General features: G+C 45.6%; 2 protein-coding genes across 3 annotated transcripts; one reads left to right on the top strand and one right to left on the bottom strand.

Moving 5' to 3' along the window:
- Positions 1-26,205: 26,205 nt before the first annotated feature.
- Positions 26,206-27,075, top strand: FAM181A (family with sequence similarity 181 member A). Its single transcript, XM_075031074.1, has one exon. It carries the CDS (start codon positions 26,206-26,208, stop codon positions 27,073-27,075), a length of 870 nt encoding a protein of 289 aa, XP_074887175.1.
- Positions 27,076-29,936: 2,861 nt separating this feature from the next.
- Positions 29,937-62,549, bottom strand: ASB2 (ankyrin repeat and SOCS box containing 2). 2 transcript variants are annotated; one of them, XM_075029917.1, is made up of 10 exons: positions 62,318-62,549; positions 56,108-56,365; positions 54,411-54,515; positions 49,080-49,246; positions 48,267-48,422; positions 46,092-46,337; positions 43,644-43,815; positions 38,213-38,774; positions 34,304-34,457; positions 29,937-33,553 (listed from the first exon to the last, which is right to left on the bottom strand). In XM_075029917.1, exons 2-10 carry the CDS (start codon positions 56,350-56,352, stop codon positions 33,417-33,419), a joined length of 1,944 nt encoding a protein of 647 aa, XP_074886018.1. In that variant the 5' UTR covers positions 56,353-56,365; positions 62,318-62,549; the 3' UTR covers positions 29,937-33,416. The 2 variants fall into 2 exon arrangements, with proteins under 2 accessions (XP_074886018.1, XP_074886019.1); XM_075029918.1 differs by lacking the exon at positions 54,411-54,515 and having other exon boundaries at positions 62,318-62,547.
- Positions 62,550-71,455: the final 8,906 nt, after the last annotated feature.

Genomic DNA, 71,455 nt, shown 5'->3' with positions numbered 1-71,455 from the left:
TGCCCTCTGTAGTGCTTAACAGGCCTTGTGGTCCCCGGGGAGAAAATAACTTTCTATTTAATCTTGGAAATACTCCTACTGAAGAAGTGGAAATACATTTGAATAGTTGGAAGATGTCCGATTAGTCCTCCTGCTCTGCTATCTGCCTCCGACTGCAAATGCACAGCAAGGCTGAATGCTGCCTTCTGCCTCGTTGCTCGGCTTGTGCGCCAGCGGCCAGGCAACCGATGCTGTGGAAAGAGGGTCAGTGGGGATGCCCAGTGCCTCGTGCAGGCAGGAGTGTCTCTTGTCTGTCCCTTTTCTACTGTAAAGGCACACACTCAAGGCCCTAACAAAGCCACAGCCGCCTGCTGAAGGTCTTAATTTACTCACTGACTTTACAAAATGGGGGTGGAAAACACATCTGCATAGAGGAGAGCTGAGCAAAGCTCTGACGTGGTGTTTGAGGTGTCACCACAACTAGACTGGAAGCATGCTCGCGTGCACGCCTATCTGCAGGTGCATGGGAGAGCTCCCTAGTGCCCTGGGTGTGAGCTGAGCATCCTGACCCTGGCCTCTGTCCCTCAGTCTGGTCATCCTCCCTCCCTGCACGGGTCCAGGCGAGCCAGCCTGCCGCACTGTGCTCCTGCACCCAATCTCTGCAAGGTGGAAATTGCTGGCCACTGCTTTGACTCCAGCTGGGCAGCTCACGACTGGCAGGAGGATGGGTCTCAAAGTCCCCTTAGTCCTGTGCATGTAGACAAGGAAGTCATATATCACGTCATTGGTGTTGGGAAGCCATTTGCAGTAAAGCTGGAGGTGATGGGGATTGGACTCCCAGGCTGCAAATTGACATAGCATGCAGGGGCATCACTCTGAGTCCAGGGAGGAATGGGTGGCACTTCTCACTGAAAGGCTTCAAAAATGGCATAAGCCAGCCTTTAGTACACTGCAGTCTTGTTTAATTGGCAATATTTCTTTGCAAATAGATAAACCAGGCAGTTCTAGAGGCAATGGTGATCCTTTAAATTGGCTGTTTGTTTTTGTAGAATGGCTCGCCACTGTTTTATGGAACAAAAATGTACTTTCTGCAGCTGCTCTCAGTCAATGCTTCTGAAAGTTTTAATGGGGTAGTGTCTAGTGTCTGACTATTCCCACGGATCAATCAGGCCCCCAATCCCCCCTAGTTTCTGTTCTGAAGTCCCTAAAAATGTTTTGGTTTTACTTTGGGGAAATCTCTTTCTGGGGTTTGTTTCTTTTCTTGTCATTTCATTTTGCAGCATTGAGCAGTGTTGAAATAATTCTTTCCTATGTTGTTCCTGTGCACTGTGCTTTTTAAATTAGTCCATGCAGCTTCATATTTGTTCAAGCAGAAATGCTTAAAATCCCTGGCAAGGGGTGTTGTTATCAGGGGTAATCACCCCCCTGCAGAGATGTGAAGTACAAGGTGTAAATGAGTACCTCGGCTCCCAGAGTCAGTGTTAGCCAGCAACAGCCACACTCCAGGAGCCGTCTTAGAGGTATTGTGGAATGTCTTGTTTTTCCACATAAATCATTTAAATAAATTACCATGATGGCTGGAAACTGCTGGCTGATACTAAAATGTCTTAAATGAAGACAGAAAGATAAATCTTTTAAGCACTTACCATCATGCCATATTCCATTAGTCCATTATTATTTAATTATAGGCAAGGGGCAGTGGCAGGGAGGGGAGCGGGGGGTTGTGAAAGGACTTTCTCCTTTAGATAGGACACAACCAGAGCATGGACTGGGGGCAAGCTGAGGCCACTACACTTTCGAAAGAGGCTGAAGGATCCTGGCATGCCTGCCCTGTAGTGTAGGGGTGCCCAAGGTGGCTTTAACCAGATTGCTGGGGCAAGCTTGCCACCACGCAGACCTCTGTGTGAGCCAGTTTTGCTGCTGCTTTGCCAGGTCCTAGTGCCGCTGCCACAGGAGATCTCCTGGCTTTGTTCCCTCTTCACATCACAGGGCAGGTGTCAGCCTCAACTGCACGGGCAAGGCTTCACCTCGATCCGTCCACCTGTGAGATGGACAGTGGTGCCTGAAGTGCACAGTGACTTTAGTCTGCCTGAGTTTGAGATATGCACGTTTTGCTTAACGTCACTCCCTTAACAGCACTCCCTTCTTCCCATGCTTCATCCTGGTGATGGGAAAAAGGGTGTTGAAAGACATTGGGAAGGCTCGGATGCTGCTAGCTCAAAAGAAGAGCAATAGGGCACATGTAGGGAGAGAGTTCCGCTGTGCTTGAGACGACCTCTTCAAGCAGGTTGCTGAGGGTAAAAGACCAAGCTACGAACAATGTGGCTTAGAGACTGTGTTCAAAATGCTCCAAAGCCTGGGTCTTCCAGGTGTGGATGCTGTCTGTGGGCTTGCAAAGACCCTGATACTTGGCACACCTGGTTGTGACTCATCATTTACAGCTGATAAAATTACATGGGAAGGCATATTCTGTGATTCATGCGCCAGGCTGCATCCATTGCGCTTACTCTTGCAAAACAGCCGCAGGCCGTACGTGATCGGAAGCGGTCTCGCTGACAGCAGTATGTATGGGCCCTGCTGATGCTGCTCTAGAGCCACGTCTTCCAGCCAGTTCACCATCCATGATCCCCCTGGCACAAAAGAGGGCAGTACTGTCAGCTCTCCATCACCCACAACTACTTTATCCGCATTGTGGACTAGCTGCTGCACAGAGAGAGCCACAAAAAGCCAGTGAGGTGCTTGCTGGACCTCCTCAGGTACCTCTGGCCCAGCCTGCAGCAGGCTTTCCCCCTTTTCCCTTTTCTGAAGCACCCCAGAACAGAGCTTGTGACCCCAGACTGGCAACTGGCAAGCCTGGCTGAGGCAGGAGCAGGGCTAGCACGGTGGAGAGAGGGTCCTGGAAAGGAGGGGGCCGTGGGCTGGGGTGTGCTGGCATACTGGAGCAGCCACAGCAGATGTGAAGAGGCGTTAGTGGGTCTGAAGTGTCTGCAGTTGTCACAGCACTAAGGTCTGGTGAGGGGCACTTTGAGCATCAAAAGCGTTTTGGAGGCAGGGAGCTTGGCACCTGGTACTGAGGATGGACCAGGCACCATCAACCCCCACCACTCCCTGCCAGTGATGGGAGAAGCGTTAGGCCAGTCCAGGGCTCATTGTACATCTGCAGACAGCTCTCTGCTATACACCATGGCCACCTGCAACTCCTCTGGACCAGGTATCTCTTCTCCCTGGGTTTCTTTCATTTTTTTTAGGACTTTCCCTACTGGGGAGAGGTCTGGATTGGGCCAGGTTCAGATGTAAAGGGAGGAGAGAAGATCTCTGGGGTCATACAACTAGTGGTCAGAGCTTCTTGCGCCAAACCGAGCCCCTGCCATTGGCATTACAGGAAACTCTGTGCACCTTTATAGGCTGCCATGGGGAGACAGGTTCTATATTGCAGAGAGCCCTGTGTCGCAAGCCGGGAGCATGCACCACCCCATGCTTGTGGAGGTGTCCTTGTATTAACTGAAGGGAGATAAAAAGCTTAGGTCTAGGTCTAAGTAAGCACAGAATGTGTATAAAGTGTGTAACTTTCTGCCTTCGCGTAAGGCTCATCTGCACAGGCAGGGACACTTTTCTTGCCGTGTAAGCCACAGAGCACCATGTGCCCAAAAGCAGTATGGGGGCATGTTAAGGTCCACCACTGGGACAAGGAGGTGATGGAGCTGAAAGTCTTATTTACAATGAAAAGTAGCCAGATGGGAAGCCTGTTGGAAGTAAGAACCTTTATTTGCTGTGAATCTCAGCAACTGATGTGTCTATCAGTACATACACCCTCCTCCATGCTTGCAAAAGTCCTCCCCTCATCCCCCATCTTGTGAGAAGCCCTTATATTATCTATATTATCTGTACTAAGCAGTCTGTCATTCCTTTCTCTGTGTTGTGGTTTAACTCCAGCCAGCAACTAAGTACCACACAGCCGCTTGCTCACTCACCCCACCCAGTGGGATGGGGGAGAGAATCAGGAAAAAAAACCCCAAAACTCGTGGGTTGAGATAAGAAGAGTTTAATAGGACAGAAAGGAACAAAATAATAAGGATGATAATAACAATACTAAAATGACAATAATAATAATAAAAGAATTGGAACATACAAAACAAGTGATGCACAATGCAATTGCTCACCACTCGCCGACCAATGCTCAGTTAGTTCCCAAGCAGCAACCCCGCCAGGCCAACTCCCCCCAGTTTATATACTAGCTGTGACATCTATTGGTATGGAATACCCCTTTGGCCATTTTGGGTCAGCTGTCCTGGCTGTGTCCCCTCCCAACTCCTTGTGCCCCTCCAGCTTTCTTCCTGGCTGGGCATCAGAAGCTGAAAAATCCTTCACTTAGTCTAAACACTACTTAGCAACAACTGAAAACATCAGTGTGTTATCAATGTTCTTCTTATACGGAATCCAAAACATAGCACTATACCAGCTACTAGGAAGAAAATTAACTCTATCCCAGCCAAACCCAGGACACTCTGTTTGCATAAGGTTGGTGGATGGATGAATGGAGTGAGAGACGCAGCTCAGCAAGCCCGCTGCCCTGCCACAGGGCTGGGAGCCTTGGGGAGCAGCGGCACAGACTGGGGTGGGGGGCTCACAGGCACAGCCATGCGCTGCCCCTTTGCTGTGCTCCCCCCCAGCCTGGCTGGGCACCAGAGTCTCTGGATTAATCCCTCGGATTCTGCTCACTGCACCAAACAGTCCATCCTGAGGTGTCACCCCTGCGTGAGTTCATTAAAGTAGGGGTTTTTATTCTCTCATAATGGCAGTGTGAATGGGGTCGGACTGATCCTGAATACCTTCCTGTTTGATGTGCAAAACAAAATGGGATAGCTCAGGATTATGCCCTGAAAAATGGCGTCTCTGTGTATTTAAATGAAATAGGGTGCATGAATTCATTATGATCTGAAAGCTCTTCAAACACTGCCTAAGTAGGTACAACAGCCTCAGATGAGCCTCAGGACTAGTTGCTAATGCGTGTATTTGAGAAAGTTTCCTTGGATTTTTCCTAGTGCCTACTTACAGCTGCAGAGCTCCAGCTTGAAAAGAGCATCCGCGCAAAAGGAGGTACGCTAAAAGAAGCCAAAAGCTGTAAAAATATCTTCAGCCTGATTTAACTCTCAGCTGCAGGTCTGCAATTCTCAGGACTTCCCCTCCACTATGTAGACAGGAAACAAACTTTGCCTTGGTTTAGGCATTACTAGTGATAATGATTATAATAATGCTGTGGCAATGAGCAGACATTTTGATGTTGCACAGAAAATAATAACCTTTCTATAGCATCATAATTTTGAAGCTTAAGAGGTTCACTACAATGATAAGATTACTATGATCATCTTCTCTGACTCCTTGTTGGTTTTTTTTTGTTTATTTGGGTTTTTCTTAATCATTTGATAAAAATTCTATCTTGCTGTAATTTTGATAAGGCTGCAGGCAACAATCCTGGCATTGCTATTTCCTACAAGGAACCAGAATCAGACCCCACTCTGTCTGACATTTGTTTATGTACCGTTATATAAGAAACTAAGAGTGAGCCCTGTAGCTGTGATTAAAACATCTCCATCCCCTTGCTCGTTGTGCATGTTGTCTTTATAATTTTGTTCACAGAGATCTTACATCTTCATCTAATTTTTCATCTGTGCTAAGGAAGCACCGAGCACACGGGTTCCTCCTCACGCAGGGCACAGGTTGCAGACTGCAACAGTTTGGTGGGAATGCAAAACTTGACTTCAACTTTCCAAACCCTTGTGGCGGTTATGGGAGTTTCAGTCCATTCATGGGATAAGCTGGCAGCAGTTCTCAAACCCTCCCAGTGGGTGAAATATTTCCCACCACAAAATGGCAGCAGAAGGCATGCTGGGGGGACAAGATACACGCTGTTGTCACCTGGCTGGCACTGGGGAAGGAGCTGCACTTGGGCTCTGGTGGGTCTCCTCCAGCTAGCCATCCCTCCTGCCATCACCAGCCTGTGGTGCGGGGTGCCCTGGTGTTGGGCACAGCTGAGCAAGATAGAAAGTGCAACTGCCTACCCATGATCCCTCACGTGTTATTTCTGACCCTGACTGAGCAAATCCCCAACTCCCCTCCCTTTGCAGGGTAAGTTCTTGGTCCCAGACCAAGACCCCGGGAAGTGAAGTCCTTTCAAGTCCTGTTTTCAAGAGCAGCTCAGCTCGCTGCACATCCCCAGACGCAGGCAGAGCGTGTTTTAAAGACAGTTCTTCACTTCTAAGAAGAAAAGGTCATGAATATCAGTCACTCTCAAATTCAAAAGGCTGTTTCTTCCTAATCAGGGAGGTGAAATGTCTCTGGCTGTTCTTTGCAGCCAGCGCTTTGCGCTGAGTGTGTCAGAGATGCTCAGTGTTGTCACAGACACCCCCACACCCCCAAACGAAAGGGGATCACTGGCTGACCAACAGCCCCCACCTCCAGGGACCAGGTCTCTTACCACAAGTCCCACTGAGCTGAACACCAGGCAAAGGCATGCTCACGTCCACAGTGCAGTGCAAGTCAGCGGAGATGAAAGACCAAGAGATGGGGGAATAAGGGACATACCTCATGCCCTGTCCCTACCCACAATGCAAGCAGTAAATCACTACTGCCATGCTGGCAGGAGCTGAGCTGTCTCGCTGGAGCAATAAAAAGCGAGCAAGAAAGAGTCAGAGAGAAACCGAACCGCCTTTGATCAGCAGCCAAGGGCTGATGAAGACCCACCACTTGGGTCTCCCAAATAGCGTAGAGCAGATATTTAATTTTTCTACTTGCAGTGGATGTTTGCAAAGAATAAGTACTTGATGGACATGCTGTGCAACTGGATCAACTTCAAGTTTAAACTTGCAGCTTGTCCAACAGTTTCTCAAAGTTCAGTCTCTTCCTCCTGCATTGCTGGGGAGTAAGATGGGACATTGATTTTGCTGCATGAAGGATTGGTGAATTGGTATCACAAGGATCAGGAGAGGCAGAAGACTTTCCTGGGTGTTGCCCTAGATGCTAGGACCCCAAAGGCACCTAAAGGGTTTGCAGCAGCTTAGTGTGGCCTGGGTTTCAGCTGAGAGAAAAGAGGAAAGGTACGTGGGAAGCTGCTGCTACTGAAATTAAACGAGGGTGAGGCAGTAACTGTGAAGAGCTGGGCCAGGCTCCTCTGCCAGCAATAGTGAGAGGAGGGTATCCCTTAATACCCCAGTAATACGCATATCCAAGAGGTCTGAGGTGGCCCAGTGGGGCTTTGTGTGTGGTCTGGTGCCCCCAAGCAATGGCAAAGGCAGGGTGCTGGCAAGGGAAATGCTCTCCTCCTGCCAACTACCATTACATCTGTCTTTGCCGCTTAAGTCGGAGCCAACTGTTCCCTCCACTGTCATGCTTCACCCTCCTGGGCAACCATTAACCATCTCCTTCACACAAGATTTCCAACTGAGAGAATACAGCATCCCCTGGGACTCCCAGCTCCTAGACGTCAAAACACCACTAAATTGAACAGACAAAAACAAGGACGGCAAGAGGGAAGAAGACTCTGCTTCCCTCCTGAACGGTCCTCATGAGACAGGCTGTACCTGGAAGCGAGCCCCCCGCAGCTGTGTGCACAGCAGGGGACGGCAACAGCGCTGCTGAGACCTGGGCAAGGCTGGGTGCTCAGCTATCTACAGTGTGTACGTACAGCGATCCAGATGCAAACAGCATGGGCTGCATTTTGCTTTCATCACTGTCCAAGAGCATCCTTGAGGTAACACTATTATTACCCAGAACACCCAGAAACTCGAGGGACATGAGGGTGCTGCTGTCCTGCTCTCTCTCGGTGGCCAGCAGCCCCAGGATGGACTCCAGTGGGTCTATGGCCCAGCAATAGATAGGGACTGAAAATGGACCCAGTGCTTGCACCAGGGGCACAGAGGCATATGAGGAAGAGATAAAGATGCTCTAACACCTTTCACTTCACTCCGAAGCTGCAGCTGCACACCAGTCTGTGACTGCTGACCACACCCAGGTAACGCAGTGTTTGGAGGGCTCTGGCAGAGGGTTTTGAGCAGACAACTTTAGTCATGTCCTCAGGATGATCTTCTCTTACTTTCAGTTTTATCTGTCAGGAACTTTGGTTCCCAATCTGCATGGGTGTAATCACTTTCTTCATCTGGGAACAGGGAAGAAGGGTATCACAAGCCAGTGAATGTGGTCTTTCTGTACGGAGTTTTGTGCTTGAGTGAAGCTTTGCAGCATCCTCAGTGAGATGTTCTTGAACTCCTTGCATTTTCCAGGCACTTAAAGACACCGTGAATTACAATGTAATTGAAAAATGAGCCTGTTTCTTAGAAATGAAGTGTAACCAATAGCCCCGGTCTGCTGACTTAATAGAGAAGCTTAACATCATTATATCTATATTAATAACAAGGCCAGTCAGCCATTAGCAAGAGGAGTTCATTCATTGCATCTCTCTGATGCTTTCCAGCTTGCTTTTTTTCATGGTAAATGAGTGTTGCTTGTGCTCATTTTCTATTCAGATAATTCCCATTAGCAAGATAAACATACGGGTGAGAGATCATACTTTCCTCTACCTCTAAGTAAGAGCTGTTAGCAGGATGATGATAGAAATAATATCAATCTATGACAGAAGAAAATACAAAGAGAAGAAGGACCCATAGAGAAAGCAGTGCTGGTGCAGGAGAGCGGAGGAGTATCAGGAGGAGGGACTTGGAGCTCTGACCCAGAGCAGTTCAAGCCTTTCTAGCAACTCACCCCAAGCTAAAAGAGACTTGCTAATGGACAAAAGCACTGAAGGGCCTGGGACACAGAGACAGACAGCTGAACTCACTGGAAGCTTATTGTGTTTAGCTTTATAGCAAGCTCCTAACCGAATCAATATCAGCCACATATATTCCCACTGGTCTTTCATTCTGCCCCACAATCTTGTTTTAAATAAACATCTCAGCATTTGAGAGACATGTCAGACAGCTTGGATGTATTTCATTGACCAGACATGCTTAATATAATCTGCTTGATATAACACTGTGAAGGATCTGTTCCATTTTCCTTGTCACCGGCGGATAATGTGTACTCAATGGGTTAGCTCACCTCTGTAAAAAAATCACAGCTCTGCTGGAGACTAGACATTACCAACTTAGCGAAGATATCAGTTTTGTGGTATATAATAATCTCCTCGCTTCCCCTCACAAAGCTTCTCTGGGGTTAGCTGTTTCTTTCTGGGCTGCAGGACTTCATCGTGTTTCCTCTTGCTCCGTTCACCTGCTCCATGGGTACCAACCAGACTTTGCACGTAATCAGTCAGCACCATTGTTTAATGAATTATCATAACTAAATTAAACTCAGCTTGAAGCTTGATGCCTGTTCCAGACACAAAGAATGATCTCTGTGTTCGAATGCTTACCTGTATCAGTATATTTTCCAACTGTATCAGTTGCACCGATAAAATTAATTTCTACACCCTTTTGCCTTTCTTCAATCCACCTGAAGCAGAACAGTGTGAAGTCTGGCAAATGGCAGTTTTTTAAGGAAAAGCTATTCAGCTTCTGATGTGTAAAATGCAGATGCAACTAAACAAAGTGCAGCCTTGTTTTGTGTCAAATACACGGCAATCAGAACTTATTTTTTCTACAAGCCTTCTTGGAAATGGATTATCTAAATCTTCTGCCTGCAAATCAATATTCCCACTATCAAGCAATCTCTCCAGAGCCAACAAGCATTCAGACTTTTAATGCTCACCACAGTTGCTAAACACCAGGCTGATACGGCTTTTGTACTGGTGATTAGGGCTGCCTGCACACTGCAAACAGCGTTTGTAAATATTTGTGAAAACCCCCAAACACTGCTGGATTCATCCATGTTCCTGATCCATACACTAGTTACTTTTTCAGTGATTTCTAGAAAATTCCCCCCCCTCCTTTATAATTGTTGGAGAAATAGATTTTCATGACTGAAGCTCAGGCTGTACGGATGAATAAAGCAAAGGACAATGAGGTCCTGGTAAGTTAAGGCTTCTCTGTACTACAGTTGCAAAAATAATGCTGAGTCGTTGATGGGCACACTTGTGTGTTAAAATACAAAAGCAATTTTAGGAAAAAAACTCCTTAATTTGTTCAATTTTCAATTGTCCAATTTGTTCAATTTAAAATTGTTTTACTGTGTTTTTCTTTATTTTTACTCATTTTTTGGTAACAGCTATCCCTGGAAAAGGCATTCATATAACAAAATTAGACTCAGTCCAGTGGTGACAATAGGTGTTTAAAAGGTTTTAAGAAGTCACTGATAAATAAAAGAAACCCAGATAATAGCACTGATCATGTTGTAGGGCCAGTTAATTTTTTTTTCTACAAAAGCTTTGTAAAAGTGGGATGTTTCATTCAGAGCATTTGGACCAGGTCCGCAATGACTTTTTCAAACTCCACTTATTCCCTTTGCAGCTGGCGTGCTGCATTCACCCCATGGTGGCTGGCTGCACTGGCCTGGATGTAATCTTGTTTGCATAGTCAGTCACACACAAAACCAAGAATTACCCTACTGTATGAACAAAGTATTCATTACTTGCTATATCCCATTTTAAAGGTTTCATTCACCCAGTCAAGAAACAAAAATTACATAATGTGACACAGCTGAACCGACATAAAATGAATTAGCCCATTAGCTGGAACTTGGGTTACCTAAATGGTCCAGGAAATCATAACTGGATAATTAATGACTAATTCTTAGAAAGAAAAGGAGCTTTATTTTAGTCTCAAGTAGTTTCTCACCAGCGTGCTTGCATAGATATGGACTAAAGTAATAGCAAGAAGAGAAGGAAGAGACTAATGCATCTGCATCAAGCCAGTGAGGCTACCATGCCAGAAATCCTTGATAGTATTCAATCAAACCTGACCTAAAGGTGGCACACAAAAGTTAAACAACAAAAGTTGTTCAGGGACAGTTTTGTTCTTAGATGTTCTGGGATCACACCAGGCCAATTCAGCTGACACAATAAGCCTTACCAGACTCTTGATAGATCTATCGCTTCTTCCCTCAAAACACATTTAACAGCATCTCCAGTTTGGTCCGCCAAGTTGTTTGCACTGGTAGAGAGCCTGCACAGAGAGCAGGTTCTGGTCGAGGATATGGCACGGTGGGCCACCCCTATTTGAAGCAATCCTACCTGGTGACAGAGGTGGGACACGCACTTACCTGTGCTGCTTTTCTTAGCAAGTATCTGGATGCAGTGGCCACTAGATTGCACAAAATAGCAGGTGTATTCAAAATCTTGGAACAATCTTTTCTGTCAGAAGTCCTTTTGTCAGCTTTGCCCTTAGAGTGACATTGCAGAATGACAGTCTTTAACGTTGTTGATTCTGAAAACAAACTAGGTTTATAATAGCAAATCCCTTCAAACTATGAGTAAATCCAATTCCTGAAGATCATGAGAATTTCCATGGAAAATAAAGATTCTGCTGAAAGAATATTTCCACCTGCAGACTGCTATTACCAAGCCTTGGCTACTCATGCTAGTGATCAACTCTGGTCTCTCTGCAACACTTCCATACCTGGAAGAATGGTTGATAAAATTCCCTCTGTTCTGCCAGACTCCTCCAAATCTTAAATTGTACAGAAAGATGCACATTGTTGCATTGATATTACTTATTTATTTCTCTTTTCTATCATTTTAGTGAAAACTGTATTATTGCATAGCCATTTCCCTCACTCTAAACATTTTTTTTTAAGACTCCGCCAAAGTCCAGCTGCAGCAAAAGACACGTTTATGTGGGTGTATGTGTGTTTGGAAGGAGATCGGACAGCTTGTGAGTTATCTAGGCCTGAAAAGCTGACAATTGGGTTCTAATGTTTGAAATGAACATTGCTGGTTTCATTACCAAATAAATCTTTGGAAATGTTCTGGGAGCTGATGGGGTGCTTCTTTTTGTGGACAATATTCCTCCTGCTTTCCTTGCCTTTCGTTATTTATACCTCCCTGATATTGTACCCCTGATGTTCCTGGTACCCATTTATTACAAAACAAGGAAAGGTTACTTTCCATAACAGCTTTTCCACTTTGCCTAAGGTAGAGTGCAAAATGACTGCTTTTTGGCTGGGAAAAATGAAAAATTTCTCTGTTGTCACAAATCACTGTCTGCGTTTTACGATACTATATCTCTCTCAGCAGCTGCAGTCTAGTGTAGGGATTGCCCTTCAGCAATACAAACGTGTTCTTAAACAGCTGGAGATAAGCACATTCAGAGCCTTACTGAGAACACACTATTGCATTTACATTGGTAATGAGCAAAACATCTACAGTACTTTCCATCTGAAATGAGCTTTACTGTAAGCTAAAGATACCAGCAACCAAGAAAAAATATCATGTCAGGTGGGCAGTGGCCTCCTGAAAGCACAGTGGCTCTTGCCCTTATACATTAGCAATCAAATTAATCCCTGGGATATCTCCATTAGACACATACTTACTTGCACCTACAAGGGAAATTTTTCTCATTCCTGGAGTTATAACAGAGATAATTTTGAACCAGAGAAAAGTGTAAGACTGTAAATAGCAGGAGGACTACATGATACGGAGATGTAAGAATTACACAGTTGCTGTACACAGATACTGGATTCCTACAGGAGGAGAGGCATCCCTCAGTGGAGAGGAGACAGGTTGATGGCACATTTTTTATTTGTGACTCCGTGAGTTAAATCGGAGGTAGTAAAGCTGTATCTGGATTTACATGAACAAGCCACCCATTGAAACACTTCAGCATTTTCAAAAATCCTGATTAAAAAGTTGGACTTCAGTTCTAGCTCCAAGCAGGCAAGGACTGCAAATAAGACATTGCCTCTCTCCTCTCACTCTTCTATTGGGAGAATTTTACATAAATTAAAATTAATGCATTTTTTCAACTAGGTCAGTGGAATGTAAATGTTCTGTTCCAGGGAGGATTATACATTGTAACTCGGTTAAGGCACGCACAGCACAGATCAATCCTGCTGCATTTATCAAAGCTGAGCTGTTTGGAGCAAAAAGCAACCAAAGTTTTCCTACCAAACACTTCACTGCAGTATCTGAAGGCTCGTGGGGCTGAGGATGGGTATTTGTCTTGCTCCTGGGAAATCTCAAAACCTTTGGCTTTTGTCTATGTATCAAATGTGTCTTCAAATATGGTCATGAAATTTGTGTGAATAAAATGGGACAGCAGAAACAGCCCCATCTCAGTGCTTTTTAGCTCCAGTGGGAACATGCCTCCCCTGCATTTGCAAACCAGGCAGAGCAGCTGGACACTCAGCAGCAAGTTGAGCAAAATTGAATTTGTGCTGCCCCAGGAACACGGAGCTTGGCTGCTCCTGCTGCCAGGCCCACATCTGGCTGCTGCCAGCTGTGTGCTGCCCTCAACAACTGCCTACGTTGTTTATGCCTTAGACCCCATAGTCAGACACTGTGTCACTGAACTAGCGTATCTGAACCCTTGATGGGGTCTGCAAACTAGTAAACAAGAAAGAATGTAATGTTATGTCTCTCTCTATCTGGCTTGGATTTTCTCCTGGGCCCCAAATCTGCAAGCACAAACACATTCACATGTACTGAAATGAATGGCCACCCTGACTTCCAGCCACACTGGAGAGAGGTTTCAGAGGTAAGCAGGTGTGTGGTAGTTCGTAGAACTGGACTAGGGCTTTTGTTTTGATGGGCTCAGTACGGTATATTCTGGTGTAAGAAAAGATGCTGTGACTGAGACCATAATACAACAGCAACTTAAACAAAATCTTCTCAAAAAAATAATGTATTTTTTTCATGATGGATGACACTTTGAATTATGTTAGCTCCCCTTAGAGCAACCTCATCTTTCTTCTAAAAAAGCATCATAAGTAAATCTTTCTGAGTTGCAGACTTCCTTTTATAAGCATCAAACCAAAATTGCTCTGAATGAAGAATAGCCCCAAACAAACTTGTGAATAGTAGGTGGAAGGAAATGGGACTTTGTTCTTCACACAGTTCCTGTACACCCTTTCCTTGCCTTGCACCGCACAATCATACCCAGGATGTATTTTCCCATTCCTTCAGATAACAAATGCTCTAGTGAATGAGATGAAAGGTCTCTCTAGTCCAGTATCCCACCTCAGATGACAGCCTATGTGGATATTTAAAGAAGGACACAAGGACAGGGAAAGTACAGAGTGATCTGTACCCAATATTCTCTTCTGGCTTTTGACAATCAACAGTTTCAGGAGTCCCTGAGGTACAGGTTGAAGGTGGATTTTTCAGCTTAGTAATGGCCCTATATGACATGACTTAGACAAAGTCTTTTTAAAACTCATACATACTTTAGCAACAAGTCCCACAGTTTAATGCATCATGTGGAAAATTCCTTATGGTTTAGACCTATTGTATGATAATTCAGTTTGTTACTCCTAATTCTTGCATTGGAGAAACACAAAGTAACCTTGTCCTCTTTACCTTCACCATGACATTGGTGATTTTACACACTTCTGTCAAGTCCCCTCAGGTAGTTTTCTTTCCAAGCTGAAAAGGTCTAATTTAGTCTTTCATCAAAAAGAAACTGCTCCAAAATTCTGACCATCCTTGCTACCTGTTCTGTATCTTTTCTAAAGTTTTTAGCTCAGGGCTGTAATACTGTTCTCTCATCTATTTTATTGTGTTCTCTCATTCAGCAATTCTTACTATCCAATTTGCCTTTTGGCTGTTGCAGGGCAATAAGTGATGCTTTCAGAAACCTCATACCTTAATTTCAGTTACCCAAGATCTTTCCTGAGTGTTGCTATGTAGAATCCGTCACTGCAGATGTATAAGTAGAGTTATTTTTTCCCTAAGTGCCTTACTTTGCACTTGTCAATACTGAATTTCATCTGGCACTTCACTGTCAGTTGGTATTATAAGCTCCTTCTGCAACAGTCAGCTTTAGCTTTGATTATTATGAATAATTTTGTATCATCTGCAAACTTTGCCAGTATTCACCCACTTTGACATGCCACATACAGAGATGGTGAACAGCACTGATACCAGCATCAGCCCTTGGGGCACTCCTGGTAAATCTGCCTCTAGTCTAGAGGAATTGTTGTTTTATTTATTCTGTTTTTCATACAACTATCTATCACATTAATCACCTTTGTTCCTTGGGGGTGGAGGCTGATGTAAGCTCTGCATTGGGAGCTCAGCAATTTCATATCTGAGCTCTTTTAGCACACTTAGCTGAATGCCATCTCGTCCTTGTGGTTTGATCCAGGTCAATTTATCCAAGAGGGTCTGCTTTCCAGAGGCTTTCTGTGCTTCTCTTTGACCAAAGATGTTCCACCTCACCATCAAAGCTCCAGCTCTAGGAATAAAGCAGGTGTAATGACTTGTTTATCAGAAAATGTCAACCTTTTGCATCTTCCAGCAAACCTAATCTCTAAAAGAAGGGCCCTGTACACCTAGGTTAAGCTTTCAGACTGAAGGTGATTTCTTCACCAGCTCAGGCCTGGGGACTCCTTCAGTATCCAAAATTTAAGTTCTACCAGTTACAACCGGCAAACTGTTTTAAATACATCACATTGTAATCCTGGAGTGCTGGAATTAGCATTCTGTTGAGCACATAACACAGCGGAGTAATGTCTTTCTGAGAACTACTGCCAAAAAAAAGGGGGGTAGGGGGAACTGACTGCTACTAATCAAATGTTAATTTAGTAGAGGCCATCTGAGTAAGTCTGCATTGACATCCGGAGAGTTGCACATAAGCTTGTGCTCATGTGTTTCCCTGAACTGGGATCTATAGCAACACATATATGGTTATACCTCTTCTTATAGGTGGGAAGGAGACTCCTAGCAGGGCAGCAAGCTGCGTTTTGACCTTTCCTTTTCCCATTTATTTTCAGTGCAGGCAGCTCTATGGTCTACAGACCTTTCTCTGATAAGCAGATGCAGAGCTTTTCTTCAGCCAGGCTGGCAAACTGGTAAGCCACTGGTCTCTTCTAGTTTACTTTGTGTCATCCCTCTGTGCTAGAACAAACAGCAATTGCTACGTTGAGGTTTGCCAAAGCTGAGCCAAAGTATTGCTTACTGTCCTTGCAGCCCAGCTCCACAGTATACCTCATGAAGAAAATAATACAAATTCTGACTAAGTATTTTAGGTATAAAAGCCCCCTCAGATATAAAAGCCTCATCACATATAAAAGCCTATTAGATTTCGTTGCTAAGGTGCACATCACAGTGCAAGTAATAGACATTTAAGCTACTATTAGAAATAGCTACAAATACTTCTCATTCACCGTGAGCAACTGATAATAGAATTTTGTGAGTGAAGCGCTACTTTAAAGCATCATCTATCTGGACTAATTTCTGTGGCCCCCATGATGGGTCAGACCTGCCTCCCCAATACCACTGTCTGTCATGTGGAGCTCTGCACATGCACGGTGGCACAGATCTAGCTTGTGCAACAGTGATAGACTTTCCTATGTAGCAGATCCACTAGGGGAGAAAGAAAAGAAGACAAATGATAGACTTGGCACCAGACTTGCAAAGTTTGGCCACCCAACTTGGACAATATATTCTTATTGCTATTTGTCATGAACAAAATATTCACCTTGTTTCTTTATTAGCATTCTTTCTGCAGAAGATGGTTGGAGAGACTGTGATAGGGTCAATAAACATTCCTTTTTTTTTTTTTTTTAACTTCAGCATATCGGTCTCCTGTTCTAAGTCCTTTACATTCTGCAGGAGCACATACCAAACCCTGCTGCCTCCCATCAACACCCACATGTAGGATCCCAGTGGATACAAACACCGTGATATCCCAGACAAGCAGAGTGCTAACGTGCTCCAAGTACGTAGCTCTTGTGTTTTTCATGGAAAACTTGTGGGGCAACCTAATTTGGCACCTGTAGAAATCCATGTCCAGCTCAAATTTGGCTTCAGTGGGAGTAAGGAGCCCAGAACTGCTGTAGCAAACACCCGAGCTCCAGCAGAGACTCAGCAGAGGCCAGAGATCACTGATGCTTTGCTTAATATTGGCTCTGTGATTTGTTCAATTTCTTCACTGCAATATGTACTGCAGATCCCATTTCCCCCTGAAACTCTTCCTGATGCTTTATGAATGCAGGATTGGTCTCGAAGAGCTGGACCTGAGCACCTGGAAGGTGCTGAGCACACTTGGGCACCGTTGAACTGAGGGAGCTTTGAGGCTGCTCAGGGTTTTGCTCAGCATCTTTGAACTTTTTGCGTGTGCAAGGGACTCCTGAGCGCAGAGGCTCATTTGTTCGCCTGCAGTGGCTACTCTACAGCGCATCATTTAAGATGCAGTACCGTGTCAGGAGAGCACCTCCCAAATGCAATCCGGCACCGCGGCATGAAAGGTGAGAAGAGAGTAAGGGAATTTTCCCCCACTTGATTTGTTATAAATTACAATTAAACCCCTGATGTTGGCTTTTCTGGCCGGAGTGATAGCCTTTCTTCGGCTGCTGCTGCTGCCGAGGCAGGCAGCAGCACTGGGAGGATCGTAGCAAAGAGGAGAACAAACACGCAAACTTCCTCCAGGCGGGAGCAGAGCCGCTCCCGGCTCCCGGCTCCCGGCTCCCGGCTCCCGGCTCCCGGCTCCCGGCTCCCGGCTCCCGGCTCCCGCAGTGCGCTCTAGCGGCCCCTCCGCGCCAGAGCCCGGGCTCGGCCTCAGCCGGAGCCGGCAGCCTCCAGCCTGACCCCCGGCTCCGGGCGGCCGGCGAGGCTCCTCAGGAGCACACCAGCCATGCCCACGCTGCTGGCATGTGGATCTTGCTGTGAAGCCACGCTGGGAGTCAGCGCCTGCCTTCTCTCCCCAAAACGCCGTGATCCTGCCTTCAGCCGGAGCTGGTTTGTCGGGCACGAGCGCTCCCGCCTCCGGCTCTGCGGCTTCGTGGTATTTATTTGTGGTACAAATTCCATCAGCGCACCCCTGAGAAAGGCACGTGGACAGAGGTGGCTATTCCCCGGAGCGGAGGGACGCGGCGGATGGGCGTTCTCCCCAGCTGAAGGCCACGTACCTGTGTTAGTTAGCACAGGCTGTGAATCAAATGCGTCGCACTGAGAGGCAGACCCTGGCACACGCGGTTAGCCCCGAGGTGCTCAGCACAAGGGTTTGGGCACTGTCAGGGCAGTGAGGATGGCAGCAGCCAGCACGGCAGAGAAGCACCGGTTTCTCCTGTCTGTATGATAACCATTGCCTCTCCTGGGGAAGTTTATCCACCTACCTACCTTGCAGAAAAGCACGTCCTGCGAGGCTCCTCGTCCCCGGGTTGGTCAGCAAGTGCAGTGTCCTGTTCACATATCCTGGCATTCACCTCCCAGGGACCCTTCTAGGGGTTCCTGGCGTGCCCCTCATCAGCAGCTGCAGCCCTCATCATCTTTCCACACTCCTTTGAAGTATAAGGACAACTTCAGAGAAGGACATTTCCAAAACTGGGATGGAGGCATAACACTGCAGTCGGTACAGGCTGGTGCTACTTCCTCGAGCAACTGCTGCCTACAGCAAAGGTGGCTGAATTTTCCAAACTATGTGTAGTGTTAAAGCTATGAGTCAAGACAACAGACAGCATAGAGAAGGTGTAGAGGTCTCTCTAGAGTTTTTGCTAGGCCTTCTGCATGCATAATTCAGCCCAGCTAGGCTGGACACTGCGCCTTCATCCTAGCATCCCTCCGGAAGGGACACTTGGGGCTGGAAGAGCTCTCCGGTAGCTCCCATACTGCAGTCCACCAGGAGAGTTTGAAGATCTGGTCCAAGAAGAGGGGTGTAGTTCATCAGCTATTTCTAGCTGTCCTTATAGGTTAGAAGGGAATTTTTTTTGGTTTGACAATAATAACCCGTGTCATTTCTAACTTTGTTTCTCAACAGCGAGAAACTAAAATAGTAATTACAGTAGTTTTTATTCTCTATATCAATGTTATGTATGAAGTACCTCAAAAAAGTGTGGATCTGAGGGCAATTTGTACTGCACAAACACACTCTGAGCTGGGACTGCAATGCCACAGAAACACAGTATTTTACAGCCCCTGTGGCCCGTTAACACAAGGAAGGGAAGGAGATCAAAGACACCCCTCTTGCTCAGACACCACCTTGCTCACCCTCAGAGGGGATGGCAAAGGTGCTTTAAGCAAAGCTCAGCCTCCCTGAACTCCCTCTGTGCTGAGCTTATGCACCCACAGGTCTGTGGGTGATGCTCACCCACCCGGCAAACCAAAGCTCTTGCCCTGCTCCGCGCTCTGCGGGGTGCTTCGGCAGCACTGGTGGGCAGACACCATGTCTGGAAATGCAACAAGAGAGGCAGGCGGGAGGAAATGTTAGGGATATAACCACACACCAGTGCCTTGCTAGAGAGCTGCCCGCCTGCAGGCTCATGGCCAGACCGCCACAGGGTGCCAGCTCAAGGCAGCACTGCCTGGGGCTGCCTGCACCTTGTCCCATGGCCAAGGGCTGCCCAGCTGCCCGTGCAGTCCTGGCCAGGCTGCGGGGCAGGGGCATGCCCCCTGGTAAGGAAATGCAGGTGCAGGAGTGACAGGGGTGTGTTTCTGACTGCACCCAAGCTGGAGAGCCTGGCACTGATTTCACAGCAGAAACACCCGTGTGGAGAAACCCTGTCCAAGAGAGTGGAGCAGGGAACAGGGCTGTGAGCCTGGCCAAAACGTGGGCAGGAGGAGCACTACCCTTCTGGTCTGGCATGGCTCTTCCGTACCGTAGGCTCGAGATCCAGACTCATCCCCTGCCCAGAGCTCACTGTGCATTTCTTTTTTTTGCAGCTTTTAAGAGAAGCCTTTTCATATGCTCATATTCATGTCTGTATTTTTTTTTAATCCCTTTTGCAGCACTATTTCTCATCAACAGAAGCTCCATGTAGCGTTTGGCGCTGAATTCACCACTGATCTTGAAATACTTAATTACTCCAGACTTATGTAAAGAAACCTATATTTGGCCCTGCTGCTGCTTCTCAGTGCATACCTGCTGTGTGGGGAGGCTGGATTTAAACCTCCAGAAGGACCAAACCAAGGCCAGGCTCATTTTTAAACATTATCTAATTTACCAGAGAGGCAGTGAAAGGCAGGATGGGCTTTGATCACGCCTAATTATAGAGCGTAATATTGGATACATGGATACAATATTGCCATGGGTGGTTTTTTTCTGCACAGAAAAACAAAATTTTCCTTAAAGAAACAGCTGTGTCCTGCCTGCAGCCTGCAGAAGAATGGCATTAGTCACGTGCAGTCCAACACGTAGCACAATTGTAAAGTTCGCTCTATGAGACTGACAGGAGCTATTCATATTGGCCCCCTCCACCATCTGCCTGAATGGCAGGCTGCGGGGTAGCAGTGGCCCCCCCTCAGCGCCTCTGCGCGGCCTCAACACTTAGTGCCTGCTCAAAGTCTGTCCCCAAGTGCAGAAAATCGGGGATTGAAAGCAAAGAGAGGATGTCACTCAGGTCAAAGCAGACTGTCAAGAGGAAAAAAAAAAAAGGTGGTGGTGGGGGAAGAGTCAAAGTTTGCTGTGGTGGGAGTGCCAGGTTGCTCTTCTCCTGGGAGCAGAGGTGTTGGCTTCAACAAGGAGATGAGAGGGAGAGCAAAGGGGACAACTGGACAGCACGAGTCTGGGGAGAAATACCATATTCTCCTTCCTTCTTCCTTCCCTGAGCTTAGAGGACTCAGCTCCTGGGCAGGAATAGGCTGCGTGAGGGTCAGTGCCAGGGCAAGACATCCCCGCTGCTGTCTGCAGCGCCTGCATGCTGGGGTGCAGGGAGGGATGCTGAGGGCTTTGGCTGCACCCCTGTGCACACACTGTCAGACATCCCTTGGGACCTGGTGGCAGGGACCACAGACCTGCAACCATGGTCACCATTTGCCTGTCCCAGATGCCCTTCAGGTCCTTGGACTGGGAGCCAGGCTGCTAGCTCTGCCTGCACCACTTTTCTCACAGATTAATTTAATCCTCAGAAATATTTATGAGGGTAACATAGAGATTTTTTTTCCCTTTCAAATGAACCTGGAGGTCCTGGGATGGGCAGGCTCAGGTCCTAGGCTGGGGCCAGGCTCTGGTTCCAGAGGACAACCTGTTCAGAGGCCTGAACACCATCAATGCCCCCTCTTAGAAGTTCAGACTGGATGGAGAGGGATTCTTTTTTGTCCTATGACCTGGTTTTCCTTCTCATTTTCAGACAGTGACATCTTTCCTTGTGGCAGAAATTCCTGCCATCAGTGCCTGAGGTGCGTGGCTCAGAGTTACTACAATCCTTTCCTCTCCCATTGCATTCACTCCTAAGGTCACCCAGTTCTTGCAGTATGATGTTAAATAACATCTTCCATTTTTATGCCATCAGCGCATCATTAACATCCTTCCTTTTCAGTCACTGTCAACAAGAAATCTAAAATCCAGACTCCTGAGGAAGAGCTTTAGTGGTCTTCCTCCATCCCAATACTTCTTCTCTCCAGGCCAATAATTGTGGTTCACCATCAGCCATCATCACCTCCCCTCAGGCTCCTGGCTCTCCTCAAATCCCTTGCTCTCTCTTTTTCCAAGTGTGAAGGCAGAGCAGAGGCTTATGAAACAGCAGGTGAGTGAAAAGATATCATGCAACTGAAATATCTTTGCTTTTATCTGCCCTTAATGGACAAAGAAAAGGGACCATTCAGGCCATCTGGGAATTTTCCAGCTTATTTTCTTTTCATGTTTCAAAACAATTGGAGCCCCATTTTCCCTTTGCTTCAAGGTGCACATTCGTTAGGTTTAACAAGGAGTCACAGGATTGTGACCCAAATGGGGAAAAATAGTTGAAATTTTCCACAAAACAATGGAAATTTGTTTTCCTCTCCTCTCCTCTCCTCTCCTCTCCTCTCCTCTCCTCTCCTCTCCTCTCCTCTCCTCTCCTCTCTTCTCCTCAACACAAACAAGCAAAACCTCTAGGGAATTTCTGAAGAAAACCTTTTGACCATTGTTAAGAAGCCTTATTTTTCAAGTAAAAATCTGAAAGGTGTGTTTTGTTTTGTGGTTTTTTTTAATTAATGGAGGTTGCCTAGTTTTAACACCCATGGGGAAGAGATGAAGGTAACAGTGCTTACCATACAGATGTGTACCCCAGACAAACAGATACCCCAAATCAGGGAGGGCAAGAAGCCACAAAGAGCTGATTTCAGTCCAGGCCTGCCCAGAAAGTGTACCATGTGGTACACACATTTGTTATCCTGACAGTGGGGTGAACCCTGGGACAACACCTGTTGCTCAGGCTGGGATGGAGAAAAAAGTCTGTTTTAGGGGAGGAAAAAGAATTTTGAGCAAACTAGTATCAAAACAGTAACTTCTCTAGCATCTCTCTACTGCTAACCTGTTCACTGACCTGCTCTTTGCTTTACAGACCATTAAAATAACAGCAGTGATTTGGGTGTTTGTGCTATTTGAACTGCTCAGGGCACTTATGGCAGAAAGATCCCTACCCCAGTTAATGGTGTGCATTGCTGTTACTGGCTCTGCTTGTATGGTCCAGGCCAGCCTGATGCTGGAATACCTTTGCTGAATGGGCCCCTCAGCCTAGAATTAAGCTGTGGGAGGTTTTAGTGTAGAAGTGGCTAAAGGTTGACATCACTTACAATGAGTGACACTTTAAAAACACTTCCGAGGTATTTCTGTGTAAGAAAATCTTCTTTTCTGTCTCCCTTATTCAATCTTGAAGGAAATACTGCATGTTTAGGAGAGGCCTGGCTGCAACTTTGAAGTGAATGGATTTATTCTTGTGCTTTACTTAAAAAAAAGGAGTTAGAAAACTTCACATACCAAAAATTCCCAAGAAGACAGCTGTCAGGGGGTGACATGTCGGATATGAAGTGGCTCTCCAGCTGGTCCCTGTCTGCATGCTGGGAAGGCATGTGGAGACATTTTTTCAATTGCTGTACTAGTTTGACATGTTCACAGTGGAAAATGATGTATCATTCTTGAGCCTTTAGTTGGTGGACACTTCAAAGTGCATTGGATCCTCGGAGAGGAGTGCCCTATTGTTAATTGTTCCTTTCACATGTACATTGGGATGAACATGGCAAGAGCAGCGAGGAACAAAAGGGCTCCGGTGGCCTCTTAGAGAAAACCCTGTGCAGCTCAACCTGAGTCTGACCTTGAAAGGGTGGGTTGCTCTGGTTTTTAAATCCTGCTCGCCGGTTCATTCCCCTCTGGCTCCCCACCGTTACCCAGCTGCAGGGGAACAGGATGCCGGAGCAGCGAGCGCAGCGAGGCATGGGGAGCCCCTCCACTGCTGCCACGTGGTGCCCAAGGAGCCATCTCCTGGGCAAGCGTCCTTCCAGGAGGGGACAAGCATGGCTAGTGTCTAGGGGCTTGGAGAGGGCTTCTGCAATGGGCATGCTGGAGGGATCCTGGGTTTCCCTTATCCTCCGGCAAGCAGGCAAGTCATATCCACCCTCCTCAGTCTAACTGACCCACTAGCCCTCAGTCTCACAGCACAGGTCAGGGGCCTTGAGCCCCTATTATTGGATATAGGGTCTCACAACACATGGCATGAGTTTCCCAGGCCTCTGAGGACACAGTTCATTGACATCCTGAGACAATCCTTTGCTCCCAGGCACCTGTCCCACATCTCTCTGTCTCTCCCTTCACCCTCTTGGGCAACTAACTAGCTGTATTGGGAGATTGCACTGTGCAACGTGGTGTCCAGGTTGGGTTCAAAAGCTCAAGCACAGGAGGCAGTTTGTTCCTGCAAAGAGAGATGTAAACCCTTGGTGTGCATCTCTTTCAAGGAGCTAGAGAAAACCTCTCCCTGTAGCCTCAGCTGCACAGAAAGATCTGTGTTGGGTCACAGAGAGGCCAGGCTCTGGCTAGCACATGCCAAAATCGATGCTCAAGCAGGTGACTGGAAATTGCCCCCCAAAATGATCCAAAAGGAGAAGATGGCATAGAGATTTGCACGCTCACGTGAGGCAGATGATAGAGGGTGAAGGCAGGGCTAGCTGACCCAGGTCTCCTAAGGAATGAACTGCTTCTGAAATAGAAACTGGGAGGAAAGAGGCATGTCTGTGGTGGCAAATCAGCCACCGTGTTACAGCCCACTGTGGTACCAAAGGCTCTGCAGCACATTCTGCTCCAGGATGTCCTGGCCCTGGGGTCTCCCTAGACCTGAAATGCCTGAGCCTTGGCACCAGCACATCTGGCTCAGGACAGACTGGGAGAAACAGTGTGAATAGGGGTGGCAGCACTGGGTGCACCAGTACAGAGACACTGAAGAGTCATCCCTGAGGTCTGAGGCCTCTGCCCAGAGTTTGGTATAATGGCACAGTCTGGATCTTGTCCTGCTCTGAGGAAAATCAGAATAATAGAAATACAGTAAAATAACAGTAAGATGTAGATGTTGTCTACCCTCAGTGCTCATGCCTTTGATTCCTCACATCAGTAAGGTAGATTTTACTTGCAAAACTGTCCCTTCTTTCCCCAGGGCATGCGTGTGTTTGTTCCAGAGCTGGCAGCATCTCCCTGAGGGTAGGTGCATGCGTTCTCTGCCCCTCTCCGCTCTTCCCATCCCCAGGGTGCTGTGGGCTGGAGAGCAGGAGCAGCACTGCTCTGGCCATGGGAGGCAGTAGGTCCTGGGCTGGCACACAGGCTGCTACCAGCTCTGTGTCGTTGGTGTGTCCGGTGCACACCGAGGGCAGCCCTTCTGCTCTCCTCTTCCTCCAGCTCTCAGTCTTACCGTGCTATTAAGTTATTGCCACCCCTTAGGGACAAGCCTGAGAGAAGGCGGAGGGCTCGCATAACTCTGGATCAGTAAAGGAAGCAGCTCAATTAGCATTTCACACGCCTTTTCTTCCCTCTCTTCTTACCTTCCCTGCAGCGGGCATGCTTTCCCCTTAAAGGATTGTCCTGTTTCTGCTCCTTGCCAGCGTTGGCAGGGTGACAGTAGTCGAGTGTGCAAACTTGTGCTATTGTCCCCAGGCCAGGGGGAGTCATGGAGACCCACTAATATGACACAGGAAAATGTTTGCTGATGGCAATTCTATGGGCTTTGTCTAACTCTTTCTCCATCATGACGACTCGATTTAAGTCTCTAACTGTTTGACTACAGATGCAAGAGTACTATCCAACTCCATCCTTTTGTCTGGGTAGTTTGAATGGGTAATTCAGCTTTTGTGTAACTCAATTGAGGGGGCAAACATAAAGACAAGATTCTTGAGCGCTCAAGCTCCCTTTCCATGGATATCTGCACATCTCTTTAGAGATTTGTTCCTTTCCTACCTTTTTCTGACATCATCCTCCCCTTAAAAAAAAAAAAAAGGCTCTGATGGGGAACGGTTAAAAGTAGGCTAGCCCAGTCCCCTGTATTACATTGTCCTGTGCCAATGAAGCATGGTTAGTATCAGCCCCCAGACAGCTTCAGGGAGTGCAGAGAAAAGGGTGTCTAAACTTTCCTAACTCATCCTCAGCATTTTCACTTCAGATTGTGTAATTTTTAAAAAGAAAGGCCTCTGTCGGGGTGAAGAGGATAGGGAGAATGGTAGAAATCGCGGGGAAATGATTGTATTTATTAGCTGTCTTTCTGTGGCTGTCCCCATGGTGACAATTTGTGATGGCAAAGAATGCGAGGAGGGGAGGCTGATGCCTGATTGGGATGCTTTGTATTTGGCAAAGTGGCTTCTGATTGGCCTGGGAGAGCCCCGAACTCGCCGGAGTCGATATTCATTCAGCTTGCTCAAGTGCTTGCTAAACTGCATCCAAACACTGGCGGGCCCTGGCTGCCTCCACCGAGGTTGGCGGTGTGTAACCTGCCTAACGAGATTAGCGGGAAGGGGCTCTTCTCCTCGGCGACTCTGCAGCCGCCAGCACCGGCGAGAAAAGCCGCCGCACGCCGGGTGAGTGTCCGCGCTTGCTTACAGGGAGATGGGAGCGGCCGCCCCGGCTTCTTTCCACCTAAGTGCTATCTAACAAGATTAGGCGCCGGGATGGCTGGCATTCATGAGCCGGTCCCTGCGCTGGTGTGTGCTGGGGCAGTGGTGCGGGGCGGTGGGCCGCAGGCGCGCGGTGGGTCCGTCGGGAGTTTGCCGGCACGGAGTTGAGCTGACGGACGACTTGTTTGCGTGGCTGAGAAATTTGACGTGTCCCCCCACCCTCCCTCTGTTTGCTTGGTGCTGTTCGAACCGAGGCTTCCCGCTCTTACGTCTGCTTGTTGCGTTTCGCAGGTTTGCCAAGGTTTGTCCGAAGGCGGATTATAAACTTTTCATGGGCAACTCTGCACGGCACATCCACTGAGATGGCATCGGACAGCGAGGTAAAAACCCTACTGAACTTCGTCAACCTGGCCTCCAGCGACATCAAGGCGGCTCTGGATAAATCGGCTCCGTGTCGCCGGTCGGTTGACCACAGGAAATACTTGCAGAAGCAGCTCAAGCGGTTTTCTCAGAAGTACTCGCGGATCCCACGGTGCCACCCCAGCAAACCCCCTGAGTGCAGCTGGCGCAGGGGGGCAGAGGACCGGGGCCGCGGCCCTCAGGCCGAGGCACCTGACCCCAGCCCCCACGGCGGGGCTGCCGCCGAGAAGGTGCTGCAGACAGCCGAGGCGGAGGACAGCCTCACCGGGGAACGGGTTTTGCAGGAGCAAAACCCTGAGGCAACCAGGCCGGACCAGGTGCCCATGAGGAAGCGACAGCTCCCCGCCTCCTTCTGGGAAGAGCCACGGCCGGCCCAGACCCTGCCGGCCAGGGCTTTTGCTGCCGGCCCCGAGGGGCTCCCGGCCCCCAGAGACCCTCCTCCCTACGAGGGGAAGAAAAGCAAACGGAGCCCGGATGCTGCCGGCCCAGAGAGCCCCCCTGAGCCTGCCCTGCATGCCGGGGAGAAGGACCCTGCCGGGGTCCTCTCAGGCCGGGTGGGCGCCTGGACCTGCTGCCCCTTCCCCTGCCCTGGGCCGGGGGTGTACCAGCCCCCGGGCACGCTGCCCCCGTCGCCCTTCCCGGGGCTGGGGCTGTGGAGGAAGAGTGCGGCCGCGCTGCCCGTGGAGGTGCCGCACTTCTGCAAGGAGGCCGATGGCGCGGGGCAGAAACTCTACAGGCCCGTGGTTTTGAAACCCATCCCCACCAAGCCTGCCGTCCCCCCGCCGATCTTCAACGTTTTCGGCTATCTTTAGCCGGGGGGTGTTGGAGTCACACTGAACACGACAGCTTCTGAGAGTGAATTGAAGCGCCCAGTCGGGCACCAGGCGTGAGCTGCTGGCAGCGTGGAGCGGCGAGGGGAAGGAGCCCGGTGATCACACCCTCTTCCTCATGGGCGGGCTGGAGCGAATTAGTAATTGCTGGGAAGCTGCTCGAGCTCCACTCTCCTCTCAGTACACGGGTATAAATCGGGAATAAGCCTTATGAAGCCGGTGTCACAGAGCGTGAGGCAAACCCTGGCTCTTTCATCGACGGGCATTGTTTGAGCTGTGGCGAGCGGGGCTGCGGGCCATTCATAGCCACACTTGTGACACCTAGGAGACCTCCTCCATGTGGGAACATCTTTCTGGGGTTGCCCTGCGGCAGCAGCAGCAAAATGAAATGAATTAAACCCATTCAAAGAGTTTTTGTACTTTAAAATAATTCCAGAGAAGTCAAGATATTCAGGTCACCTCCTTTTGCATCCAAGAGACTGGAAGGACAGTATTTAATGTAGAAACCACACTTGTGAATTGATTTAAGCTCTTCTTGTATGTAAATACTGACAGAATTAAAAGAAAAAATTAAGGGAAGAAAGCAGGTAATTTTATTTTGGTGATTCTGCAAATGCAGTCTGTTTATTTTTGCCCCACTCGGTAGACACAGGTTTGATTTGCAACTGGTGGGTAGATATGAGGGCTGAAATCTCTGCCTATTCAGAGTGATGTAAATAAAAAGTAATTCTTCTGGGGCTGGGAAATTAGCTAGTGTTAAGCTGGTGCAAACAGAAGCAGGATGAATTTCCCCATCAGAAATTGTTTTGCATCAACAGAACAAATGAGAAATTGTATTAGTTGAATACAAAACCATAAAATATGATAGACTAAAAAAGTGTATAGAATAGCCTGCCTTGATTTCTGGCTCACAGATATCTTTTATTTTGTCTGATTTTAAGATGCTATCACAAGACCCTGCTGCGAATGATTTGCCCGGTATTTTCCCAATTATTTTAACAAATTGGCATTAGAAAAGTTAAATGGGGATTTTTTTAAAGTTAGATTTCTCTTAAACCCATGGAGAAAGTGGTGCTAAGGCACAGAGCATGAGATCTGAAAGATTTAATATCAGAGGCCTATGTATCTATTCAGTTACACTGGTGTAAATCACTGAGGTCAAGAGAAGTGTATTATACTGAGGGGGGAAAGGGCCAGAGAATGGACACCTGTGATTCCCAGGGCCTGAACTAAAGCTAATGGGAACTTCTCCCAGGATTCAATAAAAAGTGGCCTTGACTGGCTTGGTGTCTGGCTAGTGTAGCTCCCTATGACTCTTGGTATCTCCATAAGGGGAAAACCAGGCAACATTTCTCATGAGCACATTGCAGTGATGAAAAAATTATCATCTGAAGCAATTGTAGAGTATCATTTTGGATCTTCTGATGGGGCTTGGTGTTACATAACCAGGTTGCAACTTTCGTTAGGATATGAACTACTCTCAGGCTAAAAGTAGCTCATTCTTTCCCCAAACCTCACAGTATATTGCACCAACGTTTACTTTTACGGAAACAATGGCTGTAATGTGTTAGTCCAGGAGGCCAAAAGTAGAAATGGAGATGGCTTTCCTTGCTTTCTCCCTGCTACCAGCACTTAATATATGTATCAAGCTTGTATAGACTACTCCTATAGGAGAGAGAGCAGGAAATGGCTTTGGTAACACATACCTGCAACTACATGCAAGGTGGTAAAGAGCTGATCTAAGACTTAAAGACATCAGTTTAGATCTTGATCCAGAAGTGAAGATGTGAATATACTTAGATGTCTGTCCCTTTTTGTCTTTTTGGAAAAAAATCCACCAGGAGACTCTGTCCCTCTCCACAAGAAGGCTTTAACAGAAACCAGAGGTAGTACCCCCATTTAAGTTAATTGGAAGAGAACTACTGCTCTCAATTTGCAGAGCAAGGAATTTTTTACATGAAAGTAGGGATGCTTTCTTACACCAATAGCTCTGTGTCACTGTTGTAATCCAGAGGAAGCCAGATGCTGAACTCTGTCTCAGTGCTGTTAATGCAGAGCAGTCTCCTTGGCATTGGTCTGGATTTCTCTCTGGGTGACCAGAGCAGGTCATGGAATGAACCACAGGTATTGCAGTGATTGCTGTGGACAAGTGTTCCTGCTTGAGTTCAGAAGGGAAATTTGAAAGTGCTGCATATTGTACCAGAATATGGATTTCTATCAAAATTAAAATACTTGGAAAAGTGGATAGCCTCTGTAGAAATTTTATTTCTGAAGAAATCCAGAGAAAGAAGAGAGTTAAAATCAAGTTTCTACCTTTGGGATATTAAACTCTTTGTTTTCTTTTTCTTCTCTGAAACTGTTTCTCATTTGAATGTACGTTGCTGTACATTTTCCATGTAGTAGAATAGCATGTTTTTAAGTGATGATGAAGGATTGAATCAGACCATTCCAAATTACTCTTGACATGCAGATATTTATGCACTTACCCTCAGATTTAAACTGATGTTACTTTTTAAAATCCTTAAAATCCATGGAACTTCCCTCCCCAGCCCAGGGCAGGAGGTGGCTCTTGCTGGGGCTCTGAACAGGAGCAGCAGTGAAGTCAAACACAAATGAACAGAAGACAATTGTTAAGTATATTCAAAATCACTGAATGGGGATGTGTGAGACTTTCCAAAAGGTTTGCAAAGAATAGCACTCTGTCTCCTCTCTAGCAATACTTACTGTTCTCTAACCCCTGAGATTAACATCAAAATTATTAATTGTTCAGTCTTGGATTGATACAGATTTTTCCTGGCTATTTTTGTGTTTGGTTGTTCACTGTTGCTATTCAGGATAGCTGATAGCCTTCAGAATCTACTTGTTTATTCATACTTTGTTTGAATGATGGAAACATAACATTTGAGAGCTGCTATTTACTACAACAATGCAAATTTAAACTGTTAAAACCACAATAGCTTTTATAAATAATGGGAAGGAAGAGGTAAGTGAAAAAGCTTTCATACAAAATGAAATAAAAAAAATCAAAAAAGTGCACAAGAACATCAAGTGAATTGCACGTGATGCAGTAAAAAAAAAAAAAAAAGTACAGTAACCTGGTCACGAAATATTCCTAGAACATTTCACATAAAGTCATCATCTCTGAAGGAGTCTATCTATCACACTCAGTAAAAACAAGCCACTTTACCTTGCACTAGAACAACTGATCTGCTTACAAAGCCTAGTTTGTTTGGGTTTTGGGGTATTTGTCTTTTCACAGTAACTTCTAGATAGATGCATTAAATGCACATTGAATTTGTGCAGATTCAGTATTGCACACAAAATATTGTGTCAATGTTTGGAGTGGAGAGGTAGTGGGCTCCATTTCAGTGCAAATAAATGTAAACTGTGTGTGTGAAGATTTGCTGTAAGGATCAAGCAGAACGGATTTAATAACATTGTAATTACCAGATTTCCCCTTTAACACTCTTGTCGTCTCAGTTTCTGTGCACAGTGTGCCCTTATCCTTCCTGCAGTTGTGGTATGTTCCTATCAGACCAGTGCTCTCCAGCTCAGTGACTGTCCTGCTCATGACAGATGGTTGAGAGCAACCAGGACATGGGTCTCCCAATAGAGATGAAGGTCTCTTGGTTGAAAGAAGAAATGAACTTTCCATACTTGCTCCACTCAAACCCAGTTTCAGCTTCTCCAAGGACATAAAAAGAAATGGCCACCCCTGAGACTTTTGCATATGTAATGATGTTGGCTCAGGGGAAATTCCCAATTTGGGGTAGCTTATGAAATCCCACCCCCGTAGTTATACATGCAGTTAGTGATTGTGAATCCTTCTATCAGCCAGTGGTCTCCAGGGCTGTCACCACACACCAAAAAAGCACTTAAGTAAATGGTCTCCACCAAGCTGTGTCTGTATCCATCACCCTCTACGACTCTGCTCTGTTATATTAATTTAATTTCAAAGAATTTTTTTCCAATTTATATCAATGTAAGACCCAGACCTTCACTGCTTAGCCCCATAAAGTGAGAGATGCATGAACTCCACAGGTGATATTCTGTCTCTCAAGCTATTGCTTACCAATTGCCTTCACTGGCAAAACTGGTCTAAAGATTTCCTGTTCCCCATCCCTTACCCTCCACCCAGTATTCTTCCAACCTGAAGCAATTCCCTGTTCATGCTACAGGAGATAAAGGGGTAGATCCTAAACTGGTGGTATTGGAAATCACTGGATGAAAATTCAGCAGTGGAGGAATCTCACCTGACTTTCCAAAGCTTTGCAAAAAGATCACTGTTCAGTGTGAATTGAAACTCTGATGGTTTTTCAACTTCTTTTGCATTTGGGGACAGCTATGGACAGAGTGCCTGTAGCTGTAACCAATTCTTCTTCTGCTCGCATCCTGTCCCACAAGTGCTGAACACATTTCACACAAAACAATCACAGAATCTGAACTTGTGTGCCCAGACTTGTATGTGTGCAACACTTTTAGTCCTTTGTTAAGGTATAAAACTCCACACAAATAAAACTTGGTGCAATGCATTTTCCCTACTTATATTTCTACCTGATTCCATGGATGGTATGCAGGCCAACAAACAAAATCAGATCTGTCAGGTCTCTGGTGGGGAATCCAAACAAAACATGGTGCACAGCTCCTTTATCACCTAAGGTAAGAATGATTGTGCTTCTAGCATAAGGTCTGCAAAGATGTATTTCCAAATTTAGGCTCTTCCTTCTTTAGTTAGGTGCCTGGTCAGGAATGAGACATTCATCAAATAAGTTCAGCAAGTCACACCTGTCAACTGAGCTGTAGTCACACTGCCAATAACCGTTCATGGGCTCCTCGGCCTCCCCAGCTGTGAGGGAATGTGACTTGTTAAAAACTTCAATAAAAGAATTTCACGGACAATTATAGCAGTTCAACTGATAGACGGTAACTTGTTAAGCTGCCATAAATCAATTGTGGATCTGAGCTGTAAATAGGTGACCTAATTTTCAAAGAAGATGAGATAATAACTTTCATCAGTGTCAAAGGGAACAAATAGATACTTCAAACTTCCAAAGTCAGGAAATTCAGGGCTAAATCCCAAGACTTTATTCTGCCTCAGTAATATCTGACACCAAATGTGGTCCCATTGGCTTACATGGAACTACACCTGGCGCAAGCAACTTGGCATTGTTTAGGCACCTGAATAAGGATTTGGAAGCCTAATTCTGGGTATTTGTTTTCATAAATCCCAGAGTCTGACTTTCATAATTTTGAAATAATCTCTCTTTTTCCAGTGATAGTATTGTTATAGCCACAGAGGTCCAAGGAGACAAGAGAGGCTGGGTTTTGTAGGGACAAGATCTTCTAGGGAAGGAACAGATAAAGTTGGTTTAGCAGTGTTGCCTCTCCCTACCTACCTTGCCTGTCTCCTTTGCATCACTTTCTGTTCCTTCTCTAGGGCTTTGTTCTGTTCTGACACCAGCTTCATGACAGAGTAAAGCTACTGTTTACAGTGCAGCTACTTCTAATTTACACCAAAAAAAAAAAAAAAAAGAGCTCAGAGTTGCTTTCAACTCCAGTCTACAAAATTCTCTCAAGCAGAATTTCACCTAACTTCTTATTGCAAATGTGATACAAAATGAACTGTATTTGCTATGTGCAAATACAATTCTTACATCCTTCTTAAATAAACCTTTCCTTGACTTTTAAAGAAACCAGCATTTCTGGATTTTAGTCTATTAAAAAGTTCTGAGATTTGAATGTTCAGAGATCAAGTACTCCACTCAATAAGAAAGGTCCAAAAAATGAAAGTAAAAGTGTTAGCAAGATGGTGTCAAAGTATCAAAGAATTAGCAACCAGCACACTTAGCAGAAATCCAAACGGTAGAATAGAAACTAAAATAAAAATCTCAGTCAGTGAAGGAAATGTGATTGTTGTCCCAAATATGCTGACTCTTGGCAATTTCTGAATTGTGATCACAGCAAGGATGCTAAGCTCCACCGCAACCCCAGGATACCTTTGAATTCCTCACTGATACTTGCTTCAGCACTACTCATTTTTCAGTGTTGGCTTTCATTTCTTGTTCTTTGCAGACCAAGCTCTGAGGTGAATCATATGTGTTTTCTCTTGGAAAACCTAACAACAGTCCTATGTTTAGCTCTCTGCCTCCTCCATTTTCTTCTCACTCATGCTTCAGAAGTATGTTTCTCTTAGATTAGTCATTGGAGGGCGCTTGACCAAGCCAGCAGCAATTCCTCCCCATGGTGCATGATGTGCACCCTCGCCATGCTGATGACGCTGGGTGCCATGCTGGGAAGCCGCTGCATGTCCGGTGTGCCTGGGGTCACTGTGTGTAATCATGCTGTAAGTATCGAATCAGTCTGTCTGGGAGAGGCAAGGTGTCAAGAAGTTTAATGCGGTTTCTTCCAACCAGGCTTCGTACCTTGATGCGACAAAGATGGGAAAGAGGTCGTGGGGGCTCTGAAAGACAGGTAGGTCAGAAACATGAGCAGAACAGGTTTGAACTTGAGAGGGACAGCTCAGCTTGGCCGGGTCAGTGGCAAGAGGAAAATGGGAGAAAGGAAGAGGAATGAAAAAAAGGGGGCTTTTCTGTAATGGAGGGATGATGCATCTGGCATTGGTGGCAGCTCGTCTATTCCAAGGCATGACATAGGCTGGAGGATGGGGTGCTGTATCCCCTCTTAGCCTTAGCAATGGGCTTTCTAGGAGGTTTTAAACAAGCAACTTCACAGTACTCAGCCTTCCCACTGAAAATAAATGTAATATGTACCAAATTTAGCTTGGTGCCAGAAAACTAATTTTGGTAATATCTATGAAAGACTTTGGATCCTGAGGGAAAGGCTATTTAGGAGAGCAGAATATTAGTAAAGGCTTTAAAGGCCACTGGTGCCTGCTGGGCTGCTGTGGAAATGGTCATGCTACCTGCCTGCCCCGATCTGACTGTACCCCAGGTGCAGCCAAATGGGCCCTCCTGCACTGGCAATGCTCATTCCCAGTGGGTCAGGTCCACAGCTGGTGTACATTTAACATCACAGAGTCAGTGACACCCCAGCAATTTTTAGTGCCTCATACGTGGTCCAAAATGTAATTCAGTTTCAGTAGGGAAATCCTATCAAGTTTAAGGGATGAATACTAAGAGGAGATGGTGACTGAGGTTTTGAATCCAACAGCGGGACTATTTGTGCCAGGTTCTCTCCTGGGTGACCATACCTGCTTTTTCTTTAATGACAGCCCAGTCCTCATAGCTGTCAATATGTTCCTTGAGCCGGGAACAGAGCTGCACATTACCCACGTAATCCAGGAGAACATCGATGATCGGCCCAGCCCAGCGACTCATCTCTGGAGTAGACACCATTTCACAAAACTTCAAGGAAAAACAGGTTGACTACAGTCAGTGGGACATGAACGCACGCGTGGAAACGGCAACGATAGCAACAGCCCTGACGGCTTTGGTGGTCCCACCCTTCTACCAGCTGTGAGGGCAATTACCAGTTTCCCTTCAGAAAACTTCAACTAAAGCCTCTTTTTTTTGCAACTGAGGGTAGAATCCCCTCTTCACAACCACAGGAAGACACAAATCCCTGGTGAAATCCTAGCTCTGGAGCATGGAAAGGATGCTGAATTTTTTACAGGGTTCAAATGTCCTACTTCCACAGAAATGGGAGGGCAGAGGAGCTTTGCCCCAAGCCAGTGAGGGAGCTGCTGAAAGGTCAGTGCAGCCCAGGGCACCGTGACCCAGTGTGCTGGGTCCCTTTCCCTTCTTGGGAGGGGCTCTGTGGGGCAACTGTGCACAAAGGAGGCTTAGGGAAAGAGGGAGATTCGGCAGAGCACAGCACCTCCTGCTTCTTGTGAACCCACTAGTATCTGCAGCTTTTGGGGACCAAATACCTTACTAGAAACAAGTCTGGGGAAATCTTTGCACAGATGAATCCGAGGCAGTTTTACTTGCGCATGGGAGAACTATCCTGGGCCTAATAGAGGCGTCTTCCTTACTCAGTGCTGGATCAGGCAAATTTCTGTTGCCCCCAGTGCAAGCTGCAGAGTACTCAGAGCCATTGCATGGAGGGCTGCTTATGGAGATACTGAAGAACACTTAAGGACCTGACTTTAAGCAGTGTCATTTCAAAAAAGTAGTGACTTCTCTTCCCACTTTAATCTAAATACGTATATTATATCCAGACAGCTTCATCTATCTCTGTTAGGGTGCTGCATATGATGAAGATATCTGTGGACTTGTCTGCATGTGAGCAGTCAGAAAGTTTAACATGAATTAAATCATGCTGTGTGGATAAGAACTCAGGCACATGGCCGAACCCTACGGTTGCATCATGGTGGCTTAAGCACCATCCATCAGCTTAGTCACTGAGACTGTCTGCAAGCACCCTCCAAGCCCATCCCAAACAGGAAAGAAAATGCACCAGCTTAAACCTCTTTCAGTTTAAGCTCCTGTAACTAGATCAAATTTGATTATACATGCATAAGCCCTAGCTCAAAATGCATTAAACTCTTGTGTGGATGCTCTTATTCAGAAATAAAATTATATTAGCTCACCTAGGAAAGAATAAAGCTGCAGAAAATTATAAGGTCATTTTATTGAAAGTTGAAAGCATTCACTGTGTTTACTACTCTCCTGACTTTTTTTTTTTTTTACTGAGCATCACAATGTAGTGTTTCCCAGGAAAATTAGATACAGTAATACCGTGAGGATCCCAGTGGACAACCCACAGTTTCCTACCTGGACCGCTTATAGGAAGTTCGGTTTAGTATATCTAGCTGTTATTCTCCAGTGCATATGCCATTGCCATGCAGTTACCCGTAGGATGTGCAAACTGGGGATCTGCACTACCACCTCCAAGCAGTAACTCCACTTTGTCAGAGTTTAAATAAGGACACATGTGTAGAGCAATAAAACACTGGATCTTACTGCTCTCCTCTTCTTGTCTCCACCAGAGAACTTGCCTGCCTTTTTCTTTCTTCCCTATTTACAAGTTCAGTCTACAAAAACATTTTCTGGAATAAAAATGTTCCAAAATATGTTGCAGGAAAAGAAGCACAGCAAAACAAAGAAAATAATGCAAACCTGCAACTATAGGCAATGGGACTGACTCAGGGACAAAGTGGCTCTGAGCCTGCAGTCTCGGTAGGCCCCTGAATGCCCTCTCGCGGCAGTAGGATACTTCGCTCCCCACGTTCACAGTTTTGACATTGCAATTCTGGAAATGTGGAGTGAGACAGCAACCATTTTTCTGTGTTCACTTTCTCCAGGACATATTAATTTAGTACCAACAGTAATGATTTATAGTTACGTATTTTTCAAATCCACTTCCAGTAGTCTTCACTGTATAAGGACTAACCATTCAGATTTATTATGCTTATGTAATCTTATACAAGAAAATAAAAAAATGCACATCTTTTGTGTGGAGAAGGCTATAGTTTCATAGGATCCTCTATAGTTCAGAATACAAACCATATTACAACTATATAATGAAGCTACACCACACAAGCCTTACTTTTATTAGCCAAATTCCTAGCAGTAAGAAGCAAATTTAAAATAATATTGGAGGGAAGGGGCTGCTTTTCCTCTGTATGCATTTGTCCCTCACTGGTCTCTCTCTAGGCACAGATACAATTTTATACAGCTTTTGCTACCTGTGCCTCACGTGGTCTGACCTTTGAAATGATGACTCCGTGAGTGAAATAATATTTTGTTAGGCGCTAAAAGTAGTTTTAGGTGAGATCCAGGGAGAAATAATGTGCTTAAATTAGTGAAAACAGAACTGGTTTTGAGTGGCTAGGATGCCATAGAGGGCTACAGACAAACTGTCTCTCTTTGCCTTGGAATTCCAGGCCTCTGTTCACTCTACATGCTACACCATATCACAATTCAAGAACTAGAGATGATATATTTTATAAATTTTTCTTTGACAAAAGAAAGTGGTATCTGTTTGGGATAAGAGATTATTTTGATGGACTCTTACAATCCTCTTTCTAAGATTTCTTTCTGTTTGTTTGTTTCCCAGACATGTTACTGGAGAGTAAAGTCTTTTGGAAGACAGGACTGATGAAAAGATCAAGATTTCCTAGGATCTTTTAATGTTTTCCTTTATTCTTTCCACCACCAAGGAGCATTGATTGGTGACCATCTCTTTGGGCTAAATGACATTTTCTTCTGAATCCCTCAAAGCTACCCTTAAACTAGATAGAAGCTGATTTATTTCTTCCCTGATTCTTTGCAAAATAGGAAGACTGCCATGCTGAAATTTCTTTGTTGCATTGCATGTTGAAGGGTAGCAGATTTTGATTGGAGGGTCAGATGTTGTTTGAGATACATTGGAAAGAGTCAACATACAAAGATCAGAAAAAAATGTGCAATCTGAGATTCTGCAAAGTCCTTTAAGGGATTGAGAGTCTAAATCCAGCTCAATGAAAGTTGAGCCCAGCTGCGTTTTGGAAAGGACTGCAAAGATACACATGTAAAACATGGATATCTAAAATCTGTAAGTAGCTTTGGAAATATGAAATCATGGCATCTAAATCTCCTAATCTCTTTTGAAAACTTCAAGTATAATGCACAGTCATATAGCTAATGCAATGATTTACGCTCTCTCTCCAGGGCTGCTTATCCTGTAGACTTGGAAATTCTAACTATTTACACTCACTAGTTTACCCTCATAAAGTGAAGCACAAGACAATTTTAATTTAACCAGGAGCTTAAATTCCATATCACACAAAACAAATCTTACTGGGCAAATAAACCAAGCAGGTTTCTACTGCCCATATGCTACCACCCATATGCTACCACCCATATGACACTGCCTGTCAAGAAAACGTGCTTCACTCCTGGCACCTCAGGTCCAGAGGAAAAGAATAGTGTAGATCTGACAGCAAGGCTGTCAAGATGGCTATAATTCACTGCAAATTCAAGCTAGGGCCACAGCCACTGTTGCCTACCATCCTGCTGTCATTGAACATGGACTTGGAACATTCACAGACTCTTATTGAGCCTTTTTTTCCGTAACTAAAATAGGAAAGCTGGGAGAAAAAATACATTAAAGTTGTCAAGATACATGGGTAGGAGATGTCCTCAGAAGTACTGTAGGTAGACTAGGCAGTGCTTACCTGTACTATGGTTGGCTCCTTGGACAGCTGAGGATCATTAAGTCTGTCCCGTCTGTAATTTAATGCAGGGTGTAGGCCATTTCCATACTGACACTCAAAACAGGAACCTGCGTCACAGCCCAGATCCAGGAGATACTTCAGCACAGAAAGGTACTTCATTGAAAACATGATGGTAGCTGGAAATGTGGTGGGGTGGCTTGATATATAGGCATTAATGTTTGCTCCATGGTCAAGGAGCAGTTTCATGGTCTTCAGGCAGCCATGGCGGATGGAGATGAGTAATGGGTTAATGAGGTCAACATTGGGGTTGGCTCCAGCTTGCAGCAGCAGCTCTGTGGCGTAGATGTTGTTGTTAAAAACAGCGAAATAGAGGGGGGTGGTGCGTCTGTCCTCGTAAAGGCAGGACCGTTCGTTGGAGAGGGTGGTGTTGACATCATAGCCAGCATCAATCAGCTCCTCCAAGATGTCATCATTATTGCGTTCAGCCGCTAAGTGCAGGGGGCTGATGCCACTACGCTTGATGCGAGTGCGGCTGGTCACAGGGATCAGCATGGTGACAACCCTGCCAGGTAGAAAGTCAGTGAACAGCAATGAGCTCTAGGGGATCTAGGGGATCTACAACCATACAGCAAATCGTAACCGCATGGTTGTAAACATAAGAGAGAGCCTGCTAACTCAGGCACAGGAACAACTCCCTCTGAGAGAAACCAGGGTGTGAACTTGAAACCTGTCAACAACTCCCTGTGCTCCTACCTTGCCAAAAATGTGAGTTGTGTGACACCCTCTTTCATGGAGGAGCAAGTTTTTTTTAAATTATCACCCAGTTTCTATGAGGTAATGGCAGCTACAGGGATGGTTACAACGGAAGAGACAATGTGCTGGCACTCACCTACCCTGTTGTAACTTCTCTTAGGTGCCACAGCCCAAATGGCAGACACCCAGCCAGGATCTCCCAGATGTTCTGCACCTTCATCATCACGCTGTGGGTCAGACTGGAGGAACAGGCACAGAGCCTCTGGCCTGAGGTGCCAGCAGAGAGGCTGTATCTCCTCACCTCCATCGGGATTGCTTTATGGCATTGGCAGGCCTCGTGGGTCACAGCCACAGCAAGAGGCTTGAGACCAGAAAGGGGGTGAAACTGAACCTTCCTCTGCAGGACTAAGCTAGGAAAAACTACATATTCAGTTCCCAGGCCTCCCTGCCCCATTTTACAATTCAGTTATTACCCTGGTTTGATCCCCATCCTGGAGGCCCTCACTGTGTGGCTTTTGGCTGTGGCAAATCCATGGGGCTATTAACGTCCATTCCAGATCATGGGGAGCCAAAAAGACAATTAGGAAAGAGGAGAAAAAGAAATAAAAATATTTTCCAGGCTGGTTTCCATGCTTTAGCCCAGGGAGAAAAAATATACAGCCAAGTCCTAAACCCCAGTAATCAGGGATTGCTAGTGGAAAGTGTGATGTGGCCTTAAATACAGCAACATAAATCAAGCTGCTCTTGTTATGTAATGTGAAGTTCAAATACATGATGTACAGGAGCCCCACAGTTGTAAATCCATGATCACTTCTTTGTCTCCATTGGTGTCATTGGAGCTGCATGACCAGCCCCATGGCTTAAACCCTCATTTCCTGCTCATAAAGTTGGGTGGTTTAGCCAAGGCAGTAGGTTGATTCTGTAAATGCAGACAAGTCACCTTAGGCTAGTTCCAGAAAGAGACTGAGGACCATCCAACCCAAGTCTGCCTACTGTCTCAGGAGATGCCCATGCTCCCTATATAATGCCTGTGGAGAGAGGGATATCTAAAAAGGAACTTGTGGGAGCCAGCAAGCTAAGCACACCTTCTCCTCTTCCTCCCATGCAGGCTCCTCTATCAAGCAGTCAGCAGCTCTTCCTAACACACAAAGTTCAGTTTCCTACCATGTAGCATGTCTCCTTTAAAATGCTGCGTATCTTCAGCTTGACTGCAATGACTGGTCCCAACACTGGGCCCTCAAACATGTATTTACATAATGGACTAAGCCAAATATTAGCTCTAGTCTCAGGAAAACCTTTGTCTGTGATGCACTGAATGATCCTGTGAAAGACTGAGCCTCCAACGCTCCTAGGATCTGAAATAAGAGTTGAAGATGCATAACACTTTACAGGATTATGTTCCTATTTACGTGATGGACTGTTGGTGTCTCCAAGTTACTTCTACATCTCATTTTTAAACAAAAAGGCTTTTTAAATTATGTAAATAACTTGGGAAATCAAATGCCTTTTTTTTTTTTTTTTTTTTTTCCTCCAAGCAGCCTCACTAATCTTCCAGCACTGTGACGCTCACCAGGGAGCAGGAGGTTTGGGTGCTGGTGAACTGGCAACTTCCCACCATTAGCAAATGTTCTGTAAGAGCCATAATAACAAAAAGGGCACAGAGCATTGCAAGGACACCATGCCAAGTACCAGCATTAGTCATCCCATGATCAACTGTTTTGAAGATTTAAGGGTCTGTTTTGTTCTTTCTTCCAGCATATGTGCTTCAGCCAGCTCTTCACATCTGAGTTAAAGAGGCACTGCATCATTTCTGTCTGCGAGGGGGACCTGAACCTCACCACAGGGGTGCCACACTGAGGCTCTGCATCGAAATGCTGCAGTGTCCCAGACCTCAGTACACACCCTATACCCCAGATTTATCTTGGGAGGAAAAGCGGGAAGCACCAAATTTGTATCAGAGTTTAATTTTGTAGTTTGAATTTGTCTCTCTTCCTCATCCTCCAAAGTGGGATGGTTCAGTAATATGGTGCCTCCACATTTGCAGTCTTTCCTGTCTGTCTAGAGGGAGAAGGCAGCTCAAGTGAAGGCAGCCAGGACCAGACAAGCCAGACCACATCACGTGCCTGTCAAAGGGCTGAGCTTCACATACAGTTTGGAAATATTGCCGAGTTTCCCCTTACCCCCGACACTTGCTTCTGTGATTTCTATTTGTTAGAAATTATACGGAGAAGGAGGCAGAGCATCCTTAGTATCAGTGTGCCAAGAGTTTAATGATTTGTATTTACTTAATAAATCTGCCCACACTACACAAAGTCTTCCCTTCTCAGCATCTCAGTTCCGAGAGGGAAGGAGTTAAATGACTGCTTGCAATTGTCTTACAGCTGATGAGTTGACCCTTATGAATTTCAGGTCAGTATTGACAAGGTGTCATTTAAAATAAACAAACACCAAGCAACAAGAGTTGACAGTTGAGCCTTGGGACCACATTCTTGGCTTTTTGATGGTAGGGAGCCTTCGTGCTCTGGCAAAAAGTTGAAGCGTGGAATTCCTGCAGAATTACGTATTAAATCTGCAGGAATACAAAGAGAGGTCACCGTGAAGGGTGTTATTTTACTGAATACCAAAAGGAATAAGAATGATCAACCAATTGGGCTAAAGCTTTGTCATTTACATAAATATTTATAAGATAAGATCTTTTTCTTTTTTCTTTCTTTTGCACTTAGTTTGCAGTGGTTGTGCACAAAATTTGTGCTCAGGCTTTTACAAGTGAAGGCACTCGGAGTTTGGACTGAATTCTGGTCTGAATGCTGCTGGGTGTTGGGAATAATAGATGTGAGATCTGAATCAGGCCCTTTCTTTCGTAACATGGGGATGGACTGCAGAGTTTCCACGTAAATTTCTTTTCAGATTGGGGTGTGGAACTATTGAAGGGAGGAAAAGATTCAGAGAGCTGGTTCAGACTCTGTACGCAAATTGGACTCAGATCAACTTACTTTCAGACAAACTTTTCTGAAAGTGAGCAACTGGAGCTGGGTTCTGTCTCTGGCACATTTCTCACTTAAATGTGTTTGTTTTCAAGAAAATATCTTTGTAATTCAAACCCCAGAGAAAATTCTGAATCGTGCCTGCATTAGTCTACGTGGGGTATTCATGTACTTGCCATAAGCTTATAAGCCCATTACATAAACTCACACTGGGCTGTCCTCTAGAACACACAGCTTGCACAAAGAAGCAGGCCTACTGCAACTACAGAAAATGAATATTCTCAGGTCTATCAAAGTGATTTGAGAAGCTTAATTGGGATTCACAAGCAGACCTAAACACTAGGATAAAAGATGCTATGGAAACGTCTAGTGCTGTCAAGTTTTCATTCCTCAGACACTGTGAAATATATAAGAATCCGCTCTAGCAGTTATCTGTAAAGATATAGCTTTACTATCCAGAAACAGTCTTTGCAGTTGGATATACTCTCTCCTTTGACTATTGCTGGAAGGGATTTTGTTAGAAACTGTGACAGTCAGAAGAGTTCATTACGGTCACCAAAAGGGTCTGTCACTGCAAGGTGTGACTGTGTTTTGCAAAAATAGCTGTGGACCACTCACCCTTCCAGCAGCAAGGGGTTAAAGGTAGGAGATAAAACTTGCCCTAGGATCAGAAATAAATGCTAAGGAGTTCAGGCTCAGAAGCTTGCTGCAATGTCCCAGGTCTTGAAAGAGCTAGGTAAACACTATACAACAGTGCAACAATCCCATCCCTAGACAGCATCTTCTAAACTGATATCCTTTATCACAGGCTGCAGCGTTTCTCCCCCTGCTATAAACACCTCTACTTCAGAGCACTGTTAAATCTACCCAATTCCTGATTATTTTTCCCATTAGTTACTTTTCTCACTGTTTAAAGAATGTGCTCAGGTCTATCCCAAACACATTTCATTTCAGAAACAAACCACTGGATCTTTTTATGCATATGTCTGTTACATTTAAGAGTCATTTAATCACTCACTAATAAAGTATATTTTCCAGACCTTGAGTAATTCTTGTACTTCTCTTCTGAAGCCTTTCCAATTTCCTGAAAGGTTTCTGAAAGGGAGGATACCAGAACTGGACACCATATTCTAGCAACAATCTCACTAATGCCCTAGAGATTCACTTAACCACTTCCCGCTGTCAGCATCTGAATTATTGTTAATAAAACCTGAACACACCAGAGATGAATGCAGCATGTTCCACTTGTGCAAAAGAATTACAGTGGGCTCACATAGGAAAATGATTGCAAAGTAGGCTGCAATAGCTATTGAGGACTAAGCCTCCCCCCCTCGCCAACACACACACACACACGCTTTTTTATTCCATCTCAAGCATGTTTTGTGGAGCTCAGTTCAATCTGCTTCCAAGATACATGAGGTTATTTAGCTGTAATAGGTGATATTTTAGCAAAGCTAAAGGAATCTTGCACCCTACACTCCTGCTCACTCCATCCCACCACATCCCAACCAGCAAACACACTCTTCAGTTTATAATTTCCAACCCGAGGTCTGCAAGCGGAAAGCCCAGTTCTCAGCTGGCAGCTCCCTTGATCACAATGCTCAGAATTAGATTTGGGAGATTACAGTCTCCTTTTCATAAGGACTTTGGATTCTTGTCTAAAAAATGAAACTATGAAATTAACTAAAACTTACTCGCATATCCCTTTTTTGGCTGCTATGTGAAGAGGTAACAAGCCATCCTTATTAGCTTTGTTAGCATCTGCTCCTTGGGACAAAAGAAACTCCACAATAGGTACATGTCCATTCTTACAGGCTTCATAAAGAGCAGAGGCCTTATCACTGGCTTGAGTATTTATATCAGCACCTAGGAAGGAAGAAAAAAATCTTTGTAGCACCAGAAGGTTAAAATCAGATGCAAGGAACATACTTTGAATGAACACGTACATCTCCATGACACCGGAGCTACAAAATGTGCTGGATGGGGATGTGAATGAGGTCATATCAGAGGTCAAATAGTCATATCAGTTATATGCAGTTATATCATAGATTTCCACTGGCTTTTAATATGATGTGAATTTTATGAGGGAGAGTTCAATGTGGGTGGCAACCATTAGCTCCCAATCATGAATCCATGCTCCATTCAGCTGTAGCTCAGAGGCAAAAAACTTTAAAATGTGCTGCTCTTTATATAGCATGGCCTTTTCTTTAGACACAATAATTCCATTAGTATTTATGTGTTTACACTATGTATATACACTATTCCTGAGAAGGAGTTTGGACTAGATGATCTCAATAGGTGCTCTTCAAAATTCTATGGTTCTGTATTTATGACATATATTTACATTTATATATATTATTTATACTCTATATATTCACACTATAAGTACATTTATACTATTGATACTTTAATTTTAGTACATATCCAGGCTAAAATAGGACTCTATAACATGACATCTGCATGGTACCAAGCAACAATTCTAATCAGTTTTTATTTGGGCATGCCTTAGTCAATGAATATTTCATTTCAAAACTCAGCATCTGAAGCCATATCTCTTCACTTCATGAGGGTTCAAGTTAAGCGCCAAGTGGTAAATTTTACCCCCCAAAAAAGATAAATATTATTAATAGGCTACTAGATTATTTGGGGCATTTTTTCTTGAGCTCTAGCATGTGTTTAGCTTAATAAACAACATGAAAGAATAAACCAAGACCTCATACTTTTGGGCCACAAACAATTTGGAATCTTGCTTTTTCTGTGCTAGATATTTAAGGCCTGAAAGCCTGGATTTCGACTGTAATATACTGTGCCGTGCTGTCCTCAGGAAGGCTGCTCTATGTGTATCCTAAATGGGAATGACAATTCACTGGAGTTTTGCTTCTAAACTCCAATAAAGAAGCCAATCAGTCTCCCGTTTGATCATGAAAACTCCCTGCCAAAGAGAATATTTCCCTCTGCTCTCACTCCAAACTGAAACATCTGTGTTGTGTTTGGCCCTTTGAAGATGTTGTAGCTGGAAACATCAGGAGAATTACAGTGACAAAACATAACACAGGACTATGTTCCTAATGAAAAAGAAATGAGAAAGAAACCCTTTTTATGATGAACATTGCTCATCATAAACAATGCAGTGATATCATTCCTGGGACTCTCAGAGGAGCTTTTCAGGGCTTGCAACAACTGGACAGTTTTATTGGATTTTCTCCTGTGTATTTTTCTCAAAATTAAACTTTAAGGAAATCCTAGTATCTATTTAAGTTGAAACACAAATCACATTCTGGCTTAGTTTCTAAAATGATAGGCGCTATCATGGACTAACTGGTCATATAAAACTGACTTGACAATGCTAGCTGGGCAGCAGAACACATCTTTGTTCCCCAACTCTCATATCTTTCTTAGCCATACTAACTGCTTCAGAAGTTTTTCTTATCTTCATCACTGTTTAGCTCTTGTTTCACAAGTGCAGGACCCAGCTCTTACCTACATTGAAGATATTAGCCCACAGTGAAAATAAAATATACCTCACAATAGTAGTAAACTATGTTGTGCTTATTGTAAAGCTGTTTTATATAAGCAGACCAGTAAAAGGTAGATTTAGTGTAAACTAGAATCAAATTCACTCTGTTTATATGTTTGAACATATACATGTGGGGAGACCGAGTCTCCTTCCTCTTGGTGTAAATCCATTGACTATACAATGGTACTTATCTATTTTCAGCAGGATTCACTAGTAGAGGAGAGCTAACCTTGCCCATCACTGCACATGTTCATGAGCAGATGGGGTTGGCTAATATTCAACTTCTGCCATCTATTACCACCTACAGTTGTCTTTCATGACTGCTTAGGCTACATGCGTGCGGCAATATGGGTTTTGGAAGCTGTCAGGCAATGCAATTAGAGGACGCTATATTACTTCCCAAAGTAGGCGACCATGAAAGAATGCTGAAGAAGCGCATATGTCTAGACATGGTCTCTGACAGACCCTACACAATTCAGCCATCTGGAGCAACGGGGCTTCAGCACCTCTGCAGGCTAGGCCTTGCCTCCAGAGGCAGAAAAACTGAGCCAGGGAGAATTAATGGGAACTTTGAAATATTAAGAATTAAACGAGTAAAGGCATGTAACGGCACAACTGTACTCACCACATTTGGCGAGGTATCGCAAAGCTTCCAACTGCCCACTCTCAGCTGCCACAAATAAAGAAGTGATCCCATAGGCGTTTGCAGACTCTATCTTGGCACCCCCTTTCACAAGGATATCAATAATCTCCAGGTCATTTCGGGACACAGCCTCATGGAGAGCAGTCCATCCTCGATTGCAACGATGGTTGGTATCAGCGTTGTACTGTACCAAGAGTCTCGCAGCCTCTGCATTCTTACGCTCACAAGCTGTTTTGGAAAAAAAGGGAAGTGATTAGGACATGCTTTTGAAAAGATTCTGGGTGTTGTGGTATCCATTTCATGTAGCATAAGGCAATATAATACAACTAGGCTGTAGTGAGTAAGACCAAAGATCCATCTAAGTCAATACGAGGGCCAAGGCTGTTGCCAAAGGACACTGTCTGGGGCTTGTAAAGGATGTGGCAGTGAAGCCAGTCTTCAATGGGGGCCTGGAGGAGGCCGTGTCCTGTGCAGGACTTGTGCAAAGCCTGGTACGGAAGGGAATCCAGCCCAGCCCATGTGTGCCAACTGGACACCACACTGACACAGGGAGGTGACAAGGTGCGGGAGATAATGTACGAAGAACAAACATGTTACAGAATTCACATGACCTGAACACTTTCTTTCCAATTTCTGTGCAAACTGGCTCTGTATCTTACTGCCCTGGAATGCAGATAAAGCTCTCTATAGACAAGAAAATAAAAAAGCTCGAACCGCCAGTGGCCAGAAAAGGATCCTTAGAAAACAGCAATGGTGTGAGTCAGTAGCATTTTCTCAGCCTGCAACAATTTATAGTTCAGGACCATCCTGAGATAAAGAAATTTTCTTGATAATTAATAGTATTTTGTTGATTTTTACCAATTTGTCCCATTGCTTTTTGAATCCCAAATCATGACGCTTCTTACACACCTTTACAGTGGGACCCCAAAACAAAGGTACCTACAATATTTACATTTACCAACCCCAATTAGCATTGGTTATACAATGTACAGAAAGAGAGGCCAGCACATTCCATAGCAATTGGGTTTTTTCTTTCAAATAATAGTGTCTTTTTTTCACAGAGGTCCCACCTTTTGGTTTTGATTCTTCCCTTGGAATATCTCCATTGCTTCCTCTCCCACACACAGGTGTCACTCACATGTACTGAAAGCAACTATGTGATTAGACACTTCCTTAATTACCTATGCATAGCATGCATAGAGTTTAATTTGCTTACATACTAGGGATAACGGATTTGTTACGATAATTTTTTCAGTCTTTTTTTGCTGGAGGATAGACCAGAAGATTTTGCACCAAGACTAGAACATTCTTAATAACAGTTTTTCTCTGGCTAAAGTGTGCTTTCATATTGTTGTTGTTACTACTAGTACCACCACTACTGCGTGTTTAATGCAGAGTTGAACAGCTTTCCTTTAGCAGACTATAAGCCAGAATTGTAAAATGAAAGCATTTTAAAAGTTGGAGGCAAGATTACTGTTTTAGCCAGTAATATGCGCTTTTTAATGTTTTAGAGTGCTAAAAATAGTCATGGCAGGAGCAGTCAGTCACAGGGGGATGGAGATGAAGGCTTGAGAGATCATCTCCTTCTCTGAATCTTTCATGGGCATGATGCTGTTCTGCCAAAGAAAGTGTTCTCTGTGACCAGCAGCAACATAGTATGTCCACGTTGAACACTTTATCTACCTCACTGAATTGGTTATAACTTTATGCATCTCCCATAGCACACTGCCTGGCCTGGCCCAGACAGTATGTGAATCACTGGCATGTCTACAGTTGCGGTACTCCCACATCTAACAGGTCCTACTTAGGTCCTACTGTTTAGAAAAGCACACATATTCCTGTCCTATCCAGATTTCCATAAGTTTGTGACATTGAGCAGACACCCTGTGCTAAGGGCCCCACTAGGCATCGCACACCCCACTCTCAGCACCGCATCGCAGCCTGCACCCTGCAGGGCAGCCACTAATCCTGACTCCGATGTGGATAAGAAGTGATGCCGTGGCATGGCAGGTCAGGCAGAGGAGACAAAGAACTACTGGAGGGAGGTAGAAAATGAGAGCCAATTGCTGAGTTTCAGCCCCACATCACAAGCGATCCTGCTGCGCTGCCTTGGTGGTGCCAGAAGAGCTCAGCACCCCTGGAAAAGCAGCCACTCACCTTTGTAGAGCGGCGTTTCTCTGGCCTTGTTGGAGATGTCAGGCTCAGCCCCAGCCTGCAGCAGGGTGAGCAGGCAGTCCAGGTTGCCCCGGCTGGTGGCCAGGTAGAGAGCCGTCTCCTCATTGAGGGTGCGCTGGTCGATTGTGCCGGGGTACGCTGTGAAGAAACGGCAAGCCCAAAGTCATTTTGACATGTGGTGCACAAGTATCTGCAGCATCACCACCTTTCAAAATCTTGGGAGTTTTAAGTAAGTTTTTGTTGTTTATTTCTTTTCTTTTCCTTTTCCATGAGCAAAGTACTATAAAGTTACTATAACTCAGATTAAGGATCTAAATCACTCACTGGCTTAGATTAAAACATTCTGCTATGGCCACTAGTGATGCAGAAAGTTGTTGAGTACCTGCTCTTCAGTAGCAGTCTGAAAACAAACTACAGCAGTTAACCACCTTCAGGCACCAGCAAAGAGGTGCTGGGCTGGATCTCCAGCTAGTGGAAGTGGGGTAATTGCTGTCAGCTGTGGCAGCCAAGCAGCTCACAACAGCCGAGAGCTCAGCTATAAGGCTTTACTGTGGGAAATCCAGGGCTTGGCAAGATCTATCCAGGTATCACTTTCTCCTGAAGATCCTAACTTTTAGAGGCCTCAGTCTGGAAAGCTGTTCTCAAAGAGAAGGTGAAATTAACCTACACTCAGAGGTTGGAAAAAAGCTTCACACACAGTCCCAGACCAGGATTGGGCTGCTGCTAATTCTGCTTTTCAGTTTATTCATATTATTCTTCTCCCTTCTGTAATTAGTTAGTTTTAACTTCACTGACCTTTTTGCAATAGACTCAGGCAACCCACTTGGCCATAGTACGCAGCTTCGTGGAGGGGTATCCAGCCATCCTTATTAGGTTCAGAAAGGTCTTTTCCTGATTTCATCATGTTGCATACTGCATTTTCATCTCCATCCTTGATTGCTGCCACTACAGGGTCAAGCTCTCTTCAAAACAAGATTAAAACTTGATTACTGCTTCCTTCATTACTGGAAGCTTTTGCAGCAACATCACTCTATCATTTGGTCAAAATAGTGAACGCGTACAGTGTATATAATGAGTATTTGTGGCCCTAACATGTCTTGCTACAGGGCTTGTAGAGGTAAAATTCGTCTTCTCTAATTTGGCCATTCACAACAGATCAGAAGAATCATTGTCTGGAGGTGCTGAGCTCTCTCCTTGGAGAGTAAGGAAAGTGTAGGTGTGACTAATCTCTGACATAAACACTTTTATTTTAGATATCTGGAGTTGGGGGAGACTAGCTCTACCCTTCCTCTGTACACTGCTCTGAGTGTCCATGTTTGTGATAATTACATTACCCTGCCATTTGCTGTATCATGTAGCAAGATGTTTCCATATGACATCTCTTAAATAAGATCAGCTTTGAAGAGAATTGCCCTTGTTCGTACCTGAAGAAAATTTTAAATTTGATTTGCAGGTGGCTTAGCCCTAAAGCAGAAATTCTCAATAAATCTTATTCTTGTATTTTAAAGATACTTCCTATTTCTTTTACACAAGCCTGTTTTCAGAAGTTAGCTGGCCCAGTTATGAAGAAGGGAGAACTGTGTTTAGACCATGTGAACATTAGGGTATTGGTCTGAGCTCTCCTTTCTTCAGCCAAGGAGGATTAAAAAAAAATAATCCACCCACCCAAATGAAATTCTGAGCTTCTTTTCATGACGATGCCCCAGAGATCCCCAGCTGTTGCTTCAGCATCAAGTACTCAAATTTTCAGAAACGATAACCACTTCAGACTTTATAGACCTTCAAAAATGTGTCTTTGGTGTCCCAGTAAGACATATTAGGTGCTGGACACTTCTGAAAATCTGGTCTTTAGAAGCCTGCTTGGGAGCAGACCCACTAGCTTTGCTGACAAGTCCACTCTTGCAAACCTCTTAGCCAAGTGAGCAGTTCCCCAGGTAACTGCCACAGTCGGGGGCCTCTGGAACCATGACCGGGACCTGGTGCCAAGCTGTGAAGTGATTTGTGTTCCGGTTCATTTGAACCCAGCAAACCACTGTCAGGCTCCACAGGGCAAGTAACTCATAGGCGCAAGGAGCAAAAGGAATGAAAAAATAGGAGGGAGGGACGGGGAGAATATTTTAAAGCCTCTTTGGAGTAGAAAGTCATTGAAATGTGTAGAATCACTGAAAAGTGTTAAAGTAGCATTTCAGTGTTTACCAGAGAAAACAAAAATAACACGAAAGTCATCTTTTTTTGGCGCTACCTAATTCTGAAGCTTTCAAGAAGAGGCTTGCTGTGAAAATCGACAAAAAGCACAAAGTGTGCTCCGTGCCACCTGCAAGTGAGACGCAACGAGCAGCCTACAAGCGAGGTCTGCTCTGACAAGCCTTCCCTTTGCCAGGCATGCATTCCGCCCAGTCCGGACAGCAACCCACTTCTCCAAGCTCTGTGAGAGCAGTGGCAGAGCAGGGCTGACGCGGGCACACCAGTCCTTCTGCAGAGCAACAGCGAGAGCTGCTGTGGGACTCCCCGCATGGCAGGAGTCACAGGGCTGCCTGACGGTCACCATACCGCCGACGAGCAGTGCCCGCGGCAGGGCCTGCCTGCCTCCTTCCACCCCGGCTGAGACTGCCGACAGCGCGGCGGAACCTGGGAGCTGGTACCCCGCAGCCGATGCAGGCAGGATCCTTGCCCACGACGGACGGCGGCTCTGTGGATGGCGGTGTGCTGTGCACCCCAGCGCTAGCATCTGTTCGTGCTCCTGCTGAGCGGTGCTGAGAGAAGGCAGTCACTGCTTCCTTATTCTGGGGCACCAAATGGCTAAGCTCCAGGACAGCGAACACCGCAAAGGAAGAAGCATTTTCCCAGTTCTAACGGGGACTTGCAAAAAATGAACGTGGGCTGCATTTTCAGAGGCAGAGAACAAGAGGATGTTGAAAACAGGAGAGTTTGTGGTTTGAACTAACTCTGAAGAGAAAATCTTGCAGCCTTGAAGGCGGACAGACTGGGGAGGAAGGTGCGTGTCTCAGAGAGATTATTAGCATCACCAGGGCAGGAATAAAACGTGTGATGAAGGTCACGCAGGGCAGTGACAATAGGAACAACCAGAAACTCTCGTTATGACAGAAGGTCGAAAATGCCACAACAGAGTGAGATCAGAGACAGAAAAACATGGGCAGCTCAGCACAGGAGTCCTCAAAAAGCAGATCGTTGGTACAACCTCTGCATTTAGTGCAAGTTACAGGAGCAGCGCTGGATTTCCTTGCCTGGCAGGGGCTGGACAAACCAACAGCCTGGAACTCACACAGGCATTATTAATTTCAGCTTGCCCAGAGGTACCCAGTCTGTGCCATAAACACTGATATTAGCACTGAAAGAAAAGTCACCAAGCTGCTTCTCTGATGATAAACTCAGGGCCTGGAGAGGAACAGGTAAACACAACACGTGTGGCAAGGAATGGGAAAAGACACCATTTCTCAGGTGAAAAAGTACTTAGTGCCACTTGCTCCTTCTCTATAGCTGGAAGCAGTGATCTCAAGACAGCAGTCACAAAAATAGCAACACTTGAATGGGGGGAGATATGGGCGACAAAGCCAGGCATTTTGCCTGAGGAGATAACAGCTAGAGCAGGCAGCTGCCTGCCTGGCCAGAGCCCACCCAGGAGGAACAGACTGATCTTCTGATAACTGCTGGACTGAGGTCCTAGGGACACCGCTGTATCTCCATACTAGAGTACCCTAGGGACTAAACCTAAAATTGCTAGTTTTGTATAGATAATAGATTTTTAGATAGGCATTTGAAATTGAGCTTTTTGTTGAAGTCGGTTAACAGTAACAATTGGCATGTTTGGCTGGAAGAGGAGGAGGACGAGGAGGTCGGGAATCTTTGTCTTTAAAAGCCTCTGGCACAAGGCTGCTGAAGCCATCTGTTGTTCTGTGCAAGGGTTCATGTTACACATGCGGGACTGCTCACTTTGACCTCAGGATTTGGGCACACAATAGAGTTACCAGCGCTTAATGAGTTACTGCATGCCAGGTGGGCCACGGCAGGAGTCTGTGCATGGGGCTGGCACACAGCAAATGCAAGGTGGATCACATTAGCTGAGACCTCAGTGAAAGCAGAGGGTACCTCGGGTCTGTGGTAGGGTTAAAAATGTGTGAAGAATCAGTTACTATTCTGCTTAAGCCCTCAGATGTTGAATGAAGTGAACTTCTGTCGGGATCCTTGACCTTAAATGATTCCTGAGTAAGATGAGGGGGTTTGCTGGACCAGGCTGTCGATGCTTTAGCCAAGCAAATTCCAGATCAGTACAGAAAGTTTAATGAATCTCCATGTGAAATCCTTGTTTTCTGCCTGGCTCGTAGTAGGCCATTATAAAAAACCAACACATTCTGCTGCCTGGATTTCATCAGATACAGAAAAAACAAGTATTAAAACTATGGAGGAAGACTGAAGATCTCATGAAATCTTAACCTTATAGGCAAATCAAAAGAATTACTGCATTTCAAAGGCCAGTAGCCAATACAATAAATACTCATTGCAGATGAGATGTATGGGGGGGTCAATTCTGAGTGCTGGAGAAGAGGTTCAGTGGAATGCAGAAAGGTTCAGGAAGCTCCTTCTTTTCCTGGCAGCCTGGTGAGATGCAGGCAGCATGAAGGAACAATATCTCCCCAGGTGAAGCCAACTATCATCCCTGCCTGGCTCTGAGACCAGGGCTATGAAACAGTCACGCATCATGCTCTCCTGTGGCTTCCCAGCCACCTTTTTGCTCTCACCTGGCAGCAGAGGAGGGCTAGCTTATCAGCCTTATCCCAGCCTTCTTGTGGACTGAACTCTATTGAGCTAAGCGATGCAGAAGAAAAGCCTGCCCTCCAGTCATTGCACCCAGAGCAGCAGAGTGTGCAGAGCACTTAATGAGAGGATGTGATTTCAGTGTGGCTAAGGGGAGCTGGCAGGTGACAGGGATAAGGGAGGCTTCATGTTTCAGCAGAAAGGTTTTCACAGTATCAGGGAGTCCAATGTCAGTGGAGAGCCAGGGACAGAGCCTGGATCAAGCAGGGTGCAGGGTGAGGTGGGGGAGATTGTAGAGCTGGGTGAAGGATGAAAGGAAGAAGAGTGGTGGAGGGGTAGTCACTGCAACCATGCATGCAGGGAGGGACTTGTAAGATGGATAAAACAAAGTGGATTTGAACTAGGTAGATAAAAAAGGCAGGGAAGAGTTTTCTGCAGGACACAGAGAAGTGCTGCCTACAGCACTTTTCCTCTCTTCATCTGATAGCTAAAGTCAGGTACATGCATCTACTCTGCCCCGCAGAGGGCTGTAATAAACCCATCATGGTCCAGACATTTCCACTATGCACAGGCACTGGGGCAGAGCCCTGGCCACCCCCTTGCCTGTCTGCTTTCCTCATCCATGACTGTGTTCGCTTAAGCTTATTTACAGTCTCTGCCGACAGCAAAACGTGGCCAGGAGGGTCAAAGTCAGTCAAGCTGGTTTCCTCCTTGGGCAGGTAAGATGTGGTACGGCTCCCCAGCAGCCCTTCTCAGTGTGGCAGGACAGTGCAGGTATTGCTGGTAACAGGCACAGCATCTTGGGAGCATTTATAAAATATTTACTTTGAAGGAATGGACTTTCTCAGCCTGTTTATATATTGCAATACAATGTTTGTTTTCCCCACTCTTCCCCAATGTTGAACCGTGAATACCAATGCAGTTACTACCAGCATCTGCCTGCCTCATCTACTGTGTTGATAAGGGAGCCAGCGTGTATAAATAAACCACAGTGCAGGCATCCCTTCCCTGCTGTCCTTGTCGCCTCAGAGCTACCAAATGACCCAGAGTCCCCAGGACATGTGCACTGGAGGGATGGAGAGGGATGAAGGGGGAGAAGAGAACAAGGCAGGTTTGAGGTGGGTCACCCACAAGAGCCTGGGCATGGTCCGGGGCAGCTGGCAAGTCAGAAGTCAGAGCGGGAAGGCAGCAAGGGTGCAGTGCAGGTATCAGCAAGACCTCCTCCAGCTGAACACCGCCATGTCCCCCCACCAGACGCCATCGCCACCCAGAAGAGCTGGCTCGGGGGAGAGTGGGTAGCAAGGCTTGTTTTGACCGCGGGGGAAAGCGGGAGAGGGAGAGGGAGGCACTTACACGGACGGGGATGTGCTGAACGGGCTGCCGTCGTACCTTCGCCTGACCCCCCAGGCTGCCCCCGAGCTGGACGGCTGAGCACGGCCTCTCGGCTGGGCCGCCAATCTGGAGTGGCGATGACATGAATGAAATAAAGAGAAATACTCCGAATAGGAGAAACAGGTCATGTTGAGGCAGAAACAGAGACACACATCCACAGAGACGGAGCGAGGAAGCCTGCCGGTCAGGGCTTTGAATAAAAGCAGATGGCCACGGCTTGCTCTGTGCTGTATTCAGCTGCTCGCTCAGCTCGAGATTATTTTTGGCCCTCTGAGGAAGCGTCAGGGGATTCAAATGACCATATAAGACAACAGTGAGGTTAACCCTACCACCACCACACAGGAAGCAGGCACGAGGCGAGATGAGGTGACATTCACCACCTCCCAAGTGCTACGCAAGCAGGTCGGAGGCGGGGGTGGAGAAGACCCAGGGCCCCCGGGTGCCGGCTCTGTTTCCAGCTCGGCTCTCCCAGGTGGCAGAAGAGTTCAGCAATGCTACAGATCTGGAGCTACAAGCTGCAAAGGTTTCCCTCCAGTGGGAGGTCAAAAGCTGCTGGGCTGAGGCAAAGGCAGGACAGGTTAATGCACGGAGCTGCAGATGCTGCCTTTTGCCAAAATAGCAGCTGTCAAAGGATCCCCAAGGAGGACAGGACCAAGCGGCCAGGGGAGCCCTTATTCTCCCCTGCATCATGTCCCCGTGGCAGAGCTGACAGTACAAGTGCACAGTAATGACACCGAGAAGACGCGACCTTTGGTGGGAGCTGGACTGCCTGCTGTACGGCATCCTGATTCCGCAGCTATGAAACACGCTTACTGCTCATCAAATTTTCCCCAGTTTCCCAGCCTTGGAAACCAAACAATCACAGGTGGTAATGAGTGAGGCGTCAGAGGATGGTGGAGTTATGAGAAAGAAGGAAGAACAAAACTTCAGCTACTCCCAGCTTATTAAAAAAAAGCTAGTTTAAAAGGGTACTTTTCCTTGGGTTTGGGGTGACTTTGTAAGCTCTTCCCTCCCCCCTTGAGAAATCTGCCCTTTAAAAATGAAAGGAGAACAATGTCTGGGTTTGAAACTGTGAGTGGGTCTCTGTAACCCACAGCCCAGCATCGCCGGGGAGGGGGATGCCGCCACGCTTCAGTGTCTGGAGCTGCTCTTGGCTGAGAGCGGTGTGCTTGAGGTCAGACTTTGATCCAAAATTACTACGTCCTTTAAAGACTGCAGTATCTAAAAGGTAGCCAGCTCACACTGTTTTACATACCTATTTTTGGCCTCTCTCCTATGTTTTCCCATAACAAACGCTGTGCTCCCTCTCTGGTGAAACCTAAGCTCGGTGTACAGTGTGCCCCCATGGGGGAAAGGAGCTACTGGCTTCGGCAGGGCTTCTGTCGTTCAGGAAGGCTTGTAGCAGTGCCCCTTTTCTTATTTTATTTGTTGCTTGACACAGGCAACATAAAGCAAATTCTCATTTTGCTGTGAGGGCGTAAATTGTTGACCTCATTGGATTTATAGCAGACTCTGGCTTTCAAACTAATGACAGACTCGCAGAGCAGCCGCTTGGCAAAGCTAATTAGAAAGCACGTGTTTTGACAGGGGAAAGTGTTTTTCTCTTCCCAGGCGGGGTGTTCATTGGGACGGCGCAGCTTAGGCAGGCGCTCACTCACCTTTGCCAAGGGTAGATGTGGTAGGGTGGGTTGTGGCTGCTGGCACGGCTGGGGGCGGCCGCCTCACCGGGACCTGCCACCATCGACTTCTGGTGGCTCTGGGCAGCTGGCTGACCCGTGGGGTCCTCTTCCAAGCTCTGCTGGATGGCCATCTTTATAAGCTCGTCTTCACTCAAGCTACTGTACAGGCTGTATTCCTCAGAGCCTATCGTTTGTCTTTGAGTATTTGCTGCCGTTGTAGCCATTTTTTTTTCTTTCCTGTAAAAGGAAATTGTGATCATCAAAAACTGGAAAATGAGAGAAACTCCACTATCTTGTGCTTTTGTTCAGCTCTGCCTCTTGATTAGGCTGACCAGAAAACCCTTCAGAAATCCTTCACCAGGGAGAGAACACTATCAGCTAAAATCTGCATGTAAACTTAATGATCAAACTTCTTTCTATCACATAGAAGTAACTGATGTAGCTGGTGTTTAAAAAACGGGAAGAGAGCTGCTGCAAGCAAGGCAGGTTTTTATCTACTTATTCTGGTTACCACACTAAAGAGAAAAATAGGTAAAGGAAATCCCCATAAGATTAAAGAGATACAGCTTTGAAATAAATTTATTTAGGAGAATGCCAATGGACATCTCTTTTTGTTGTGGTTTTTTTTTTATTTTTTATTTCTTGCTCTAATCACAGAAAATTAAGGGAAGAGGCTTGTCTGTTTGCTGGTTTTCTGCAAGTGCAGGTTCTCCACCACGAAGTGTAAAGAGACTTTGTGGAGTAATTTTTTCCACCTTCTCTGGAGATTTCTCGAGCAATGTGCAAAGCTATTCTTTGAAGTGACTTTGTTTCACTCAGCTAGGAGGGCAACATGACAATGCTCAGTTTCACTTCTGATTCTTTGCTCTTCACAGAACAAAGTTCAAGGTCATGAGCTTTAAGACTTATGGTCAGACTCTTCTAAAAACTGGTGGTTGAGAGCGGGAAATGAGATAAGGGGGAAACATCAGAGCACACTCAGCAATCACAGAATGGCTGTGAACCATCACCACAGCGTGGACTCAAAAAAAGGCAAAACCAATCCAAAATTCTGCGGTATTTCCAGCAGTGATAGGCAAGTACTAATGCCACGAATGGTACAATGCTCTAGCAGGACCTCATTCGGATGCCAGAGAGCGCTCTGGCCACCAGTGTTTGAGAGCCAAGGGCTTATTTCATGGGAGGAGATGGAAAAGCTTGCCTCTTTTAAGAAGATGACAGCCAAGGGGGAATAGGTTTGCTTTTTATACGTGCTGAGCGAGAACTATGTAAAATAAGGGAGGAGCAACGTCTGCAAGCTGCCTAGGAGGACACGGACAGGACAGGGGAGGACAGGGAGCCAGCAGAAGGGGACTGTAGCGGCATGTCCCCCAGGTGCAGAGAGGTGAGGGGCTGCCTGAGTGCACCAGTGGGGTTGCCGACAAAGCTGCCTGCCCCCACCCTGGGGCTGTCAGTCCCTGCCCCAGCGACGCCACGGCAGGGCTGGTCTCCGGCTCCGCACAGCCCTGCCCTGCCCGGCCGTGGGTCCTACTGAACCGGGCCACCCGGCAGAGCCCCGTGCACCGGGACGGCAGAGCCTCACCGAGTGCCCGGGGCAGCCTGGCTTCCCAGGGACTCACACCCACGTCGGTGGCACTGGGGTCCAGCACACCACGAGCCTCACGCCAGGAAAGTGCCCTGCTCTAGCCCTCCTTGCTGCTGCGTGCACGGCCAAGAGACGGTCCTGACCTGGAGGAAATGGCAGCTCCCAAATGGCACCAGAGCCATATGTCGGGACAGCATGTCAGGACACTCGTGTTTATTTCTTTAACCATAATTTAAAAAAACCCACCACCAACGACAGCTAGCACAGTTTGAAGAAGAGCTTGAATCAAGCCATAAGTAACTTAAAATCTTGGATTTAAACTTTTCACTCCAGAAATAGTGATATCTCCCACATCAACAGCCACCTCAGGCTCCAAGCACACCCCAGAAGAAATGGGAAGAGTTCAGGGTAAAGGGAAGCCCAGCAGATTTCAGATTGACGTTATGACTCTTAACAACAAAGGAGGTATTTTACAGCCATGAAAACTGCCAAAATAAAACCTTCTGTTGCTGTAAATAATGCAACCCCATTTTGTTGTTTTTTCTTTTTTTTTTTTTTATTTTTAGCCACATCTCTGACAGCTGCTGTTGGTTACCTTCTCCAGTGAGAGCTGGTGTGCCTCAGCTCTGCTATGACCCTCGCTGTCCCAAGGAACCAGGCCCAGGCATCAAAACACTGACAGCTCCCGTATGGAGCCACTGCCCACCCGGTGCCCCAGCCGCTCCAGCACCTGTCCTTGGCTGCACTCCAGCCAGAAGCTGGCCAAGAACCATGACACAGCTTTGTTTTCCCAGCAGCTTCTGCTGCTGCTTGGCTTGCTCAACCCCTGGCATGCTGGGCAGCACTTTCGTAGTCCGTCAGCCTAGGTACTCACTTAGTAAACTGGTGCGCTGCTGATGTGTGAAATCCACGGGCTGGAGTCAGAGGTCTCATCTGCAGCATCCAGCACTGCAATGCCTAAATGTAGGGACCTGGCCCTGACGGTGACTCAGAGACCTAAACTAAGGAGTCAGTGGAGAGGGCAGGATCTGATTGTAAGCTCCTAATGGAGGTGATGCACAATGACTCTTCAGAGGAGGCAAGAGTGGAGATGGAACTGCTCCTCTCTGAGGGCGACCTGCACTAGTGGAGCCTGGGACACAGATCCCTCCTCTTTACCCTCCCCAGCCCCTGGCATCCTGACGCTGGCATCCTGACGGCACGGGAGGCAGAGCAGGCAGTGGGTCCAGCCTCACTGTGCTTCTGAGTTGGGCGTCGGGGACTTTTCGTGTGCAGTCAGGGCTTTGAGGACCGCACAGGAGACCACTGCCAATGCGACTCCACACTCTGGCACCTGAGCTAACTGATTTAGGTGCCTCACGAAATCCCCAATGAATCTAGGTATAAAGGCCATTTCTGGACATCTTCCCCTCCCTCCTTCTTTTGTTTCACACCTCGTTAAGGTACAGGGATGGAAAAGGAAGATTTTTAGTTTGCAGATCACTCCTATTTCACCCTCTTATGCTTTGTATGGGTTAACTGGGTCCCACCCACTCACAGAGAAAAGGGAGAACCTCCCCTGCGTGTTGGTGATCCTCACTAATCTAAATATTTTGACAGGAGTCCCACCGAGCGCAGAAACAACAGTGTTGGCTGCAGCTCCTGCCACTGACTCATCCTGCAGGAAGAAACTTCATAGGGCCCAAAATAGAGAAAGCTTTCAATTCTGCTCATCTAACTGGCACAGCCCTGATGACGGTGTGAGGGTCACATCCTTGGGCTGCCGGAGCTTTTGGGCCCGTCCTGACAGCCGGGGACAGCCTTGGCTGTCCTGAACCCTTGCAGAGACTGCTCTAGTTGGGCTTGAAGCCATTCTTGCATCCCATTGCCTGTCTCCCCTTGCTCCGACTGACCTGTGTGGTGTGACTGAGTTTGGCAGGAGGCCCGATGAGTGCCTCCTCCCTACGGTTCCCTGTGCAATGGCCCCGAGCGGAGCAGGGCAGAGCCACCACCCTCCCCTTCCAGCTGGAGGTGCTTTTGTTTGAAGCTGCAGAGCCACAGGGCACCTACTCAGTTTAACCTTCTTTCGCTGTGGCTGAGCTCAGTGGCATCAACAGACACTGCTGCAGCCGCCCGGACCTACCCTGGCTCAGCTGGCACAGCAGGGCTAAGGGTACCCCAGTGGTGAACTACCAACCACAGCCTTATGAAAGCCCACTAGACTAATGTGTTATAAGCTAAATTTTTTCCACCTTCTGTAATGAAGGTGTGGAAAAAAAATCAATCTTTGCTGCTAGGAATGCTTGAACCAGTTTGGATAAGATCTGGCCAAAATGATCTTTCTAAATGCAGCTTTAATCTATTTGCTTGCTCTAAGCCTGCTTACTGTAGGTTTAAAGTATTGGAATCAGATTTATAAGTTAAATGCTGGGTTTACTGTTCATCGTAACTTCAGGTTTGGGGGGGGGGGGTTAATGTTTGGCTGTCCTCTGCATTTCTCTGGCAGCCCAGGAACCCATCCTCACACACAGGTAGCACACAACATTGCATCTACTGTAAGAGCAGAACCTGATTTTTAAAGCTGTAGGTATAGTTCCCTTATTATTCCTTAGAAACTGCTTTGCCTTCAGGTCTGAATGGCTTCACTAGTGATCCCTCTTGGCAGCAACACATCTTAGGGTACTGCTGCCTGTGCTGCCATTTAATAGCTTAGTCTGACAAGATCTTCTGGATCTAAATTTATCATCATTTCCCCATAGGGCCTGATCCTGATTCTTAATTTTTCCATCCTGATTTCAGTGAGAGTTTGTTTATTTAGATATAGAAATCAGGCCTGTGCCATACAGAGGTTACTTAGCTTCATCCAGCAGCCAGAAGGTAAGGTTAGAAATGAAATGCTTGTGTCAGGGCCAGGGTGTGATGCTCTGCCCTACGTTAATGAGCAGCTATACCTGGCAGATCTCTGAAACCAAGGCTACTACTCACCAGGGTGACTACTAGTAACCACTCACATTATGGCAAAAGCCACAGACAAACACAATTAGGTTGCTATTATATTTGGACTACAAGCTCTGTCAACACACAGTGTTTGGGAGAATGGGCCTCTGATCCCTGATGCAACATAAATAAACAACAAGGATTACAGCTGGCTTTGAACATGCAGAACCGCGCTATTCAATCCCATTAGCATCTGAAACAACTGGTCCCCATTGATAGCACTTCCTTAAAGAAAAGCTTAGCAAGGCTGCCTGTCCTCCTTCAATAGATCCCAGGCAGCAGAATTAGTAGAATTACTTACTGCTGTCAGAGGAGGGTGGCAGGTGAGTGACAAGGTCATTAAGGGAGCAGAGCCAGGGACTTTGCCTGCCTTTGCAGTGAGTTTACCCTAGTCAGCTTGTAACTCAATACAGGACCTCAGTATTTATGGCTCAGGGTGAGATAAACCACATTTCTAAAAACAAAAACAAGTCTTTGGAGGCTACAAAAGAGAGAAAAATGAAGTGGCTTGCTCATTTTGCCTTTTGCAAGGAACAATCGAGCCCCAGCTTCTGCAGATACGTGTTTGCCTTTCCATGTGTTTGCCTTTACTTCTGAAAGCAGCAGGAGCATGCACAGGGTGAAGGTAAACATGGCTGGAAGTCTTCAACAGTAAACCAAGCCTCCACTTTAGCTCTTACTGCAGCACCTTTCAGGCCAGACCCTCTGCTGGCGATGTAAACTAGACCAATTTGCAGCACTTAAAGTACTCAAATTTTTTCTGTATTTTAGGTCAGTTTCCAGATAAATCTTTGCAGTTCTCCAAGGATACTATATTGGATAACTACAATTGGGAAGCAAATGGTTTTTAAAAAACAGAAAGATTTCAGTGCCCATCAGATCTGCCAGAGCTGAGACATCAGAAGAACGACACCTTATGCTGTCCGGCTGCGGCAACAGGCTAACATACTTTGTAATGACAGCTTATGCAAACTGCTCAAGGTCTAGCCCTGTGCTGAAGGAGCAAAGCCAGGCTTCCCAAAGGAATCCTCCAAGCAAACAAATCTCCTTGTCCACCACCAGCTGTCAAAACAGGTCACCTATCAGTCTGGCATATGTTATGATGCCATCAAATCATGATTCTGCACAAATTCTTTACTGGAAATGCTTACACCTGCAAGCTTTTATTTCTTCTCAGAAAGCACTAATTCACACAGCAATCAGTGCAATATTAGCTTCATGTCATACCAACTGTAAATCTATAAATGAAAGAAATCATTTGCTGATGTCATTCTTTTCCTTCACACTGTGCCTTGCACGCTACATTGTACCTTTGCATGTTGTAACTACAACAATTATTTCTGAGCAAGCTATTCTAGGGACAAAGATATAAGCATCACCTGCAAGTAAAAGAAAAATGAGGAAATGACAGAGCTACAGTTCTGCTTAACAGCAGTGAGTGTTTTATGTCTTATTTGAAAAAAAAAAAACAAAACCCGAAACCAAAACCAAAAGCAAACCACAAAACTCCCAAGACTGTGTTAGGGTGTTAGGTTAGAAACTGCTATAGGAATAAATATTTGCATAGACATAGCAAACTGACAGATTGAAAATGCTAAATAATTTCAAAACATACATATTTGCATTACCTTTTTGTTCAGAAATAAAATGATGACAATACTGTTGAAATAGGTTATCTCCTCAATTAAGTCTTAATTCAGAAAATCCTTGCTGGTATTCATCTCCTTGCTTTGCCTGGGTGTTTCGATCAACTGCAGGACAGCTTTGAAACACTCTCGCTTTGAAGCCTGGAGTTTATTTCTGGATCACCCCATGATCAGCGAATACAAGCCAAAATATAAGTTGTTCTGAATCTCAGATTTCCTGTTTGAAGATGCACGGCAGAAACTTTTACCCATCCTAAAGTTCTTCTTTGTTGCATTATCTGAAGAACTTCACTTCATCAAGCATCCTGTAGCTAAATGACACAAAGTTGACCTTTCTATTACATCATTATTTATTGTCCCTGACAAGTAGACCATATATGGACATGTTTCTGGAACCTAAAGAAGAAAAAAAATTGCTGTATAATTGTGAAGTAAAATATGTTGTCCTGGAGAGTTTTATTTACTTGGGGAGAAGGGAGCTCCATTTACTTTTCTTTTAGCTGCTGCTTGTTAAACAAAACAGACAAACTTTACATGATGTTTTAGAGTGGTTCGTATATTTTTAAGACTGCAAGTTTGAGACTTCAGGATTCCAAAAGATGACAAAAGCAGCTGTGAACCTGTTCCAAGTAGTATTTGTAAGAGCTTACCAGTGGAAAAGAACTGCTCTCGTACCATGTAAATGTGAACGACAGACCCCCTTTCAGACTCCTCGAGGCCATAAAAGTGAAATGGTAGCCATCTTCCCCACATCTGGCAGAGGGCAAGCTGGCTAAGGAAGAGATAGCACTGATCCAGGGATGAGCTAGAAGAAAACAGTCAGGCACATACAGGAGAACTAACACTTGGATTGGCTGGAACATGGGGATGATACTCAGTTTGGGAAGGCTTCTATGCATTTGTCCAGCTAATACGATGAATGAAGGGAAACTATAATGCAGTATCAAAATGATGCCTATGCCTTTTCTTTCAGCTCCTGCTTCACTGATTCCCATAGCAAAACACTGCATATGAAGAGAATAAAGCCTAGATGGCAATGGGTCTGTTTTCCTTTCCGAGTATGTTGTTGAGCCTCAGGCTAGCTGTACTCACCCTGCCAGTGCATAAACACCCCCGTCTAAGGCTTAGCAAGAGCAATCTTGAAGGGAATCAATTTAGAAAGACCATATCATCCACTAATATGTGATCCTTTCCAACTCACCAGCTTCGCTTGTAGGGTCTTTCAGGACCAGCATCGTTCCCTGTCCATGCTTGCGCCTCGATCCGACTTGCTCTGGCATGACAGGATGGTCAGTACATGACACGTCCCCCTTCCCTGCTGCCCACAAAACCATCTGCCCCTCATAACTAGTCCTAGGGCTGTTGTTTTGTGCAAAGTTAAGGACATTCAGCAGTTACTGTGGCAGGCAAAGGAGCCCTGGATGTCGTCACCAAGAGGGTGTGAAACCCTTACGCCCTTGACATGTCAGCCAACCCTCCGTAACTTTTAAACAACACCCAGCATTTTTTTCCCTGATATTACTTTAAGATTGTAACCAGGATTGGCTTAAAACCAAGAGTGAATATCTCCCACATTTAACCCTTTGGCTTGCCTTTTGGCAGTCTCTCACTGGATCCACACCCTTGGCACTCTTACGGCCTGCTTGATGTCCCGCTGAACTCAAGGAAAAATGCCGATACTGTGATGCAGATTCACACTCGGCAAAGTCAAGGGTGCCTATGTCTTCCAGGGTGGACGTTTCTTTGATTAGAAAAAAGATACTGGGTCTCAAGGTCCCATTGGCTATGAACATTGCAGGTAATTCCCCGTGCTATTCACACCAAACACACTGCAGTTCCTTTCCTTCCCACATTCCTGGGTTTCCTTGCAAAGCCCTGTGCACCCCTTTGATGTATTTGGACCTCCTATGAATGCTGCTGCACTATTTTCCAATAAAAGCGCAGGTCTCTGCTTCAGAAGATCTATTTTCAGATACCAATTCTCCCTTTTGTCTTGAGTAAATCACTGAACTCCTCTGTGTCTCATTTTCTACATTAGTGAAGTGGAAATAATCAAATGCATTAACTTCAGAGAAGAGTCCAAAAATTCCTTGCAGATGGGAAGCCAACAAGGCTACTTATATGGATAGAGATTGCCGAATAAGAGCTTATTTAATTAGTATCTGTGAAATACTTTGGTATTCTCAGAGGAAGACCTCATAGAAGTTTGAAATATTAATTACATAAATATTACTATACAGGAATGAAATCATACATTTGGGGGTTGATTTTTTTTCCCAATAAAACAATGTTGTGGCTTTATTACAACACATCCAAAGCATAATAATAACAATCATTATGATTTATTAGCATTGCATCAGACTTGCTAATATGTCCCCTGGGGCATGCACAGTTATAGATCTGCATTTTCAGCTTAACCCCAAGACATTCCAAGAGATTACAAAATGTCACCTGCAAAAATAAATACATAAATTTACGCTATTTTCCAGGACAGATTTCAAACTCAGACACTGTATATTGGATGTGTTTGCTTTCTCTTTAAATAGAAAATGATGGAAATAGCCAAGTCATGCTGATGGGGGAGTCAGCTAGGGTCTCACAAACAGGGTGCAATAAAAGAGATTTGAATCTGAGAGAAGACAAAGAAGCATGACCACATGAAAATAACAAATGGCAAAATGAACAGCAAGATTCGCTTTGTTCTTCATGTTTCCTCAAAATAACCAGCAGGAGTCAGGTTAGGAAAGCACATTTCACATTTCCTTATTTTTTTGATTTGTTCAGAGTCTCTACTTCCATTAGTTGAATTAAGTAGCCCTTCAGCTCTACTAAGCCCTTCAGTTCTGCTAAGCTACAAAACTGAATCAGGCAACTGAGGTTGGTGAAAAAAAAGTTCATTTGTGCATCCTGGGAGACTGCTGAGCTTGTTACAGACTCATTCTGTGTGCAGAGCTGCCACAGATGCGCCATTACATGATGAAATGCTGGTGAGAATGGACATTAGCACAATCTGTGTTCTTGTCCATAGCCTGTAACTACCAATGATGACTAACTCTGCTGCATCCAAACACTTGGCTCATGGGTGGCTATTCTGAAAGGAAGAAAATACTGATTAGCTGTGTCCCCGGACAGAAAATCCTCATAATACTTTGGCACAGAACAGCATACTGTGTTGTGTACCAATTACCTGGAATTGCTCCCTTGTTACTTATACCTTGTCTGAAGTTTTTTACTGTAGAAAGACAGCAGGACGGTTTGGGTGGCGTATTTCACTGAAAGCACAGACCTAGGGCACGCATCTCTGTACCTTTTGCCATCATATTCCTGTGAGCAGAGCTTTGTGTTCAGTGTTGCCATGCTGTGCTTCCATCAGACACTCCCAAAGATTAAATGCAAACACCAGAACCAAAACCAACTCTCCTGTGCCTCCTGCTACAGAAACCATGTTCAAATAACAAGAAGATAGAAACTCCCACAGGGGAAGTTGGTTTCAATTTCCTTTGCAAGAACTAGTGATTGCTTTGGCCACAGTACCCTGCGAGAGGCAAGGAGCCAGAGGCACTTCTATGGGAAAAGGTGCCGGATGTCACATGTACCCAGGGGTAAGGAATACAATTTACATTATTTCTTGCTGACTCTGCTGCCTAAATACTGCAGTGCTGGAAAGATGTAGCTGTTTTGAGATCACTCTAGTAAGAATATAATTCCCCTTTCAGGAGGAATTTATCCCACTTTAACTGCTACTGACTCACACCCCCGAGTCAGGGTGGACTTCAGCTCGGTGTACGACTTCCACCTCTGCACAGTGGCTCCTCACAGAAAATTTTTACCTTTCAGATACAATCAAAACGGAGTCCTCACTCCTCTGGAAATATGACATGAACACAAAGGGGAACACCCAGTATCCAGGGTCCTAAGCCCCATTTCAGATATCTGTTGACTCAACCCAGACCTGCCCAGCCAGTGAGCTTTGGAAGAACGTACAGCTACTGCAGTCACTGCCTCTCTGCAAATGTCATCATAAGGTCACATCCACTGACTCAAACTGAAAGAGGAATCAGTCAGAAGGAACATGAAATGCTAATACGAAGTGAACACAACTCAAAGACTATATAAACGAATGCATGCTCCTTGGAGGAAGAGGGAAAGCATAAACATTATCTTTTAGTTACTCTTTGCTGTGCAAATATCATTTATCTTAAGTTATAATGTGTGTTAGTAAGAATTCTAATGAAAGACTTGTCTTTTTCTTGACCTTTACAAAATCCACGAAATTCAGAGATGTTGCTGCAACCCCATTTCTCTGAGGCTCTTGCAGAGGAGCAGGAGGATGAGAATGGCAAGAAGAGACACAAAGTGCTGTGAATAGCAAAGGTCCTGGGAAAAACAGTGACTCCGAAACAGCAATGATGGAAAAGTGAAATCGATTTTGATAGGAAACAACTTTTCCACAGTTTTTTAAAGCAGTCTTTGGAAATATGCAATGGGTGTTTACTCTCCATTCAATCCCTTAGGCTAGTTTATGAACAAAGTCTCTTTTGAAGCATTTCTCTGGTACCCTCTAATTCTTTTAAGACTGATTTGCTTCTAATGATTGTGCCTGCTGTATGCAATAAGACCTGTTGCATTGCTCCCCTTCCCTCAACGACATGAGAACAACAGGCTTTCTAGACACGGATTTGTCTTTACTTTACTATCACCATAGATAAACAGCCCTTGAAAAACAAAAGATGCCTCTACCTAAATTCGGCACCTTGCAGAAATGTCCGTAACTTTGAATGCAATGAAGTTCAAGGAGTTGCAACTTTCTATGTGCTTGGAGTTAAACTAAGGCTAGCAGGTGCTACTGGAGTGGCAAGGCAGAGCAGGACCCTCCTGTGCACAGCCCCAGGGAGAAGTGGGTGGTGTTGGCTCCTGACACATGGGCTCCAGCCTGGCTGGGGATAAATGCTGAAGGTGGCTTCTGGCCACCCCAGCTGGAAGTGGGTTCGCTGCCATGGGGCCTAGAAACTCAAAGCAGGGGGACAAGCTGTCATCCACATCAGCTCCTGCCATGCTACGCTGGCCTGCTCCCCTGATGAGATGGCCGGGCCCGAGACATCATCGGTTGCTGTGCAGACAAGAGCAGTGAAAGAACCAGAATAGACTATGCTAGAGGACACTGCACCATCATCTCTATTTACCCAGTGCCAGTTTTGCTGTGCGGTCAAATTCATATGCAATAAATACAACATCTGACACCCTGATCAAATGAACTGCCACTGAGAAAGCTTCATTGTCCTGCACTGACTGCTTTGAACATGCATGAGAGAGGACCAGAGGTTTATGCCTCCTTTAAGTTCAAATCACAATGCAACAGGTTTGTTTTGCAGGGCTGACATTTCATTATTTGCCCTACATCTCTCAGGTTAAATTTAGAGCTAAATTTAGGACAAGTGTCTGGACAGAATGTCATATGACACCAGCGTATATCTGTTGCACAACATGCCATACGAACGTGTAATATTCAGCTCAGTTAAAAATAACTGTACACTTACCTAATTCAGCAGGCTTCTGGACTCTATCTACTGAGCTGGTAAGCAGACAGTGCAATAATAAGAGTCACAAGTGTACTGAGGGAAGACACATCACTAAAGGCAAGAAGACAGAAAAAAAAAATCTTTTCCGGTATTTGTTCTCTCTTTTTTTTGTATCAAGTAGTAATTTCTGTCCCATAGTAATTTATGTATGACAGTCTAGATTATTTTAAAAATGGATGCGAATAGGTAAATTAGAGTGGACTTGTGAAAAGAATTGTAGAGTTGTTTCCCACCGAAGTGAAAGATCTTTGATTTCTCAACAGCAGAGTTAAACGGCTGTTAAAACTCCCACCCTAAGCCTAGAGGAGGACAGATTCTTTCACAGTTAAGAAATAGCTTGCTACATACTTGGTTTCCCCACTACAACAGGGCTAAATGACACCAGTCAGAGTGCCTGAAGCAGGGAGACCCAGATCTCCAAAGTAAGCATCATTAGCTTCCTGAGCTGTGTTTGGAGATCATAGCTCCAGGGAAAACCTGAGCACAGGAAAAAAACCCTGCTATACAAGTGTCAAAACCACAAAGTGAGATGGAAAATCTGTTTAACACCTTTACAGATAAGATGAGAACAAGCACAACAACACAGATGCAGGCTGGAGTAAAGAGCTGAACTTCAGCCAAGCTGCCTTGATGTTACTGAGAGCTGTAATGATAAACAGGATGTATTTCCTTCATTTGAGCTGCTGCTGCCATGCTTCTGTCCTTTTATCAATTTTGGTGGGATTTATCTAGGCCCACCTAGGCTGATAAGGAAAGGTTGGGGTGTTTTCACCAGGCCTTGGATGGCGGGGCTGTAGGCGCTCCGGCCACGTGTGGATGATGGCCATCAATGCCAAGCTCTCCTCCAGTGCAAGGAGCTGGCAGCCTCCGTGGCTCCTTGCTGTGGAAACATCCTTATAGGTCCCCAGCCGGTGCACGGAGTCCCATCCACCCCCGTCCCTGGAGCTACAGCCCGGCAGAGGAAAGGTCACCGGGATGAGACAGAAAACGCTGAATGCTGCTGGCCATGAAACGGAGGGGCCAACAGCTGTAACGTGCAAATCAACTCATTATCAGGGTGCACTGAGAACGCCAAGGCAGCATGCAGTGGTGCTGAGCAAGCACCTCAGGACTGCAGGGAACTGATACTCCTGTGGCAGCTCAGCAAGGAGAGGGTTTTGTTTCAAGGCAGTAGAAATGGGGTACAAACAGCTCCCTGGGTCACTAGGCTAAAGCTAGTCCAGCCCAAACGGAGGGGGCTGATACCTGACAGTCACCCAGTACCTGATGGGAGCACTTGCAGGCTCCGTCTGGATGTGGGGGCAGGATGATCGATCACATCACGGGCTACAGTGGGTACTGCCTGGTCTCAGCCAAAAAACTCTCACCCTCAGGTGGGACAGGTTTTTGGGGACGAGAGCGAGGCACGTTACCACGTCAGTGTAGGGAAATCTGTCTATCCACTTTGTGCTTGCTTTCCAGATACCAAAGCATTTTGCTATGAGGGCATGCCAGTACAATGCCATTCAAAAGTACTTAAATCATGTTTACCATTTTTTCCTTTAATGAGTGATTTCCTTTTGACCTGAGATTGTGAGACAAGTTTAGATGTCTTAAGCTACTCACCCTATATATGAGTGTGAGTGGGTGCATGCAGAGTATCAAAGATCTTTTTATTGAAACACTGCAAAGACTAAGTAATTTCTTGGTTGGCACATTCTATTTTTAATGAAAATGGGTTTGCTTTCTCTGCTGCAATTGTACCTCATGTCTGTCACGTTAGTTGTGGTCACATATGTATCATGGATTAATCTCTGACATCATCTTATTTTCTGTTGTTTAGTACCTAAAAATCAATCAGGCCAATGGTCACCTTAAGTAGAATCCATAGGCTGACTCTGAAAGTGGTGGTTTAGGAGCATTTGCAAGAAACTTCTGGCAGGATAAACTGTTCGCCTCAGAGACGTCCTGCCAGCTCATAAAGACTGGTTAAAATCTTCAAAACTTGGCACTTTGCAACATTTCCAAATATTTTTCTGATTATTTACTTCTCAACAGTCCTGTTTTCGTGTAATGCTGCACCCAAATTTGAAACTTGCTAAATTCTTTATCTCTGTGACATTTTGAAGCAATGAGTCCTAGAGCCACAAATAGCACATTTCCCTGCTATTGTTGTCAAACTTCTGACAACCTCCTGTTGTGTACCAGCAAGGACCCACATGTGGCTTTGAACACCAGGAGCAGAGACCTCCATCACCGCTGGATGCTGGCACTGTGAGCCAGGCACTAGGGGAAAGCAAGGCTGCACGCACCAACCTAGCTTTTGACACGTCGAGTCACAGGGAAATGACATTGGGGCATGCTGCGAACACTGAGTTCAGGTTGCAGAGGAAACTGTGGCTAGATTTAAAACATAGTCACAGAAAAAAAAAAAACCACCAAACCTCATACATGCATCAAGACTTCACTTTTGCAGGCAGCAGCTCTTGGTGAACGTGCCAGCACACTCACCAGGGCAGCCTGTGCAGCACATGGCACCAGCAGAGCTTTAGACACATACGTGTCTGGCAAGAGCCAAAACGCTCCTATCACAAAAAAATTGATTGATAGTGTAAATTTTCACCAGTGTTATGAAATGTCTCTAGCAATTGGTTCACTGCTCAGGATGTGAATAGGAATGGAGTGTTTCATAATCATTTTATTAATAAATATATATATTTTTTTTTAAAGGAGAAAAAAAGGCAAGTTTTACCAGAAACCACTGGAATAATTGGAGGGTGCTGTCCTCATCACTCATCTTTCTAACCACAATCCATACCACATGTTTGGCCTCACTATCAGTTTGTTTCTGCTCTGCATCACATCTGTGTAACAAAGCATGGGAACTCATACTCATTTAGTGGTATGCTTTGGTGTATTAGTTGAGTACTAGAGAAGCTGATGGAGTCACATTGGAGTAAGTGAGGACTAAGCAATCAATCAAAACCCACTAAGGTCTCATAACACACTGGAAATAACACACATAAACATGCAAAGAAAGACTAGATCAACCAGGCATTACCAACTTTTTATTTCCCTAGTGTAATTACACTTTTTTATTTATGACAAAGTATTATCATCTCTTCTGACCCTCCTGGCATGCAAAACGCGCACATGAATAAACACTCACTCTCTCTCTTCACATTTATATGTGCACGTGTGTAGATATCTTACTGGAAATCTGCTGTACTTGGGTGAAGAGGGTAAAGTCGTTTACCTGAGATATCCATTACAGGTACAAATTAGCATGGCAAGAGAGTAGGTGAGGAAAATACTGCAGAAGGTGCGGGCTTTCTCCTTCTTTCTTCCAATAAAGAATTCCTTCATATAGCTAAACCTCTACTTCCAGATGCTTTCCATCTGTCCTTAAGTTCTTCACTGTGTGCTGCAAAATTGACAGGCAAGGCCAGGGAACGCAGTCTGTTGCATTTATTTATGTAAAAGAACAAGCAGATCTTTAGCTACTAGAAATCAGTATATCCCTGTTTATTTTAGTGGAACTGTACTTGTTTCCAGAGAAGGT

Source organism: Buteo buteo, chromosome 6 (assembly GCF_964188355.1).
Source record: "Buteo buteo chromosome 6, bButBut1.hap1.1, whole genome shotgun sequence".
NCBI lineage: Eukaryota > Metazoa > Chordata > Aves > Accipitriformes > Accipitridae > Buteo > Buteo buteo.
This window is presented reverse-complemented; position numbering and strand designations above follow the sequence as displayed.

What these genes read in the sequence shown, in the direction of transcription:
- ASB2 (XM_075029917.1), bottom strand. Translation starts at nt 56,352, where the DNA reads ATGGCTACAACGGCAGCAAATACTCAAAGACAAACGATAGGCTCTGAG. An exon ending in AGAAACGCCGCTCTACAAAG is followed by an intron (nt 46,338 to 48,266) that starts GTGAGTGGCTGC and finishes TTTCCAAAACAG; the next exon opens with CTTGTGAGCGTAAGAATGCA. An exon ending in GCGATACCTCGCCAAATGTG is followed by an intron (nt 43,816 to 46,091) that starts GTGAGTACAGTT and finishes CTTCCTTCCTAG; the next exon opens with GTGCTGATATAAATACTCAA.
- FAM181A (XM_075031074.1), top strand. Translation starts at nt 26,206, where the DNA reads ATGGCATCGGACAGCGAGGTAAAAACCCTACTGAACTTCGTCAACCTG.